Source organism: Pleurodeles waltl, chromosome 7 (genome assembly GCF_031143425.1).
Source record: "Pleurodeles waltl isolate 20211129_DDA chromosome 7, aPleWal1.hap1.20221129, whole genome shotgun sequence".
NCBI lineage: Eukaryota > Metazoa > Chordata > Amphibia > Caudata > Salamandridae > Pleurodeles > Pleurodeles waltl.
Genome location: NC_090446.1, coordinates 698,132,766 through 698,204,854, shown reverse-complemented (window position 1 = coordinate 698,204,854; position 72,089 = coordinate 698,132,766).

Genomic DNA, 72,089 nt, shown 5'->3' with positions numbered 1-72,089 from the left:
GTTAGTAATTAGTAACCGACAGTAATGTGTCTACTAGTCCTTGAAAACTGTTAGCCCCTCCTACCTGTCGACTGTGCATTTCCATATGACCTTATATTCATATAAGTCTTGCTTCTATAATTGTACCACCTTCTTTTAGCCCCTGCATGAGTATAAAAGGACCATGCTCTCTTAGTTCAGTGTGCTACTTCAAACATTACCGAAGGGTGCTGTTTGAACTGTAGTACCACCTCATGAGGTTTAATAAACTTTGTCTTTTATTTCAGTTTCTGTGCCAACTTCTTCCTATATGATCTAAGGACTTTGTGCAGAGAAGGGTGAACCCCTTGCACTAGTAGGCCTTGCTGAGGCTTACTTCGACAGGCCCATGTGGGATGACCAACTGGTAGGTGAAAAAAAGGATTTGCTTGACGGTCAGATGCAGCCTAGACAAATAAGAGTGCATAACAAAGAAAAGCAAAAAGTCAGGCAACAGGGCCTAAACAGGTGATCCACAGGTGTGTAGACCAAGGGAAGGCTCTACCTAAGGATCTGGATTCAGGGGCAGGCCACCAGTATGTGTGGAAGTCAGTAGGTGTGGGAGCGAGGCTCAGCGAACCCCCGGGGTCCATAATGTTGAGGGCCAGTGGTAGGAGATAAAGTCAGTCCGATGGTGCCCACATCTTCACCCTTTACTGGAATAGGGGAGACAAAGTGGTTGGTGTATCCGCCCCCCGCCGAGGGTCCGTTAATAAACAGAGCAGATGCCAGGCACTAGGCTGCAGACATAGTTATCAATCTGAAAGAGACTTAGCCAGTCATAAGAGTGTAGTGAGGCAGGCTATAGATGAAAGCTGCTTGTCCCCCCATGTGGGGGAGTGAAAAGAGTCAGTGGCATAATGAAGAGCCTGTTGTAAGAGTTGGGGGGGACCTGGGGAAGTCTCCAAGTTTTTCACATGCTGAATAATGTCTTGATTAGCCTCACATGCCAGGTGATCTCTACTTCGGTTGGAGGCAGATCAGGAGGGGACAATGGATCAGGAGGGTCGGGGATCTTCCCATCCAGAGTACCTGTTGACAACAGGCTCGTTCCTCCAGGAGCCGGTTGAATGTTCAGAAAGCTTTGGGCTTCATTCAGAGATCGAAGGGTTCTTCGCCTACCCTCCCATTAAAAAATGAGGGCAAAGAGGTTGCCCTATTTGTAGCAGATATGGAGCTCACAGAGGTTGTTCGTGATGGGGAGAAAATCCCTGTGGTGCCGCAGAATGGCGGGAGCCAGGATTTGGAATAGTTGGACTGTGTGCCCCTTGTATATCAGATTGTCTTTATTCGTGAGGCCTGCAGGAAGACCTCCTTCTTGACAAAGAAGTCCACTTGTATGAGGATGTCTAGAGGTAGATCAGGGTGTCCAGGTGTTCCTGCTACTCTGTGGGCTCTAACCAGCATAGGGTGGTGGGGTGTCAGGGTCTCCAGGGATAGCGTCTAACAAATCCGCGACGAAGGACAAAAGATCTGGGCCCTGCATTCTCTTGGGAATGTCCCTGATGCGGATCTTGTTCCTCCAGCTGCGATTTTCCAAATCTTTGTGCTTCAGGTAGAAATCCATTTGTTGATCTTCCAAGGTAAATACTCGTCGAGAAAGGGCCTCTAGGTCTTCCGTACTTGAATCTAAGGTCTCTTCCATAACGTTGACTCTCTCACCCCGGCCATCAATGCCATGTTTGATTTTGTGGATAAAGGAACTGAATTTAGTTTTAAGAGAGACGATCTCGGCTTGCATTTTGCTGAGGAAGTTGTCCATATTGGTCTGGGTAAGGAGTGCTGAGGGAGTCAGCTCCGGTGACGTTTCCATTGTCTCTGATGGGGAGTCCATGGCCTGTTGATGTGTGTGGTGTAAAAGGGAGATGAGTGAGATATTTTTTTGCCGCAGTCCCAGACGTCGCCTTGGTAGATTTGCCTCGGGCATGGCAGGAGTGCCATCTTTTCAATGGGAATGCCTTTTACAGGCCAGATGTAGGGGCGAAAGCCAAGGTGTCAGCTGGCGATGCAAGGCCTGGAGTATAGGGGGGGCAGAGTTCAGCAAGTGGGGGCCCCCAGATGTAGTTAAAGGGTGCAAAGATCCGAGGAGCTCACAGCCCCCAGGTTCAGGCAAAGCAGCTGCTCCTGACAGGCCGGTGTATGTCCCATGTAGTGTTGTAGGTCTCAAGTGGGGTCCCCCAGCACCCCCCTGTTCAGGGAACACTCCCAAGCACTCCTAACGTGTGGCACAGGGTTTTATGCAGGTGTGGGTCCATGTCAGGCCACCAGGTCAAGACGCTGGCCCCTGAGCTCAGCACGAGCCCCTGAGCGTCCACCGGGCCAACAACGAGGGGGCAGCATATATTTGGGAGAATGTGTGAGTGCAGAGTAAAATCAGTAGGGTCAGGTCAGTGCTCCCAGCAGGCCCAGAGGACACCAAGTGGGCCGTAAGGTTTTATCCCATAAAGCAGACCCCCCGCCCCCATTGAGCCATCACAAGTCCTAGGCAGTGCTTGTGGAGGAGAAACCTGATTTGCAGGTAGGAGCTACTGGTTGCAGTTCCCAGTAGTTTTGTGACTCTGAGGGGGGCTTTTTAATAGAGTCTTAATTCAGGCCCCCATTTAAATGCAGGCGCCAGTGCTGAGGTTCAATCTGCCCCACAGGGCCTTGTGGTGAAGGTCAGTATGAGGTGCGATGGTGTGAGCGGGGCCCGGGCCACACAGGTGAGGGACCTTTGCCTCTCACGTCCCCTAAGGCTGGCTCAGAGGTCTCCTGGAGTGGGGGGGCAGCGGGCCCTGAAAAGGACTCACAGCAGCTGGGGCGGGTCAGGTGTGCTGCACTTACCAGGTCCGGAGCTGTCCATGGGGCCCAACACACAGTCCCAAGGCAAGAAGGAGGAGGGCCGCACTCCTGCTCCAGTCCCCGTGGGTCAAGGCAGTGTCAGGAGTGGTCAGACAAGAGCCAGCCACAGTTACCATCTAGGCAAGATAGAGGTGGTGAGATCCTTGGCCACGCTCCAAACAGTGGCACAGCCCAAAGCTTTCTCTGGGGCTCTCGCAGTCAGCGGGCCTCCCCCTGGGCCACCCCAGAGGCTAACTGGTCACCAGGAAGACAGGAGGGGGGTCCTTGGTGCAGACTATGGCGTTGGGGAAGGCTTTGGGGGTCCAGAGCTCACGGGGAATGCGTCCTACTCCATGCTGTGTCAAGCCACGCCACCCGATAACACCCTCTTAACACCACACAACCTTTGACTTCCAAAAGAGGCCACCATAGTGACCCTGCCTAACCGTTGCATTGGCCCATTGTTTTGCCCAGAAGTGACATCACCTGAGATCTGACTGCAATGCCTTAAGTATTTACATTATTTCGCAGTCGTACTCATTAAAACCTCAAGCAGCCAGCTACTACAACCAGGCAAAGCTGCACAGGTACATACTTTTAAAAGCTTTCTATTAACACTGGTGAAGCCATGTGCTGCAAAGTAATTTGCAGAGGGTGCAAGCAGTGGAACAGGGGTCACAAGAGGAACCCTCAGCTACCTCCCGACAATAGCATGTTGCTAGAAATGGGGTTTCTAGTTGGCAGTCAGTTTACACCCTGTCCAAGTAGGGACCCTCGCTCTAGTCAGGGTAAGGGAGTCATACAACTAAGGTAACCCCTGATCACCTCCTTGGTAGCTTGGCACGAGCAGTCAGGCTTATCTCAGAGGCAATGTGTTAAGTATTTGTACCCACACAGTAACACAGTGAAAACACTACAAATGGACACCACACCAGTTTAGACAAATAGACAAGTTTTATCTAAGTAAAACAAGACCAAAATGACAAAAAAACAACATACACAAGCAAAGATAGGAATTTTTAAAGATTAAATCCCAATAAAGTGCTCAGATACACAATAGCTCCAACTGGGGCTATCAAAATATCATTGACGGAGTCATTCCCAATAGTCCGACGCCATTCGCGAGGGAGTGCGGCACTAGTTATTGTCAACACCAGGGCAGTGCGCGCTCTATTGGCGACTAGAATGCAAAAACCCAACACTCTCAAAACAACGTAATTTATGCATTGTGCTGATATGTTGTTGTTTAACCTTTTGCATTGCAGAGTTCAATCTTGAAGACTTATTTTTAATGTGCTTACAAATGCTGTTCATTTGCAATGTATTGCTGCAGGCTTTCAGAGTGTGTTAGGGTGTGGTCCCTTTCCAGGGCCTTCTAGAGACTTTCCCTGCAACATGCCTGGGTGTGGTTGTGGGCTGGGCCAAGACTCTATAAAAAGGAGCCAGCCCAGCTCCAGGTGCTCACTATTCAGAGGTCCCGGTGCAGAGCAGCAGCTACTTCCTGAGCTCCTGTCCCGGTGGCCTATTTGATCTTCCAGACATCTGACTTTCATTCTTCATTTGGAGATCCTTGTTCTGGGCGGTAAGACAGTGGTTGGGCTGGCCTCCCGACGCCGTTATCGAGAACTCTCATGTTCTTGGGCCTAATTCTTTTATGATTTGACAGAGTACTTTGCGCTGTGAAATATGCACGTGAGTGTTTGTGACATTTGCAGAGTGACTTGCGAATCGGCAAGACGCACGATTCGTTTCATGATAATTTAATCTTGTTAATTATTGCGCGCTACCATTTCTTGACATTTACATGGTGGCTTAAGAATCGGCAAGACGCGCGATTCGCTTTATGGTGTTTTAACCTTGTTGTTCATTGCGCGCTACCATTTCTTGACATTTACATGGTGGCTTAAGAATCGGAAAAAGACGCGCAATTCGTTTAATTGTACTTTGATCTTATTATTCATTGTGAGCTGTTATTTCTTGGCGTTTACATTGTGGTTTACGAATTGACAAGACGCACGATTCTCTCCTCGAGTTTAATTCATGTTGTTTATTGTATGCCACTATTCTAAGATATTTATCATGTAATATTTGAGTTGACAAGTTATGTGATTTGTTTTTCCTGAATCCATATTGTGTTATTCATGGTGCACAATCCTTTTATGGTGTTTACTATATATATATATATATATATATATATATATATATATATATATATATATATATATGTATATATATATATATATATATATATAAATCTACAATATGCGCAATTTGTGTTGAAACATTTTAAGAGTACACAGAAGATCAGAGTGTCTAGATGCAATATTGTATGGTCCTAGTATGCATTCTCAAAAAAGGATTTATATGACTGGTTTAAAATTTAGTCAGAACGTTTTTCTGATTCTCATGTAAAGGAAAGTACTTGAATAAGAAAGTTTTCATTTAATCCATCTTGATTCCCTTACAGGTATCCGGCCCTCTTGAAACTTAGTTATTTGAAACTTAATTCTTAGATTGTTCATGTTTTCAGAATAACTATGCTTAGAATCATAGTCTAGTATTGATTTCAGGAGATATAATTTTCATAGTGTGTTCTAACCTTTTTCTTACAACAAGTCTCCTTCCCAGCTGTTTCCCTTCCTAATCCCCTCTTCCCCTCTTGAACTCTCTTAGCCTCTGTGATTTATCTATCAGAGTCTTGGAGCTGTTAAGTGGTGGATGTGTTGGGAACGTGCGCAGACCCTGAGGATCTGGTGACTCTGACAGTTATGTAGTCGCACGGACCCCAGGTACAGTACCTTAGAAATGAGGAAATAAAGACGTTGCACGGAGTCGGGGAGGTGATGCATCGCTGGAGCCAGTGCGGTGTCGGTTCCTTTCTGCTAACAGGGAGGGGAGGCATTGGTTCCTTACTGCAGGGTAGGTGAGGCTCATCAGTGGCGAGGTGTCAGTTTCTTATGATTCAGTGGAGTTGATAAGTCCAGCTGGTCAAGATGTGATGAAGTGACTTTGCAGTGTTGCGGTCGCACCACAGGGCCACAGGTGCCACGGTGGGATCGGGTGTCACAGACATCGGTGACTCGGCACTCGGGACTCATGATATTGAAGGACTTCAGAGGTGCTGCAGCGACTTTGGGTCATCGGCACCCAGCCAGCGAAATCGGTCATGGTTGTTGCACCTCAGCAGGTACCATGGCTTCGGGTGCAGGCAGCGGTGCGAAGTTGGGCAGTGGTGCTGGTTCTGGAGTCGTCCGGAGTCGATATGCTGGGTTCTTCTTGTTTTTGGCCAGCTTTCACTCCCAATGGCCCTGGAACTGGAGTGGGCACCACCAGGCGAGTCAGGGACTTCAGCAAAAGAACCCAGAGGCTGGCAGATGAAGTCTTTGATGTCCCTGAGACTTCTTAACAGGAGGCAAGCTCAGTCCAAGCCCTTGGAGAAACTTCACAAGCAGGATACACAGCTAAGTCCAGTCTTTGTCATCTCCAAAGCAGAAGCAGCAACTGCAGGCCAACCCAGCAAAGCACACACAGCAAAGGGGTAGTACTCCTCCCCACAGCTCTTCAGCTCCTCTCATTGGCAGAGTGTCCTCTTGATCCAGAAGTGTTCTGAAATTATGGGGTCAGCAGTCCAAAACCTGTACTCTTTTCTGCCATTGAAGTAGGCAAACTTCAAAGGAAAGTCTTTGTAGTGCACACGACCCTGTCTACCCTGCCTTTCCTGCCCTGGTCCTAGACACACTCTAGGGGGTTGGAGACTGCATTGTGTAAGGCCAGGCACAGCCCTATTCAAGTGCAAGTGTCAGCTCCTCCCACCACTCTAGCCCAGGAAGACCCATCAGAATATGCAGGGTACACCTCAGCTCTCTTTGTGTTACTGTCAAGAGTAAATTCACAAACAGCCCAACTGTCATTCTGACCCAGACGTGTATTTCAGCATACAGGCAGAGGCACAGAATGGTTAAGCAAGAAAATCCCCACTTTCTAGAAATTGTATTTTCAAACTTACAACCTAAAAAGCAACTTCACCAAAAGATGTATTTTTAAATTGTGAGTTTGAAGATCTCAGACTCCATATCTCTATCTGCTCCCATTGGGAAATTACACATAAAAGATATTTTAAGACAATCCCCATGTTTGCCTATGGGAGAGATAGGCCTTACAATTGTGAAAAACGAATTTAACAGTATTTCACTATCAGGACCTGTAAAAAAACAAAAGTACATGTCTTACCTTTTATATACACTACTCTCTGCTCATGGGGCTGCCTTGGTCCTCCCTTAGGGGTACCTTACATGTACTAAAAGGATAGGATTTGGGTCTGGCAAGTGGGTGCACTTGTCAGATCGACATGGCAGTTTAAAACTGCACACGCAGACACTGCAATGGTAGGTCTAAGACATGTTTACAGGGCTATTCATGTGGGTGGCACAATGAGTGGCAGACCCACTTGTATCATTTGATTTATAGGCCCTGGGCAAACATGGTGTACTATACTAGGGACTTACTAGTGAATCAAATATGTCAATCATGGATTACCAATCATAATCACAGAGGGAGTACTTGCACTTTATCACTGATCAGCAGTAGTAAAGTGCCCAGAGTACAAAAACCAGCAAAAACGAAATCCAACACAGTCAAAAATACAGGAGGAGGCAAAAGGAGTGGAGAAACCACGCCAAGTATTCCAGGCCTAACGCATGTTTCCTGTCTGACCGCAGGTACACCCTAGGTTCTGAATAAAGGGGAGCACCAAGACCGAGCTAACTCATTACCCTGAAGACAGCATGCTTGACTGGGTAATTTCAAAGCAATGGCATACATTTAGTACAGGGATTAAGGAACGAAGCTGTTAAAAGAGATTAATGTCCAGGCTGGATTTTGCATTCAGTGCTATGATAATGTTACCTTACTTGCGGTAAATTACATATTGACTATCAGCATTCCCAGCACCTTTGGACCCAGAACCCACATTCAACCGTTCAGAAAGGACCCTTGTGGCCGAAGGGGTTACTGGGACTCACCTATGGGCATCGAAAGTTATACACGACACGCCTCGCCCACACATGGCCCAAATGTGTATTTACACCGTTACTGATGCTACTGAAAATGTCCTTAATCTTTCCGGCAATCACATTTAGGGCACTTGCCACTTTCGTTACTGTCCTTGATGTTCTTGGTAGTTCCTGAAAACTGAAAATGCCAATTTTGCATGGGGGAGGTAATTTACAGGTGAAGCACGTGCACAGGCGCACCACACAAAGGGAGCTTAGTGCATCACTGACCACCCTATGTGTAATGCCTGAGTAACATCAGTAAAACTCTAAAACTGCAAAACTACTGATTCTGCTTTTGCGCCAATTAGGTAAATTAGTGCAGACACAGCTCTCCGAAATCTAGCTGTACAGACCTTTTCCACTTGACAGAGCGTTGTCTTTCCTGTTGGCCGTATAATACACAAGCTGCTTTTGTCCAGTTGGAAGCTATTATGTGCCCTCAGAGAGAAATTCCACTCAGCAAGAGATATAGCCGAACAATGCACCGGTGGAAGGGAATACCTAATGTGAAGAGACACCGATTGTACGCACCTGTGACATCCTGTGGTGAAAACAGCTGTCAGGCGCCCTCGAGCCGTGACTGCAGGTGATGGAGAGGCCTGTTTATACATAACAACGCAATGCAACGATTAAACAGGCGGGAAAAGTGCTCCAGGTTTACCAAACATTCCATACAGAAATGCAGGCGATAACACATTGACAGGAAGAAAATTCAGGGAAATGCAATTCACAGGCTATTGAGAAACGGTTCCGGGGCCTCAAGTTTCACATAGAGATAGTGCTTGATTTCAGCGGGTAGCTGCAGGTAGGGCCCACAGACACTGATTTTTGTGGACTGGTACTTATTTTTCCTCAGCAGACTTGGAAACACATCAGGAATGAGAAAAAAACATACAGGGAGTAAAGGGGAAGAAAGGAAAAGGCTGAAAACCAGTGACCAGCGATGAAAAAGAACCTGCAAGAGTGAAATAAAGGGACTAGAAAAGGATAGTAGTGAAAGAAAGAGGCATGAGGTGGAATCTAGATTACTCAGCCTTGGCATCCGGCATTCCCAACAAACTTTGGGCACCAGCACTTATTATTTTAATAATTAAGTAGTGCATGAAGAGCGATTAGAAAAAGATGTGCAGGCCTATGGACTGCCCAGTTCCCACTTGCAAAATGCGTTGTTTAGCTTCATTGAAGATACCGTGATGAGTCCTTCATCGAATTATGTTACTTTAGGTCTGGCCTAGTAACAGCTTTAGTTATCTAGGCAGCCGTTTATTTTTCAAGAAAACACAAAAATAAAATCCATCCATATACATAAACATTGAGCGACTTTCGTTCGGCCCTCTTCACACAATGATTATTCAAGTGTTATTCACACTTTGCTTCCACTTACCACAACATACAGCAAGGGGTTGTGGTTCAGCCCACTTCATCCATTGCCTGCCCTGCACTTTGAGTGACAGCAATTATAAGTCTGGTGTTAGTAAAGACTTTTTGATTTTACTAAAATTTCATGTTTGTATTATAAATTACTTATGGGGACTCCCAGCAAGCCCTGTTTTCCACTGGGCTGTTGTGTCATTCGCATTTTTCTTCCACCCATTAAAGCATGGGGCGGTTAGTCAGTCCTCTTCAGTCATTGTTAGCTTTCAATGAATAACCCACCTTCTGTTCTTTCCCAAGAACATCCACACACAAAGTACTTACCTATACGCCAGAGGCTATTTTCGTATTTTGAGCTTTTTCAGATTAAACATGTATTTGCTACTATGTCATTTTTTAACGTGTTAACACGGGCGCAGCAGCATTCCCGGTAATAACATTTTACAAAAGAAATGATGAAACAAAACAAGCACTGGCAAAGTCAAAGGCTGGCAGTCAATGCAAACCAGATTGCCAGTACCTGTCCCTGATTTTACATGCACAGCCACCTGAAAAGGAGTGCCCTTTTTACTTATTTTACTTGAAAATATGTGACAACAACCTTTCAACAGTGTAATGTTAACTTTTGAAATCTTAGTATTGCAAATGCTTGCACAATTAAACAAAATGATTAAAAAAATCACAAGCTTTTCAAGGGCAACCTATTGGCTTTGCCAATGCTTGCTTTTCGTTGCATTCTGGTACTTCTAGTTTTTCTTGTGAGAATGGTACCTAGTTTTTCAAGGTGAACTCTGTTAGATATGCACGTTTCGTTTCAAATGGTTGGGGCCTCTTTTGTCCAATTACAATATTCTGTCTACTGATCTGCATTTCTAAGTGGAACACAAACCTTTTGGAACGCGTCTACTTGCTTAAACAGCTCATTTATTTTTCCCAAACTCACATATCCAGTATAACAGACAAATGTTAGCAGGGTATCACTTGAAAAAGGTCGACACCAATTTATCCTGTTATGACAGATCCTATGGCTGTATATTTGAAGCCTGGCTTCAGAATTTTGTGCTTTGCTTCATGAGGACAGAGGCTTGGCGTCTTCAGCCGGCCACTGGCTTCACCTAGCTGGATGGGACTTCTTTGACTTTCTAGAACCAGAAGGGTCTCTAAGGCGTTGTCAAGTGGTCACTACACCTGGTAACCTTTGGACCAAATCAGCTTTGAGATTTTGCATCAAGGTGTGTCCTGTTGCTGACCACTTGTGATACTGGTAAGGGAACCTGAATGCACTTAGGTAAACATGTATTTGCACTTTGCTTGCATAAAGAAGCAGAGTAGCTGTATTTTTAGAAAATACAGTCAGAGTGCTAAATACTGTATTAGCCTCTCATTGGACCTCCGCGTCACAGTCATTACCATATTGAGGGAGTCCTGCCTCCCAACAGGCTCCTAACACACTAGACTGCTTTTTATGTTTTTTATATAAGCCCCTCCCACTAGTCTCCATGCTTGCTTGTTTCCTGTTCCATGATGGGCAAGAGAAGAGCGTTCATCAGAGTGGCAGCAGCGGCGAAGGGGCTAGGTTTCTGCTCCATTCTGTTCCCGGGAGGCTGCTCTGTTAGGGTGGAGGAGCATCACCCCCAGCCACCAGCAGCAGCGACAGCTGCAAAACCTTTACAAGAAAACAATAATAAACTTCACTTATTATTGTTTTCTTGCCACAGGGATGACGCGAAGTGAGGGGGAGTGCACAGCACTCCCCCCAGAGCACATGTGTGTTTGGCTGGCCTGCTCGGGCTGGCCAAACACATATGTGCAGTGTGATCTCTCCAGCCCGGCACTGTGTTGCTGGGCTGGAGAGAGCAGGCATGGCTCCCAGTCTGCCTGGGAGTGTCCTGGCTGGCCGCTCCCAGCCAATCCTAACGCTGCTCTGAGCAGCGTCAGCATTGGCCACAGGGCAGGCTGGGAGCCTCTGCCTCCAGCAGAGGAGACAGAGGAGCGGAAAGGCAGTGTTGTGCAGGTAAGTGGGTTTTTAAAAATAAAAAATGTCATGTTTATTCCCCACCTCCCCTCGTCTCCACAGGCTGCCCCATCCCTTCAGCACCCCACAACTGTTCTGTTTTTCTTTCGCAAACCAGATGGTTCTTACCGGCCAATATTGAATCTGATGACTCTGTACATGTTGGTGAAGGTGGAACCATTTTGAACGAATACTTTGCAATCCATCATTCCTTTGATTCGGCAAGATTATTTTTTTGGTGACAATGGATTTAGAAGATGCCTATTTTTATGTCCCTGTCTATTAGGACCACCAACAGTTTCTGAGATTTGCAGTAAACAGGGCCCATTTCCTATTCCAAGTGTTACCCTTTGGACTGTCAACTGCTCCTCGGACGTTTACCAAGGTATTTACTCTGGCTGTGGGTGTTTGGCAGCTTCGGGGGTTCTCTGCGTTTCCCTACCTTGATGATTGTTTGATCTGTGCTTCCTCTCTCCCTAAGGCTCTGCTGGTGGTGTAGGGGACAATGACTCTGCTTCAACAAATGGGCTTCAAACTCAACCTGGCAAAATTGCAGCTAGCCCCTGTTCAAAGGTTGCAGTTTATTGGTGCTCAAATGGGGGGCTGTTTTTTTTTTTGTTGCGTGAAGGGAGACTCCAATGTCTTCTGTGGCCCTCATGTGTCTGCAGTCGGCTCCAGCTGGTTGAGAGTCCAGGGGTTGATAGCCTCCACCACAGCAGTAGTTCCCTGGCCTTGTCTTCACCTAAAGCCTCATCAATCATCTGTTGGCCCACTGAGATACCTTTCTTGAGCAGACTACAACTCTCAGGTCCCTCTTAGTCCTGTTCAGGAGTTGGGTTGGTGGTTGCACACTCACAACTTGGAGAAGGGGATAAGTTTCCAGCTCCTTATCCTCTGTTGTTGATGACAAATGCCAGTCTGTGGGGTTTGGGAGCCACACTGGGGCCCTTGGAAGCAAAGGGTCAATGGTCTCTGTAGGGCACGGCTCGTTCCTCAAAGCGGCAGGAGTTAGCTGCGACCTGGGAGGCAATTCAAGTTTTTCAGGACCAGTTGCTGGGTGTGAATCTGTTGATTTGTACAGACAATCAGGTGGCTCATTGTTATTTGAATCACCAGGTTGGGCGCGGAGTGCCCCTCTGAATCATCTAGCCTTACTGATTTGTTCCAGGGGAGACTCATCTCAGGGCAATGAGGGCAGTCTACATTCAGGGTCAGCTCAATTTCCATGCAGACAGCTTGAGCAGCAACCTGCCTTCCTCAGTCTTGTACCACCTATCTGTGCCCTTGTTCAGTGACATTTGTCTCCAGTTCGGGGATCCATTGATTGATCACTTTTCCTCTCCCCACAATGCCCTCTTTCCATGATTTTGTTTAGAGGTGGTTTGTTCTCAGGTGTGGGCAGGGGTTGCCCTTTTAAATCATTGGCCATTGGGTCTTCTGTATGCCTTCCCTCCGATTCCCCTCCTCCTGGGGTTGCTAGGCGATTAAGGTTGGGAGGGTGTCTGCAATCTTGGTTGCCCTTTTTGGCCTTGTTACCTTTTGTTTCCCTGGTTGCTTCAATTGTCCCAGGGCAGATTTGTTTGGTTACCAGTGATCTTGCCCTTTCCCCATCTCCATGAACTGAAATGGATGGCTTGACTCTTGAACATTTAGCATTGGAGTTGTTGCGGTGTTCTACTCTGGTGGCACAAGATATCCATGAATCTTGCAGAGATTCTACACTTAAGTCTTACAATAAGAACTGGGTCTCATTTGTGAAGTGGTGTTCCGCTCAAGGGGTGGATCTGGTTGCTGGGGAGCCGGTGAAGATTCTTGAGATGCTGAGGGATGGGTTTTTTAAAAATCTTGCCCTCTGTACTCTGGCTGCTCAATGGGTGACTATCCAGGCCTGTAGGTGGTCGGGGATGCTTTGGAGGGTATTTATCTTTTGATGATTTGATTGTTGCAGAGTTTTCACCTCTATTGATCAGTGTCTCCAGTGATATTAAGTTCCACACATATTCAAGAAATATAACTTTCTGAATATAGGTAGTTTTTGTGGGTGTTCTGCCATTTCCGCAATGCTTTTAAAGAGAATGCACATAGGTCAGTGGGATAATCTAGTGGTCTCAATTGTAAATCTTCACAGTGCTTGTGCTGCTGGTAATATTTCCAATGTTTAAATAATCAATTTCAATGGGATATAAGGAAAACAGATGCATTATTTAAAAAAAAAACCAGATTTTCATATATTTCTCAATGTAAAAGTTCAGGTCTTAAGAATAAATTGGGTACTCTATTTTTTTAAAATGCGTTAATCGTGCAATCAAAATAAACAACTTACACCATATCCGAGTAAGATCAGAAACCCTTTTCACAAATTGCAAGATCTCACCTACCATCATTTCTCATCTGATAATATCCAATTTCATCCCTGCCAAGACATGAGAGAGTATGAGGGGGGGAGAAAAACAACATTACATTAAACAGAACCCTCAAGAGCTATCAACATTCACTCAAGACACAGGGGAAAATAACTCAAACCTACACATAACCAAACAAAAACAATCTCCCAATCATCGCCTGTGTTGAACCTTTATCATTCAACCCAATCTGGTTTCAGCTTGCTGTCCAAGAATTCATAAGCAGCCTCATATCTAGATAAAAACACAGAATCTGTTGCCACATAACACCCGAAAATGTGTGTGAAACCGAAGGATTGTATCCAATCCTAGCCCAAACAATTCTTTTTAAAGTTATCTTCTCTGCTCTTGTGTGGGTTGGCTGAGATTGGGAGCACAGAGATTTTGCATTTTCTAAACTGTGACCAATGTGTTTTAAAGCCTTCCATGTGAGAGCTTTGCATTGTGTCAGGTTCCCTAGCTCATGCAGCCCCGTCCAGGCTCTAACAGTTAATTTCCTAAGTCCCCATATAGATGGGGAAGAGCACTCCGTACCCAACACCTTCACAGCAGACAGCACTTTGATGTCTTCCGGCTCAGTGAGAGGAGTTCCAAGATTCTCTATTTCATTTTGGGAGCTGCATTATTAAGAAACTCCACCTCTCATTTCAGGCACTCTCTGGTGGAAACTACAGATTGCTTAAAATCCCCATCTTGCTCCAGAGCATCTGTTTTCCAGAATAACCACCGTCTTCTTGGCCACTTTTATTTTCGGCTCCCCCAGACTGCTTTCAATTGATGAGACCTTGCAGTGCTCTCGGTGGGTGCTTTAAAGGCATTCAGCTAACTGGCGAGCATTGATTCGCCTTGGGGCAGACAGGAAATGTGAGCATCCTCTGTCTCATACCAGTCGGGTGTTTTAGAAGAGAAGATGACTGCTATTGTAGGAAGAGCTCTTTTTTGTTAAGAGTGCCTTTACTTTTCGGCTCTATTTTGGGAGCAATGCAAGGAGTGATCCACTATACTAGAAAAATCCATATTTCTAAGCTGTTGCTGATCATGTCACTCCATAAAACAGGCTATGTTGTACTTGCACTGTCCCTTGAGTGTTGTCATCAAAAAGGATGGCATCTCTGGGTTTTTTAGTCCATGCCTGGTTTGAGCTGACTCCATCAGCTCCACCTGTGCAAACCACTGCCACAGTAGGTTGACCACAAAGACTTGGGGCTCCTTGGAGCTGATTCTTTTCAAGATTTAGGGTCTAGTAGTCATGCTTCTGATCCTAACTCTTGTAGAATTGAGAAGTCCTTGGTGGGGAGGGTGTGGAACCAAATCATGGAGAAGATGGCTGCTTCCAGAGTAAGTTCTGTGTCTGAATAGCTCATTTGGGCTCCCATATCATGCCTTATCCTACTATGACATGGAGAGCACGAGTCAATGTCACCTAGGGCCCTGAAACTACATTAGAAATGGTAAATTATTCATTGGATGGGGAGATTTGATCAGCACGCCAAGACGAAGCATACAACACAGCAATGCGCCCTGGGATACTAACACTGCTATTGCCACCTCAAAGCTCTACACCTGAAAACCGACAGCATCATTGCCTCCAATGGAGAGTATTGCTTGTGTTGCACGGGAATCGTAATCCAGTAAACCATTCCAGCACCACTGCTTTTTGGCAATGGCAGAGGATAGATTGCTGAAGTAGAGGGACAATGTACACAGGTAATCATAGATGCTGGGACTGGGATGTAACTTAGGGAAAAAGGTACAAAATTCTTCTATGGTAAACCATCTCTTAGGAAAACAGTTGCCTATTGGACACTTACCTACAAATCTAACACCTGCCATCTTGGATTGCGGGAGTGAAACAAATGTATTTGGGCTACTTATACAATACACAGCCACACCTTGTTGATTGCTATCTCTGCTGCACTGGTAATGACTTCAGATGTAAAGAAGTCCATTGACATGGATGTTAAAAAGGTGGCTGACATTGTAACGGAAATGAATGGACACTGTTGTTGGGAGGACATGGTTTAGACTACATTATATTGGGACCTATGAGATGCCATTTTGCCACATGCGACCTCTCTACCTCTAATATTGACACATCCACATCTAATTATGGGCACTGCTTATCGAGTATACTATTGACACAGAATGCAGAAGAATACTGGTGGTGCTAGGGACATCCAAGCTGGACAGCCACTTCCATACTAGAAGCTATTGGTGACCAAATAAGTGCTGAAACAACCACATTAGAGACTTGAGAGGGAAACATACGACAACCACAACACAACTCATGAAAAGAGGTACAGAATCCATATAAGAAGACCATCCATCTCAGGAATACTTCATTTCCTTTTTTAAATATCCACCTGTTAAAAACACTATCCGTCAGCCTCAAATGGGATAACACTCATCACCAACTGTGCTTCAGCCACAATCAAGCCTTCTGTTGGTTGCCACCTCAAGTATTCAAACATGTTTTTTTTGTGGACACCGAGATGTGACTACAACATATTGAACAGTTATAAACTCACCTGGGTAATAGAGATGGAGTCATTGCCTTTATATAAAGTCTGACCTTCCCATTACAGCAGAGTGTACCAGGACAGCTGAATTTGTACAATCTCCCCTTACTCATGATCCATAATGAAAACTGCTAAAACCTCCAGACAGTCCCTCTTTTTAGAAGACATTCGTGAGCCCCAAAAAGCTGATCCTGCTGTCACAATATCCACTATAACCCTGGAAACCATTATAACAAAACTTAAAAGCATCAAAAGCACAATAGAATCTTCAACTTCAGAACCAAAGAATTATAAAGCATAAGGAGGTTGATGTAGTCTAAACTTTAGTAGTGTCCCTTGTGTCACAAAGCCATCAAGTATGTGACCGTTTATGCCTTATGTTAATCAAAGTACTAATGGTTTGAATGTAGATATTGCACTGACATTTTATTAATGTGCATTTGTTTATATTGTAGATTTCGACATAGGTGGTTTTTGAATTCAATCAAATGTTAGAAGGATTAAACTGATATTATGATGTAATTTAGACTATGAGGTTAATAGAATGTATTGAAACAATATTGAATTTCTAATGATTAATGAATTACAAATGTTTGCAAATGAAAGAAATGTACTTCCTCATTATCTCTAATGAAATGCATTAACAACGTTTTCCCAGTGTAAGTGAATGTAACACCCATATTACAGAAGTAATAATTTTGAGTTCATACGTTTGCATATTAAATGTATTTTATTAAAACATATTAAGTATGAGCATTGCTGTAATTCTCTTGCGTTAGCCTAATGGAGGTCTTCTAAGCTTGTATTTCGTGACTGTGCAGGAAATGCTGATTAATTCTTTCATGTGAGCTTTCTTTCAGACTTCGTTCCCATGAGAAGACTAGCTTTTGCTAATAGGCCCCTATTGTTTAGACAGAGAGAGAAAGTGTAACAATGTCCTTGAATACAGAACATTGTGGAATATGGAATGCTGTTGTATATACTTGTTTCAAATTTGGGTGGAAGTCACACAGATGGGAGACACTTTCATCACAGACATGGGAAAAGATGTTGATGTTTCAGATTGGAGTCCTGTGATTGATTTCTATTGTATGATGCCCCTTCAAAGTAAATTGGACTGATACCTTTGGCGAATCAGAATGCTTTATGACTTTGCTATATCAATGACTTATTGGACTTTGGTCAGTTGTTCAGGGATCTCCAGATGCTTCGCTGATGAGGAACCCTGTATGCTCTGTTCCTTGGAGAGGTGTCTTCTTCTCTGCCTTTGCCCCTTCTGAGATGGCCCTTTGAGACTTAGAAACCTTTCTTCTGTCCTCTTTCAGAAGACTCTTGATCAAGCTACTGACATGCTGACGCTTTCCCTTTTTACTTATCTTCGTCCACCAAAGTTAGTAACTTGTAGTCTAAGATTATCTTTTTCCAAATTCTTTTTGCCCTTTTTGTCTTTTACCTGCATTGTTCTGCCCACAAATGTATTTACTTGATTTGGCTATGCCTAGCTAATGACTCTGCTGAACTGAATTGATTGATGATTGCTAATCCTGAGCAACGTTTAATTTCTGTTTCAAAGATATTACTTTTTATGATATGTATAGTCCTTTTTGAATGCTTAGTTTTGCTAATGTTAATTTGGCTAAATTTATTTTGTCACCCTGGGCAACCCTTGGTGATTATGTATCTTTATGACATGGTCTTGCGAACTGTCTACATGAGTTTGAGCTCGAGTTTCTAATAAATCCTTACCTCTATTCCTGAATGGAGTTTTCCTTCTGTGACCACATTGGTCATGGTGTGTAATTTAGTTGGTTTGTCTTGAAATTGTGTTAATGTTTCTATCACACCCTGTTGCAGGGTCCAAAGATTCATGCACCTCAAAGGGCACTGATTGCTGTGAAGGATGAAAATGCTCCAGCAGGGTGAATTAACAATTCTGAAAGTTCACATGGACAGACCAGACAAAAGAATAGAGGAACAAGAAGATAATTTTACGACATACTCTGATATTGATTTCCAATTCTGTAATGTACAAAAACCAGAAGTGTTACTTGAAGATTGGAGTAGATGGGACAATATTAGGCTCCTAGAAATGACAAAGGCTCAGACATAATAGGGTTCCTCACAAAGTGTCTACCAAAGTTTCTAGGACTAAATTTCACACCTCCACTCGAATTCCACAGAGATATCACGATATGGACTAAGAATAAACCACCTTCTTCAAATCCATGCCTGATGACTGCATTTGCAGTGCAACATACCCATGTTAGATTGAGCCAACAAACTGTGATAAACATGGACTTACACCATTAAGGGTCATGCAATGTAACTTTTCCCATGGAGAAAAACATTCAACAAAACAATACCTGTGCTTTCTCCTGTGCAAGAAAAATAGCTTATATAGCCTACTAGATCCTAAATTTATGATAGCCAGATAGTCACCACTTGGGGAAAACATGTGAGTTCCAAGACCAAGATGAACTAGAGAGAGTGTTAGAACTTCTATCAACACCAGAAATGGAATAGGACTGACCACAAATGAGGAACATACAGACTGCCAAAAAGAAACTAGAGAACACTAACAGATAATGAGACAACTACCAAGACCAGAATGAGAGCAACTTGACAATGAGAGACAGGGACAAATCGAGATCACCACTAAAAGTTTAAAAACTATATAAGGCTATAACACAATTTTCAAAATAACAGTGGCATGATGCTTTCTATGAAATTTACATGTACTTCTTAGATGCCTACAGACATAACAGAAAGAAAGGTAACTTGGACTCATACGACCCTACACATGGAACAAGGTACACCCCCTCACCTGCTTAAAGTATCTTGACTTAACAGTCATTTTTAGACTGCAAACGAACAGCCACCTTAAGAACACAGTATCTATTAACCCAATCTATAGATATGCCACACAAATTAGTAGATCAACACCCAAGCTTCCAGTCTTAGCAGCGAGAAACTCCTTCCACAATCAGTATTAGAATCAAGAACACTCTAAACTATTTGACCAACAAGATACATTCCGCAAACCAAGTATGACTTAAGACAAAGAAGTGACCCTATGGTCATTTAACATAAATGAGCTCACCCAATACATTCAAAGTAAAAAGGTTCAGGAGCCTGACCTGTCTACAGTAGAGTCAGTACAACCTAAAAGATAATGGGTGAGAAAAGTAATTTCCTTCATGGCCAAATCCAAGGGCTGCTCTCTACTACAAATGAAAGGACAAATAGGATAGTGATCCTGCTTCACAAAATCTAACAAGCCCATAAAACGTAGATTGACCCAGTAGATAGATACCTAGTTTTGCCAAATTATCAATCCAAAACACGAAGTTAATTCTAGACTCTGTCCATGCCCCCAACAACACCTAATGTGACTTCCCCCAACTACATAAACTGCTTACTGAATTCAGACATGTGAACATAATCATATGTAGAAAGGTGGACATATCCATTGACCCTGTCTTATATAAATTGAGTCATCCAGACCTCCAGAACAACCATGACAGAATTGTGAAGGGCCTTAAGAATGAACATGTGCTGATAGACCCATGGGGGATGTAATACCCATGTACCAAAGACTACACTTCCTATTGACAACTCCTGGTACAGAATCCTGCACAGACATTTTTCTAGGCAATGCAAACTGTCTTCCTAAAGTCTGGGACTGTGGAGCAAAGGATCACATTGAAAGTACTTTACCATTACCAAGTGTATGAAGCATAAAGCTAGACACTCTTTCACCCTGGGCCCTATTTCACAAACTATATTTTGTATTATGTGTAGCACATAATGAAGCACTACAGTAGTACCACTATTGTACTACAAAATACAGTTCACAAACCAAAGCAGTTCACAAATCAAGGACCGATGACATCTGCCTTTTCTATCTTTTTTTGTGCAGTGGTCTGCGCAATAGTGGTGATCTGCATGTGTGGGGCCATATTAATCATGTAATGATGTAATGCAGCAAGACACTTTTTTGTGCTGAATTGCAAGAAAGGTAGAGGGAAGGAATGTGCCATATGTATAATGATATGGTGCTTTCCCGCTCCCTCCTTGCACTGGTGAATGTTTGACTGCCTGGTGCCAACACAGGCCCCCCATGGACCATGGTGCAAGGGTGCCTGCGAGGCAGGCAGGGTTGTTTTTGTGCAGGAAGGGATATCTTACTGCACAAAAAATAATCCTTTGAGGCGCTTTCCTCTTTCTATGTGTATTGCAGAATGCAGCACACATATAAAGGAAAAAACAAGGAGAAATAAAGATATTTCAGCTTGTTGTGCCTCCCTTGGGAAGGCGTAGCGTTATGATACATTCCCAAGCCTACCACTCATAGTAAATCTGGGAATGCACCAAAATCCATGGGTGGATGTGTGCAAACACCCACCCTCCACCCATGGAACAGCTCCCTGTGGTAGAGTAATGCAAGGCAGCGACTTTCACTGCCATATATTACTCACAATTTACCAATCCACACAGGGTCACGCAAATTGGCCTTGCATAGCTTGGTAAATCACATTCTAGGTTTTGCGTCACTCTGCGTCCCTTGCATGGCCCAAGGGCAATGCTAGACAATTGTTAAATCTGGCCGGTGGTCTACAAATAATAGTGAATGTAGGAGGGACCAATGAGGGTGATGGGAAATGGGGAATAATTACTACTAAACAGAAGGGATTTAGTGGGATTTAAGAAGGGTTTTGTGAAGGGTATGCTAATACAAAGCACACACCCACAAAAGAGTAATACAACTGTAATTCACAAAACAACTGTCTATAGTTACTACAGCCATAAAGGTGTAGAAACAAGCTCAAATGTACTGCAGCCCGCCTTGGAGTAAGACCACCACCACACATGGCCAACCACTATTTGACATGTGACGTATGTGCTAAGTTTATTATTGCATTATTTTTGAGTCACATTTAAGGAAATCTGCCTGTGTGCTGCACATGCAAGTCAGGATCTTTCTGTAGATAATGTATGAGTGTAATGGATGTCACTGAATTCATGCTTCTCAGGTTCAAGCTTTGTGATAGGTTACAGAACTGGGATTCACATTGGCCTTGATGACCACTTTCCATTTTACTGTGCCCGGTCCAAGGTGCATAAGATTTCTGCTTCTGCCACTATTGATGTCCATTCTCCTAGCCTTTGCGGGAGCATCATCTGTTTCTTTTCTATGTCTGCGAACAGTGGCACACCACAATCACTCTATATGACTAAAGTGAAGGTTGGTCTTTAGGAAAGACATTGTTTCTACATCTTAAATGGTTGTTCTGCTTGTCTCCAGTGCTTTTGAAATTCTAGGCTTATTTTCTGATTAGAGTTGTTTTTATTAGGTCAAGCATAGCAGCTCGCAAGCGCCGCTCTTCTCAAAATGTTGTAATCTATTCTGTGGGCTTAAACCATGCCCATCTCATGTCCATCACTTTCATTCATTCCTGGGCCTGCCTTTCAGAAATCCTATGATGTTGTTGGTAAATGCTTTACATTTGTCCCACTTTGAGACAGTTTTGTTATGGCCTTGGAGACTGACCCTGTTACATGGATTAGTGCACGATCAGGACGGTACCTTTGTGTGGCATGCTATTTTTTCTTTTGCCTCGTCGCTTTGCTCATGGTGGTATGTTGTTTCTTCGCTTTCCTTGGTCCTGGATATTTTGCTTTTTCTTTGCGATGTCTGAAGGGGCTTTTTTATTTATTTTTTTGGGCAGTTTTATGTAGCGCAAACTCAACACAAAGATATTGGAGTGCTTTATTTTTATTTTTTTGCAGTTTTATATAGCATGAACTCAATACAAAGGTATTACAGAACTTTACATGGACACTGGTTGCATTACAAAAGAACACTTTTATTTGTTGGTAGGAAGGGGGAGATTAAGTAGTTTTCCCAGAATTACAGGAAGTTGAGCCAGCGCCGAGACTCAAACCGTGATCCCCAGCTCCAAAGTACGCAACCCTGGCCCTTATGTCACATCCTCTCCCCTAGGGTTTTTTGTCTGGTGCATGTTGGGGGCAGTCTGGGAATAACTCTTTTTTTTTTATATTGTGCTTGGTAAGACAGGGTGTTGAGCCGGCGCCAAGACTCAAACACTGTTCCCCAGCCCCAAAGTATACAGCTCTGGCTCTTAGGCCACATCCTCTTCCCTAGGGTTCTTTGTCCTGTGCGTGTTAGGGCAGTCTGGGAAAAACTAGTTTTTTAACTATAGTGCTTGGTAATACTGGTTCTGCCATTTCATAGCACTGCAAAGCAGGTGCCATTCTTAACAAAATTGCTAAACTTCATTTGCATCAACCTTGCAGAGATGAAGATGTGAAAAAGCTATGTCAGGATTGTAATCTGTGACATTCTTGTTCTGTCGAGACCTCTGCAGTAGGTGCATTAACCAACTGACATGAGTAGAGCTTAACACTAGGTGCTCTTGATAACCTCCGGAGGGTCACCAACCAAGTACATAGGTTAGTTTTAGGCAAGAAGATGGCGAAAGGTGTTGTCTCCAAAATGGTGGAAAAGGAGTCGTGACTCCAGACCCAAGCCTTTCAAGGCCTTAAGCTTGATGGCAAAAAAAAATTAGCCTTTGAATGTAAATTGGGCCTCTTCAAATAGAGTTCAGTTAGCATGAACTCAATACAACAGTATTACAGCACTTTACATAAGCACTTTACATAAGCACCAGTTACGTTACACAAGAACACAGTTGTTAGAATTGGGGTCTCTAGTTGGCAGTCGGTTTGCACCCTGTCCAAGTAGGGATCCTCACTCTAGTCAGGATAAGGGAGATACCCGCTCAGATAACCCCTGCTCACCCCCTTGGTAGCTTGGCACAAGCAGTCAGGCTTATCTCAGAAGCAATGTGTAAATCATTTGCACATAACACACAGTAACACAGTGAAAACACTCCAAAAGGACACCACACCAATTGTAGAAAAATAGCCAATATTTATCTATTTAAAACAAGACCAAATACGATAAAAATCCAACATACAGTAATAATAATATGAATTCTACAAGATTTACTCAAAAATACAGTTCCTTGAAGTCAAGAGCTCCACCTGGGGCTATCATGGCGTTGTGATCCACAAAACCAACGGTTCAGGCCAGCTGCGGTGTGGCGGGCCAACTACGGTGCGGGAAGACCCGCAAACAGTACCTTGGATTTGTAGGGCGTCGTGATCCTCGAGGTGAGCTCCGGAGAGTGGGGCCACTGACGTCACAGTGTCGGTTCCAGAGTTGGTGCAGGAGTTGTTGGGCCCTTGAAGTCAAACACGTTTGCAGATCAAACTCCGGGCTGATGAAGTCAGGAGCGCTGGTGTGGATGCCGTCGGAGCTGCAGTGCGAAGCGGGACGATGCGATGTACGGTGCCCACAGGTCACGGTGCAGGCAGTGGCTAGGTGATGGCGTCCGGCGGCGTTGGTGAGACCAGGGCTGCGGTCTGAAGCGGGGCAGTGCAACATGCAGTGTCCACAGGTCATGGTGCAGGCAGCGACGTCGTTGTTGCGGAAGAGCTGTCATCGGTAGGCCCAAGCCAGCAGTGTGGGACGGGACTGTGCTTCGTGACCCTCACGAGCGGTGTCCACAGGCCACAGTGCAGGCAGGGATGCCTGGTAACGACATTGGAGTCGATGGTGCTGGCGTTGGAGGACAGGGGCTGCGGTGCAGGACGGGACGGTGTTTTGTGCTCCTCACGAGCAGTGTTCACAGGCCACGGTGCAGGTAGCGGAGCTGGTGTCAGCCGGAGCAGCGCCATCAGGGAGGCTCAGGCTGCAGTGTGAGCAGGCGATGCCGGAGTGCGGGGCCCACAGGTCGCGGTGCGAGCAGCGGCTCGGTGAAGTCGTCTGATGACAGCGTCGGTGAGACCAGAGTCGTGGTGCGAAATGGGGCAATGCAACTCCATGTGGTGTTGGCAGGTCACAGTGCAGGCCAGTGGCATTGTTGGCACCTGCGCAGTGGTTCCTCCTCTTGAACAGCACAAAACACACAGTTCCCAGTACTGCAGGTCAAGGAAACTGAAGTCTCTGGTGTCCCTGAGACTTCCAACAGGAGGCAAGCTGTACTCAAAGCCCTCTGAGAACTTTCTCATGCAGGACACACAGCATAGTTCACCTTTGCACTCTTTTCAGGCACAAGCAGCAACTGCAGGCCAGTCCAGCAAAGCAACATAGCAAATGACAGTACTCCTCCTCTTCAGCTCTTCTCCTTAGCAGAGGTTCCTCTTGATTCCAGAAAGATTCTAAAAGCCTGGGGTTTTGGGTCTTCTTCTTATACCCTGTTCTGCCTTTGAAGTTGGCAAACTTCAAAGCTAAGTCTCAAGTGTTTGCAAGATTCTTCCTTGTCCAGGCCAGGCCCCAGAGGCACATCAGGGGGTCGGAGACTGCCTTGTGTGAGGACAGGCACAATCCTTTCTGGTGTGAACAACCACTCCTCCCTCCCCTCTAGCTCAGATGGCACTTCAGGATATGCAGGCTACACCCCACCTCTTTTGTGTCACTGTCTAGAGAGGTGCAAAACAGCCCAACTGTCAAACTGACCCAGACAGACAATCCACAAACAGGCAGAGTCACAGAATGGTTTAAGCAAGAAAATACCTACGTTCTAAAAATGTCATTTTCAAACAGACAATTTAAAAACCAACTTCACTAAAAGATGTATTGTGGGTTCAGGGACCCTAAACTCCACATTTTTATCTGCTCTCAAAGGGAATCTGCGCTTTAAGGATATTTAAAGGCAGCCCCCATATTGACCTATGAGAGGGATATGCCTTGCACAGTGAAAACCGAATTTGGCATTATTTCACTGTTAGGACATACAATGCACTAGTATATGTCCTACCTTAAACATACACTGCACCCTGCCCCTGGGGCTACCTAGGACCTACCTTAGGGGTGCCTGGCATGTAGTAAAAGGGACGGTTTAGGCCTGGCAAGTAGGTACACTTGGCAAGTTAAATTGGCAGTCGAAAACTGCACACACAGACACTGCAGTGGCAGGACTGAACCATGGTTATAGTGCTACTAATGTGGGTGGCACAACCAGTGATGCAGGCCCATTAGTAGCATTTGATTTACAGGCCCTGGGCACCTCTAGTGCACTTTAATAGGGACTTACCAGTAAATCAAATATGCCAATCATGGATAAACCAATCAACAGTACAATTTCTATGGGGAGAACTTGCACTTTACCACTGACAATAAACCAGCAAAAACAGACCTGAAAAAATAGGAGGAAGAAGGCAAAAAGTCTTGGGATAACCCTGCAAAAAGGGCCATTTCCAACAACATTCATTATTGGTAGGCAGGGGAGATTAAGTGATTTGCCCAGAATCACAGGATGTTGGGCCAGCACTGAGACTTGAACAGTGTTCCCCAGCTCCAAGGTCGGCAGCTCTGGTCCTTACGCAACATCTTCTCCTCTAGGGTGCATCTGGTGCATGTTGGGGCAGTCTGGGAATAACACATTAATTTTATACAGCACTTGGTAGTACAGGTCCTGCCATTCCATAGCATTGAAAAGCCATTCTTAACAAAATTGCTATAATTCATTTGCAGTTAAGATGCCTCGTCTGTTATTCTGTTATTGTTCTTGTATACCCTCAATGTTTTTAAAAGTTATGCTGGTATTGCCAATATAGAGAAATAATTCCTTTAAAAGTTTAACACACAAAAATATAAGGCTGCCCATTTCTTTGTTCCTAACTCTTTTGACCCCCTCATTCTCTGGGTTAAGTGCCACAAAGGTGCATTTTTGTGGCTTTTTTGGTGCTATAAAAGTGTAGGTAAACACTCTAGATAGGGTTCCATCTCTAGGGTACCACAGTTAGTCTGTAGGAATGAGGCAAAAACACTCTCAAGATGGTAGCCTTGTTGTGTCCTCTCTCCTGCAGCGACAGACCGGGTAGGGTTGCTGTGTCACCTGGCATACACCCACTACACTCCACACCAAAGTACATAGGTAAAAGTCATTGTCATTTCCAAAGCCAAAAGCTCTAATCCTCACAAATGTAAGACTTATTGGATTGCAAATGCTTGTGTATTTAAATGTTTCGGCAATGTCGAGGGGTCCTTCCAATACAAAAGATATCCTGGGATGGTGATTTTTCTGCAGTAGCATCACTGGGTTGCTGTGTGCTATATGTGAGATTTGCTTTGCTCTCAGAGTAATTTGTGCTCATATTTCATTTACGACCACTTTACCTTTTAGTCTGTTGTTATATGTTCTTGCTTGGTGGTGCATGTAGAATTTAGGAAACTGCAACAAACCGACTTCTGCATGTTTGGATAATCGTTTGTAATGGCCAGTGTAAGAAGTAGATTTTTGAGTAATTGTTGCTAACTTTCACAAGAATTTGCTCCCTCTAAAATAATGGCAGGGTGACATTAAAAGGTATACAGAACACAATAAAAAAATTAAATTTCAAAATATTCATATTCTTCTTTGCTGCATCTGAAAGGATTCCCTTGTGTGCCAGCCAATAAATCAGCTTACTGAATTAATATGGGTAGAAAACCATACTGGGCATTTATGATTTCGTATTAGATAACCTATGTTAAGCAAGCGGCGGCAACAGCAAAAGCTATTGCTGGTTGTATTATTTCTGTGGCGTCAGAGCTGTGAATGCCAAGGTTTTTTCTCTGGCATGGCAGCGCACCACTGAAAAGCAGTAACATAGTTGCCTCTCCTGTACTGGCACACGCTCCCTCAGGTCTCCACATTCCAGAGGGAGCAGCAAAATCTCAGATGATGATTGATGACTTCCCTTATCTCCCTACTGCTCTCCAGAATCTTGGGGGAAAGCAGTGGAGTGGTGTTTGGCGCTGTGGCTGCACTGCCAGCTGAATGCCTACCTCCTCGTAGCTATAAAAACCCACAGGAAGCAGTGTACCACCAGTGCGCTCTGCAGCCACACCAGAGTGCCTGCTCCCCACAGCGAGTGCAGCACACAGAGAGAGGTGTGTGTGTGGGTGGGGGGAAATGGAGGGAGGATGGTAGAGGGTCTGGTAGCAGGATTGCAGAAGGAATTGCAATACATATGGGCTGGGCAAGGGTTGATAGAGGTGGGTGAAGGCAGGTATTTTTGCCAATGAATTGGAAAGAATGGGACTTTGAAAGCTCTGTGGACGTGGGTTTGGAGTTGATCATTATTGGTCAGGAATTCCATTCATCTCCCCAAGTGTAACCCTCCCTCAGTAACACAATAGACAGTTCGGGCTACACTCTGTGTCTTTAATGTAAAACCTGACAGCAGTCAACAACCCTGTTGTCAGTATTGTTGACACATTTCTTCTTTCTCAGGAATCAATGCTTGACAAGGTCAATGAATCTTTGGACCCAGCATAAGGGTGTGGATAAAGTCATTATATATTTCATAGAAATTAATTCAAAGTACACAGTATGCCCAATATGGCCAAACAAGGAAAACTTCAGTTGAAAACAAGTTAAGGGGCTTTATTACAAGCTTAAACTCAAACTTGTGTAGACAGTTCTTAAGACAAAGTATCAGCAAGGGTTGCCCAAGGTGATGAAATAGGTTCAAACAAACTAACATTAACAAAACTAAACACTCAATGAATATAATACAGAAAATCAGAAGAAAAACTTGATGTGTAGAAAAAGAGAGTTGCTCAGTTTTAATAAGCATTAAGGCAATTTAAGTCATCCAAGTTCAGCTAGTTTGGGCAGGAGAACCACTAAAGATTTGCCAATCATGGATTAACATGTGCTGGGCTGGACAACAAACACTGGCAAAGCCAATAGGTTTTGCCTATGTGGCTCTGCTGATGTGCAGGATACGAGCAGAGCTGTATTTACCTTCTGCCTGGTCTCTGGTGTGCACACAATAAAAATAGTATTGTATTTACAGTCTCTGTATCTGGGGACGCCAAGAACATGAAATAAATCGTGACATGTTTACAGTTTGAGTGAATGACTGAGCTTAAAAAACACACAGAGTACATTAGAATATTGATCAGCCTTGTCAATATTTGTGTGGAGGTAGTTTTTTTTGTCCCAGAACTTGTTTTGTTGTGCGGTACCCAATTGCTTTGTACTGGGACACACTGTGCCCTAGAAGCCTTCCTGTGCCAGCAGATGCTCGGACTGAGGCTTCAATTTTGTGTTGGGTGAAATCTAGTCACAGGATGCTTTGCATGCGCGTCGCAATATAAATAAAAAAACGTACCTGCACAATGAAGCAGTTGCTTTACACGTGCCTCGCAATGTAAACAATATATATAAAAAGCAGTTGCTTTGCATGCGCCTCGCAATGTAAATTCAAAAGAAGTACACAAGGAAGCGGCCAGTGGAAGGACACTGGTCATCAACCAATAATGACTGACCGGAAGCTGTGCTTGGTCTAGAGGGCATCGACGGCACAAGCAGATCAGTAAGAGCAGGAACTGCAAAGCAGGAAACGAGAGACGGCGTGCTGGCCAATGAGAAGCAAGTAAATTAAATTGAAGTTGGAATGAATGGTAAGTTCAGGTAAGTGAGGGGCTGGTTCCAAGCCCCTTGTAAGATATTTTTTTCTTCACAAAAGATTTCGCAAGCACAGAGCGCTAGCCTGCAGGTGCAGGCGAAACCTAAAAAGGGCAAAAATAATTTGGAAAAAGGAAATCTGGGACAACAAATCACTAACTAGAGTTGCAAAAAAAATAAGTAAAAGGGAAGGCGTCAGTATCTCAGAAGCTTGGTCAAGAGTCTTCTTGTGGGCTAAGGGAAAAATCTCCAAGCCTCAACAAGGCATCTCAAAGTAGCAAGCATAGAGAGGACAATACCTCTTATGGGCCAAGGGGTTCTGCAAGCAGAACAGAATGAGGCAGACAGCTGCAATCGGGCCTAGAGAGGGACTGCCTGCTCGTGCATTTGAAGAAGGGTATATTAAAGTTCATAGGGCAAGATGATCTGTCTACCCATCACTCCACATGATGCTAAAGGTGTAATATCCAATAGGAAACAATCATACGATTCAGACTGCAACATTAGTGATGGTTCCCATTACCAACAGGTAGCAAATACTACAATTGAGTCATATCCAAGCGAATTTCAACATTCCTATATGTTGCCAGTCCACAGTCCTAAATGTACTGTACTCAAGGACAACTTCCCCGACTCACTATGTGTAGAGCAATTGACATCTATAACCAAGCTAGCAGTCTCATGAGAAAGAAATCTGGAACACAGGTTCACATTGGCAAGATGACTAAACATTTTCGGCATGGTCAGGAATGCAAGGCCTAACAGGCCTCACTTAGGCTAATGTTAATGAAATAAAATAGCACAATAAATCATGCAAATAAAACACATTTGAACATTTAAATTATAAGTTCAACATTAACAGATGTCTATTAGTGTCCATGTTACAATAACTTTTAAATGAAATAACTCAAATACCTTTCTGTCAATATGGCGCAGAACTACATTTCTCTACATTTGCATATGAGTTTAAGACATCTCACATTGGAAATCTAGTATGGTTTTAATGCAGACTATTAGTTTACAAACTAAAGTATAACATAATTATGAATTAATTCTTCAAACATGGGATTTTAAAGGATAGGTTTTGTTAGTTAACCTGGAGTGAATGCACACTAATATGACTTCTCAGTGCATAACTTTACATCTAAACTATTAGTACTTTGATTAACATTATGCATAAACTGGCACACATAGATAATCACTGTGACATAAGGGACAGTACTAAATGTTCTGCTACATCAGTCACCACTCTGATGGTAAATCAAACTATCACAAACCACAATTATCATTTTTAATAAGACAGCTCAAAATTTCAGAGGTTGTTCCAAGCAAGGTCTTCTGGACTCCTCTAACTGCTTGATGTTATTATAGTATACGCTCCTCCTAGTCTCCATCTCAATCTCTTCCTGTTTCCTCTTTCTTTTTGATCTAATTTCTTTCAGTTTCTTGAACAAAGACTTCCAATCCACTTTCCAACTGTTGAAAATCCATTACCTATTGCTTCCTAGGCACCTGGCGTTTTTAACTCATTCAGGTCCTGTCTCAAGTTTGTCATATCTGCAATGGACTTTCTGAGCTCCTTACTGTTATCGGGAAAATATGTGCAGCACTGTTGGGCTTGTAACATTTTGTAAACTCCACCCTCCTTTACAAGAAGAATGTCCAACGCAAGGCGATTTTGTAAAACTATTGATCTTATGGCAACCATTACTGTATCCATTAACAAGAAGGAGCCCGCTGCATCTGTAGATAACTTATCTACTATCGTTGACAACTTCCTTATCTTGACATCATTCAAGATAAGAAGTACTGATGGTATTATGGCAGTAAAGATGTCTCCTATGATCTCTGAAGCACTAGCACCTCTCTTGATTATGGTGTTTGATTTCTCATCCCATACTGGATCATTAAAATGGCCCACATGATAAATATTTGGAAAACCTACTCCCAAGTAGCATGTTCCATACCAATCTTTCGGCAGCTTGTAATTGGCATTCTTTCCACAAATGAAATAAACACATGGTATGGTGGGGTCTTGTCCATTCAACATAAAAGTCCAAATGTTCTTTAACAAAAACATGTCTACATTCACTAGCCCCTACAAAATGTGTTTCTGTCTTTGATTTGGGAGTATATACACATAACATCCGTACATGTTGCTAATCTAAAGCAAGGGATCCTTGATTTCCTGCTAATGAATGTGTTGCTTCCCCTAACTTTGTAGAACTATCTCTTCACAGCTCTTCTCATTTCTTTGAATTGTCCAATAAACTCTTTGTCCACTGGGAAACGAATAAAGGTCATATTATTTTTATGGGCATAAACAGTACCAACTGTCAATGTAGGCTCAAACAATCCTCCCACTGTGTCAATGTTTTTTGCTTTTGCACTATTGCTTAAATATTTCATGATTAAGACAATTGAAAACACAAGATCATAATTGGAATAACAATACAGACAATACCCCTGCTGATCCAAAAGTTTTATCACAAGGCTTCAGGAAGTTTAAGGGAAGACTATGATAAGTGATTCTCTCTTTAACTTGGCACCTGTGTGCACACATAACATTCTCTAGCTTCCATGGTATCTACATACTCATACAACAACTTATGATATACATTTGCGGACAAATCACCTCTAGAACCATCTGTATTTCTCTTCATTATATGAGGGATTTTGATCTGCTGTGGCATTTGCTAAACTCGGGGCACGTGTAGATTTAACATTTATCAGAATCATTGGGTGTTGGTATGCTCAGCCCAATGAGCAACAATATGATCAAAATTATGGTCATGACTACTAAGCCTACATATACGTATTTACACTTACTACCTCTACTTCCATTCGACTCCATAAGTTCTCTAATTTCAGGCCAATTTTTTTTAATTAAAAATCAAAAATTCTAAGCAGCTTCAATATAGCACTGTCTCTTTTCAGTCCTCTTTTTATTTGTGAGCAAGGCAAATATCTAAAATAATAGTCTCTTTTAAAAAAAACAAATTATCCACAAAAAATTCCTTCTTCTAGAAAGTTCATTACATGTTTCTACTTGCAAATGTTCAAGAAGCTTCTAGTAAAAATTCAAATGTCTCTCATAAAAGCACAGCTCATATTCACTAATAATCACTTCCACAATTTAGGCCCATATTTGTACTTTTTTAGCGCTGCATTTACGTCATTTATTTGACGCGAAAGCAGTGCAAACTGTCAAACTACAATTGTATTCTGTAAGTTTGACCAATTTTGAGTAAAAAAACAACACAAATGCGGCGCTAAAAAAGTATAAATTTAGGCCTTAATGTTTTTGTTCATTAAGCGGGAATGAGATTTCAAAGTTCAGTTCCACTGCAATCTCAAACTCAAGAATATTGAACTGGATTTGACTTGTAAAGCAAAATGTTGCAAATTCCTTCTCCCAGCCATTGGCAGTGCAATATGGCCATTGAGGTGCTAAGTGTTTTCGCCTTGATACTCTTTTTCTCTTTGATCTTCTATTTATTCGACACTCAGCATCACTGTCATTTTGACTTGACTCTTCAGTCCCCTAAACAATCATTAGAGGCACTTTTACAGCTGGTACTGTTTGCTCACTTGGCCAATTGTATCCTGGTACAGCTCTTTTATCTATAGCAACTGGTCGTTCATCAGCATCCGAGCTCACACGAGACAACTGATTCTGTCTGGACCCTTCTGTACCAACCACTGATGTTGACTCACTCAGACCCCCCCTCAGACCATACTTATGCTGTAGCAGCCACTTGTCCAGCCCCAACAGCTTGACAAAACTGATCCCTCTCGCTCAATGTAACCGATCCTTCAAGTACATGTGCTGTATCATCTAAGGAAGCTGAAACTTTGGAAATGTGGCTAGCGTGCACCCATTTGGGGAGACCAGCGCACTTCACATCTGTGGTAGTGATCAAAACCACCTGGTGGAGACGTTTCCAACGTGGTTCCAAGCATGATTTCCTTACATGCTTTTTCACCATGACCCAGTCTCCTGGACATAGGTCATGGCAAAGCCCCTGCTGTAGCTGTACTGTAGTTTCTCCAACCTGATGAGCAAAGAATGAACCATGTCAGCCAGCCCTTTGCAATAATCCAGCACCAAGTCATCTGTAATATTCACAAGCACATTCGCAGGCACAGCTGGCAATCTCATGGCCCTCCCCATGATGATTTCATGAGAGGACAAGCCAGTCGTTCTGTCGGGTGTACTGCACATACTCATCAAAGCAAGAGGCAATGTGTCTGCCCATTTCAAAGTGGTGGGTGCACAAACTTTCACCAGTCTGGACTTCAGAGTACCACTGTCTTGCTCCACCAATCTAGAAGCCTCAGATCTGTAACTCCAGTGTAATCTTTTCTCAATTTGCAATGCCACACATAATAATCTCAGGACCTCACGAATGAAGTGTGTTGTGTCTCTCAGTCTGATTCTAGAGAAGTCGGGAAGCCAAACTTCGGAATAAATTCCCTAAGTAACAACTTCCCTACTGTGAGACTGTCATTTCTCCTGGTCAGGTGAACCTAAACCCAACATGAGAAAATGCATACAATGACCAAAAATTATCTCAGTTCTTTGGATATGGTTAGCTCTATAAAATCCAATTGTGTCCTGTTCAACGGTCCTCTTGACCTGCCTATATGACGCAGAGTAATAACTATGCGCTTTCCTTCTTTTCATCTGCTGGCATGTGACACATCTATGATGTCTTCTGCTATCCCTTTGGCTCTGGGATTAAACCATGTCTGTCTAAAGATTCTGATCATTGCTTACATGTGCCTGTCCAACATAGTGTCCAGCCATTGACGATAACAAACTATTTGGCAACACAACTCTTCCATCATTTGAAACCCAAATATCATCTTCATTTCTCTTGACACAGCTGCTCTAACCCATCTCTGCTGACCCTCTTTGGTCACTTTGTCCTTCAATCTTTTAACTTCTTCCCATGTATCAACAGCAGTCAACAGGAAATGTTGATTTCTGTCATCATTCAAATCTTTTTTCCAGTCTCCATTAAAGGAAGTGCAGCTTAAGGCACAATATCTTGCCACCTGATCTGCATATGTATTTCCCAAAGTTACAAAGTCAGTAGACTTTTTATGAGCAGCACACTTTACAATAGCAATTCTTGCAGGCAACTGCAATGCATTCAGCAAATTATAAACTTTGTCACCAATGCGGATGGGTGATCCAGAGGAGGCCATAAGCCCTTTCTGGGACCACAACTGTCCAAAATCATGAACACCACCAAACCCATACTGACTATCAGTGAAAATAGTCACTCTCAGCTGTTCAGAAACACGGCATGCTCTAGTAAGAGCAACCAATTTGGCTACTTGAGCAGAAAAGTCTCCTCAAAGCCAGGAAGCTTCACACCTGAGACTCTATGAACTGCATAACCAGCTAACAGTGTACCCTCTTTATGTATTAAACAGGAGCCATCAATAAACATAACATAGTAATTTTCATTAAAGGGAATGTCTTGAAAGTCAGGTCTTGGTTTTGTGCACAATTCAGTAACATTAAGACAGTCATGCTCAACCTCATTCATACAGACATTGGCATTTGAACAGGGGGAGGTAATGAACTCGCTGTATTCAATACAGAACATCTCCTTAAATTACCATTAGGCATGGCGAGGATGACCTGTTTATAACGGATGAAACGTGCACTGGTGAAATACTTTGCCTTGTTTTGGGTTAACAATATCTCCACAGAGTGGGATACAAAAACATTCAGACGGTGACCCATAACAATGCCTTCGCACTATTCAATGCTGACACAAAAAAAATGGATGGACTCTCGATATACCCTTGTTGAACTCTGCACCATGTCAAAACATGACTACCAAACTAAACGCAAAGAGAAACTGGCTCTCCTCATGCAACGGTATGGAGAAAAATGCTTGGCAAAGGTCTAACCTGGTGAACGATTCTGCTTCACAAGGAATTTGAAATAAAATTATTGCTGAATTTGGTACCACAGGACAACATGGGACAACAATCTTATTAACCTTTCTAAGGTACTGGACTATGCTGTACTTTCTATTGGGCTTCCGCAATCCTAGAATAGGACTTCCCATTATCTCCCTAAGCATACCTTGTTCACTCGCCCATTATCTCCTTAAGGATACCCTGTTCAATTAAACAGTTTATCAGGGGTGTTACTTCACCAATTGTCTCAGGTGTCATATTATACGGAATCATTTTTGGATAAACTGCATTTGGTTTCACTGTTATTTTTACAGGCTCAACTCCTTTAATGAGTCCTATCTCTTTTCCTGAAAAGTCCCAAACTTCAGTAGTTACTGTGTTTCTCAAATCTTCGGACAAATCATTACATATCAGCACTGGGTGCAATGTGACACTCAGGTACTGCTTCACAATTTTACAGACCCAATCCTCATCATTTTTCTATATTGCGAATCCTAGGGGTTTACAGGTATTAGAACAATTTAGCTTACACATTAGATTGCGTCAAAGTAAACATAGAGGACTCGAATCGCAGACCACATATTGGTACTCATCTTCAAATGAACCTATTTTAAAGGGACAGATTCTGTTACAGGGTTGGTCAATTGTTTATTTGCGGCTCCTACATCTTGGATTCTTTTTCTTGAAAGAAAACAATGTGGTACTTCTGCTGTCCTGACAGTAGAGCATGTAGCCCCAGTGTCAACCAGAAATGACACATGGTAACCCATTTTATCGGCATTTACATAGGGACTACGCTGATACACTTCTAAGGATGCTCCTAACATGCAATCGTCATCATCTGAGCTATTCACCTGAAGAATTTCTGAAAATTCCTCATCACTCAGATCCATGAGGGGAAACTGAGATGCTAACTGATTCACATCTGCACCTGCAATTTGATTAAAGTTTTGTCGGGAAACAACCATTTGTTGTTGGGTCATCAGGGCTTGCATTATTGGCATCTTTGGGACACAATCACAATCTGCACTTGGGGTCTTTGAACTCTCTGAATTTAATCTGATTATTACCCTGCACTTGAGGAATTCTATTTTTCTGTACCTGGTTATTCACATTATTAAGGGGACACTCCCTTCTCCAGTGGCCCAAATTTCCGCACACATGACAAGGACAAGTTCTCTTCAAAGACTGGATGTCAACAGCACCAGTCTGATTTATCTACACACCACGCCCTCTACCTCTAGGCTGGATAACATTAGTTCCCTGCTGTTGCACTCCTTACATACCACAAGTGTTCTCCATAATCTGCAGGTTTTGACTTGCTTTCTGTGCAGCTTTCAATTGTATAACCATTGCCTTTTTTCAGCTTTTACTGCTTCAATTCCAATTCATCACTACAATATTTTGCATAACGCAGGATTTCATCAATCAACAAGTCAGATGCTGCTGAATTATTCCACTTATGTCTGGTTTAAATCTAAAAATAAAATGACCCATATCTTTAGCTTCTATTGTTTCTGTACCACTGAAATGTTTGAAACCTGCAACAATCTTTCATAATATTCATAAATTGACTCCTTCCATTCTTGTTTCGTCCTGTCAATCCTCAGCCAGTCAGTGTCTTTAGGGGACACTTTGTTTTTCAAAAAGCCAATTACCCTGTAATACGTTTTCATCACTTCTCCATATGGTGCACCCGTTATTGGGTCTCGTGGAGGTTCCCTAACAGGTCAATCGACGGAAACATTATACTCTGTCCACAAATCACCTGGAACCACAATATCAAACATATTCAAATCTTCCCACAGGCATTTTGAAAGTTTCACAAACCTTTCTGTCTGTTTGAACCATTCCACTGGTTTCTCTCTCAACCTTGGGAAATCATTTGTGAATGACAAAATATCACTCCTACTCCATGGTACATGAACATACCCCCCACCTGGTATCTATGTCCCGGGAAGCATTTTCATATTGGCCCTAGCTTGAACTGTTCCTGCTTGAGGCACATCAGGATTTGCTTTCTTCTGATATCTTTACTTCACCCTTTTACCTTCCCACTTATCTATAATTCCCCATTTCTTAATATACATAATCAATTCCTTAATATGCACTTTCATTCCAGGGGATCTCATGTAAACTGTGTCTTTTATGCTGACCTCCAATCTGTAACTTCTCTTTAAGGACTTTGATTTCTCCAAATCCACATAATATTTCTCGACTACTTGGCTAATCTTTCACAAGCTTGTCCTGCACATTGAGTAATGACTTTGCAAACAAACCGCAGTATGTCTCCTGTGTAAGTTTTCAATTTGGCTGTGTCTGCCATTCCTAATATCATTTAATTTAATTCCAATTTCAGTCTGGACACATTCAACAACCTATTTCTCTTGTGTCTCTTCTGTTCTCACATTGCTGTTTGTATACCTGTCACACCTTCAGGACTCAAATGATTTAACCAATCATTTAATTGCAGTGCCATGAAACCTCTCTGATGTACAAGATTGTTGTGTAACACTCCCGCTGTTGAAGGACCTGCAACTGGTTGATTTTGGGTACTTGCAATAGACAGCTCATCTGGAATGTTAAAAGGTATTCTTCCTTGTAGGGTGCCTCAATTTGCATTTAGGATCTGCTCTGATCTAGGCACAAAATAAGATGAGGATCTCTGAGGAAACCTTGCATCAGGGGTAAATCCTGCCTGACTTGTCATAGGAGTTGGATTGACAATTGGTGTAGGGGTTAATGGTCTAAGAAGAGAACCCGTTCTCGCTATTTGTGAGCTATGAGTATATTGGCCTCTGCATACCAATTGGTGACAACCCACTGGATGTAGTTGGTGTATCAGGAACTGTTGGGACATTTAATGAATGTGCGTTACTTCCAGATGTACCTGGAGCATACAAAGGAACAACTGGACCTCTGGTCACAGGAACTGTTAATGCATCTGGACCAATATGATTTGTCTGATTGTGAGGAATTGTCATTCCCATACTCTTTCCTCACAAGATAATACTGAACCTTTGTCCAGTTTGAGTTGGCAAAACATTTGATATTGACTGACCAGTATTGAACACTTGCACATGCTGGTTTAGAATAACATTTTGCACAGGTGGATTCACATAAGGTGACTGCATCGACTGGTTCATATTAGAACTCAGCACACACAGATTCACAATAGGACTCTGTAAAGGCTGAACTGTGCGAAAGCTCTGAACTGGTTGTTTCACTTCAGGAATTTGTATTACTGAATTTGTAGGAGTACCTAGTACTATCTGATTGGGGTTTGTGCAACTGGAGCAGTAGGCACATTCTGGGTTGCATTTTGTGCAGCTTCACTTTTTGCTCCTATCTCAACAAAATGGTACGGAGGCGGAGGATTTAACAGGATGTGGTTTATAAATTTATCAACTGAATCATTCTCATATGTCACTGTCTTTTTTATCTTCAGTATCTGTTGTCAGGTCTGCCTTTTCGGTCTTTCTCTTAGTCTTGGGTTTAGGGCTTTCTCCAGCTTCACTAGAAATAACTGGATATCATATACTTAATTCAATAATCTCTGCTGTCCAAGCTTTCTGTTCTTCATCCCATTATGCTTCTGCAACTGTCTTTAGTGCCATCTGCATTTTACTCTCATACTTGGTTTTCAGTTTATTTCATACTATGTGTTCCCAAATATTAAGCACTCCATATTGTACAGGTCTTGGAGGTGGTTTCGTCTCATAAAGCACTTGCCTCAGATCATCTAGAATCCTTAATAGTTCAATAACGTGAAAATGCTAATGCACCTTCTTTCTCAATAATCTTGCACCATTGTTCAAGCAACACACATGCATGAAGACCTTTCTCCGACATGATATAATGACGTGGAGTACCTTCTGGTGGGGTTTCCACTCCTTTTAACTGGAATCATCACGTCTTCTTTTAATGCACTTTTTAACACTTCAAAGAACTTAATTTTTAATCAAATTCAATAAATCACAATAAACTTTTTGTTTGAATCAGGAAGTAACTTCAATCCCACAATCCTTTTCACTCAATGTTCTCAGTCAATAACAATGTGACACTGTCCACCAATACCAGTGTGGCTTTACACCAACCGACCTATTTAAGTGTGACACACAATAACATCAAACTCTCTCCTTTTAGCAATGTATTTGCTTCACAATTGTCTCTCACACAATCGCTCTCACACACTAATGCAAAAATATTGCAAGCAAAATTCAACAACCTGTCTGCTTACTACAGGATAGGATAGCCCAAACACTTCAAAGCAATACTTCAAACATACTCTTTTCGACTATGGCTTTTACAATTACTCATTGAGTGAAACTTGACCAGCAATTCCTACTCTGGTTAATACAGATCCTCCATGTGCACTCAGGATTCACTCAATTCCAACCAAAACCACACTCACACAAGGAAAACTATTGGCAATGTCAACAACGTCTCATGACAAGCACCTCACTGCAGACAATAAATTAACCAAGTTTCTTCTATATTTGTGCATTATCCCAGGATCTTAGGCTGTGATGGACTTGTTAATGACAACAGCAACAACCGTGGACATTTTTTAGCAGCAAGCACAAGTATCACACAAGTACTACGACTCTGAAAACACTTCACAACATCACACTTTACTGCAATCTTCAGGTCAAAAGCAATGCAAGCACAAAACCCCATTAATACTCATCCATCTATTGCAGGAGGCAACACAATAAGTTCACACAAACATTAACAAAACTAAACACTCAACTAACACAGTACAGAACATCAGAAGAATAACCTGATGTACAGAAAAAGAGTGTTGCTCAGTTCTATTAAGCATTAAGGCAATTTAAATCATCCAAGTTCAGCTAGCTTGGACAAGAGAAACCCTAAAGATTTGCAAATCAGGGATTTAACATGTGCTGGGCTGAACACATGTGGGCAAAAGACGAAAAGGACAAAAGGGAAAAAAGAACTTGAAAAAAGCAAATCTGGGGCAACAAATTAAAAACTACAGTGTGCAAAAAGTAAGTGAAAAGGGAAGACATCAGCATCTCAGAAGCTCGTCAAGATTTTTCTTTGGGGTTACGGAAAAAAAATCTCTAAATCTCAGCAAGACATCTCGAAGGGACAAGGGCAGAGAGGACAATACCTCTCAGAGACCATGAGGTTCAGCAAGCAAAATAGGATGAGTCAGACAGCTGCAATAGGGTCTGGCGAGGGACAGGGCATCTGAAGAACGGTATATTAAAGTTTATAGGACAAGATGATTTGTCCATCTGTCGCTCCACATGACATTAAAGGTGTAGCATCCAATAGAACACAATCGCGCGATTAAGACTGCAACATCTGTGTTGATTCCCATTACCAACAGGTTGCAAACATTCCCATCGAGTCACATCCATGCAAAAAGTAACATTATTATATGTTGACAGTAAGCTTCATCATGCAATGTGCGGGTATTGCCCTACAAGAAAATTTCTTTCAATTTGAGAACAGCCTCTTCCATCAGATTCAAGGTACATCGATGGGTAGCACATTTGCGCCAAGTTTGGCTTGCCTTTACATGTTTACTTTTGAACAACGCCACATCTTGACCCCCGATCAACCATTCTTCTCCAACATTAAACTGTGGCGTCGATATATCGATGATATCTTGGTAATCTGGAAGGGCGAGATGGATCATGCGATAGCCTTCACTCAGTGGGTTAATACTTTGGATACCCACCTGCGCTTCAGTTCTACTGTCTCCAACAAGGAAGTCTCCTTTTTGGATTTACAAATTACACTTAAGGATGGCTTCCTTAACTCATCTATTTACCACAAACCCACTGACCGCAATAGTCTTTTACTTTACAACAGCCATCATCCTAAAGCCCTACGAGATAACTTACCTTTTGGCCAGTTTTTGAGGATACGACGTAATTGCTCTGATAAGAATGATTTTCACACACAAGCCAATACTCTATGTCGTAAACTGAGTGATCGGAACTATCCCCCACTAAATATTCGATGAGCGAAAAAGAGGGCTGGTAATATCCCCAGAGACACCCTATTGATGAACAACACTCGTCCCCAACAAAATAGATTGACCTGTGTGACTACATTTACTCCCTTTAGTAACAAAATTAAGGGCATTGTCCGTAGGCTTTGGCCCATTCTCACCAGCGCAGGTGCTAGACTAGAACGTCCTTTGTTTGCCTTCAAAAGAACTCCCAATATTAAGGACCTGGTGGTGCACACGAGACCCATAGTGGTTCGACCCCCTGATCTCCTGGGCCCGAATCAATGGCTAAGAGTAAAGGGTCATTATCCCTGCGGTTCTTGTAATGTCTGCCCCTTTACTTATAACACTCAAGAAGTGGACATAGGTGAACAAAAAACTTGGCAACTGAGATCCCATACTAACTGTCGGACCAAGAACTGTATCTACATGATTACCTGTCCATGCAATCTGAAATATATCGGCATGACAACGAGAATGGTGAAAATTCGTATTAACGAACACCGGAGCACCATTAGGTGCAAGAGATCATCTACTAAACTAACCAACCATTTTATCGAAAAACAGCACACCCCTAATGACATTAAATGGTTTGTTCTAGAAATTATAAGAGGCAATATTGACAATACAAAGAGGCTTTTTGAAAAGGAACAACGGTGGGTTTTCAGACTTAAGACACATTTAGTTGGCCTAAATGATGATATTCAATGGACTAACTTCATCCATTAACCACCTCTCTCCTTTTTCATTACTATGACCAAACCTTGAGCTATTTAGGACAAGGCTCGTTATTTGGAAGTCCCCCAGATTGCACTGAATTTTGCTTCCCTGCATTTAACTACGACTTTATTCGCTAGTCACATACACACCAATTTGTATGTTTGCATACTCTCTATCTATTTCATGAAAATCTTTCAATAATTGTTTTGATTTTATGGTTTGCAAGGTAGGGCTTAGATTGTTCAACCATTCTTGTCATACTTCAATATGGCCGACACCTTCAGCCTGCAATTTATGTATCTACATGCCAAGATGGCCACCATCTTTCTGCCCCAGTAGAAACTAGTCCTTTTTTCCTTTTTTCCTTTTTCCTGCTCCCCCTGTTTGCTCTTATACCCCGTGGTGACAGAGAATCTTCGTCTCCGGGGTGAAGAACTTGGCGTAGGTTTATCGGCAGTGTCCATAGACTTCTAAAAGTAAGTGTTTTTTCCTAAACATGCTAACCATATTTCTGAGTAACCGGCGTTACTGTGAACCCTACGGTGTGTTCTTTTGCCGTGTTTTTTGCCGTATCCTTAAACCGGCTACCTATGTTATTACATAGATACCCGAGACGCGGGTTTTCGAGGTTTCTACCTCCTCTGTGTCCGCGCACACAGACACAGCCAAGGGCGACGTGTTTTATTCACGCGCCCCCTTGTTTTTCGGTACTCTTCCGAAGTTGATGCACGTTATTAATCTTACGCGCTCCTCTGACCGGTAACGACGAGCCAGCGCACATAGACACAATCAGGGGCGACGTGTCTTTACTCGCGCACCTTCTATATTTCGGCATTTCGTCTAGAACTAATACGCGCCTCTAATTTCGCGCGCTTTTCTGACCTGCAATAATAAATTCATTTGGTGTCTAGATACTTGCAGGAGTGACGCGTGGTAACCGTACGCCTCCTCCTCCCCCTTTTTTTTACAGCGCTTGCACATGCGCTTGTTACACACACATTTCTTCCCCAAAATAAAAAGAATTTTTTTTTTTTTTTTTTTTTTTTTTTTTTTTACACTTGCTAGGCCTTACAGGTACATTATCCCCTACTTAAGAGTCTAGCTGTGCCTATATTTACTCCCAACATTAACTTACCTATTCTAAGCAATTTCGTTATATGTATGGTAATGCAATAGTCAGTTCTCTGCCCCTGCAGACTAGATGTCCTTCTGGGATATCTTAGGCTACTTGTTAATGGATTATTTGAAATAGTGTTATAATAGTTACGCGAATATCTTTACGAATTACTGATTCTCTCAATAATTGTGTCTCTTATGTCCCTTTACTTTGTGCATATTTAGATCAGAATTGATTGATTTTTTTAGCCTGGCCTCCCCCGATGTGACCCTACCACTAATTTTTGGAGGGTAAGCTATTTTTAGTGCACTTTGATTTACCTTAATCACTTATATACCACTTGGCACTAGAGTGTATTTGCACTTCCATTTGGGGTTGCACTAAATTTAATATTTTGTAGTTTGTTTCATATTAACTGTGGTTTCTTTTCTTCTACATTTTTGTAGGTTTTTTTGACTGTTATATGTGATAACTTCACAATTTAAAGGATTAGGTATGTTACTAGGTCCTGACGAATCGCATAAGGTAATTCCTTGGTGACAAGTGAGAAACATGTTGACCAATTATATAGAGTGACACAGGGGACCCTGTGTGCTCCGTCCTTTGACGTTTATACCTTCCTAGCTTTCATGGGAATTACGGACATTATCCTACCAATTCCCAACTTTACTCGATTTTAATTTTGTCAGAGGTAGAGTCATGAGTATTAAAATTTATTAATTTTTACCTCTAGACATTTTTTAACCTTTTCTTATTTACCAATCCTTCACTTCATTTCTTTTTCAACCGGCCACAACCGATTCTTAAAAGATCTCCGGCAAAGAGCCCCCTGGCGGGGCCCGTCAGGCATTGCAGTGCCGGCCTGACGAGGAGCTGGCCCTATGATGAAGCATGTCACCGGATGGTGAGTGAGGGCTCTTGCTTCGATTAAGTTCGCTTTTCAATGATTTGTTGAATTTTTTCCTCGAAAGAAACCCACGACACTAGGTGGAACCGTGTGTAATCTTTTTTGATTTCTTGACAGTCCACAGTCCACAGTCCTAAATGTCTTGTACTCAAGGACAACTTCCCAGGCTCACTATGTGTAGAACAATGGCATCTATAACCAAGCTAGCATTCTCATGAGAACGAAATCTGGAAGACAGATACATGTTAGCAAGATGACTAAACCTACATTTCTCTACCTTTGCATATGTTTGGAACATCTCCCATTAGAAATCTAATATCGTTTTAATGCAGACTATTAGTTTTCACACTGAAGTATAACTTAAGGATGAATTAATTCTTCAAACGTGAGATTTTAAGGCCACACCACATAGGTTTTGTTAGTTAATCTAGAGTGAACGCACAGTAATATGGCTTCTCAGTGAATCCCTTTACAACTAAACTATTAGTGCTCCGATTAACATAATGCATAAACTGTCACACATAGATGATCGCAGTGACATAAGGAATAGTACTAAAGTTTCTGCTACATCAGTATGAACTGATCTATAACTGTGTTTCTAATGCTCACCTGGATTACTGGAAAACAATTTGCCCTGGCTAATTTTCTGGGAGCAGTTTTCAGTGCATGTTGAAGCTGATTACAATTCATTGGATTAGTAGTATTCATCAAATGTAAATTACGAATTATACTGTATGATGGATGGCACCTGAGGTACGCATGGCGCACCACCAGTATCATACTCTCTGTGGTAGGACCTGGGCATGTCTGGCTGATTCATTTTTTTGCATAAACGATATAAGCAGCGTGCTTTGATCCCGGGGATTCTTTGTATCACATTTTGGGAGCGCAATTGATGCTTGTCTTTTTATTTCGAGCTCAGCTTGCCTAGCCAGCCAGCCAGCCAGCCAGCTGCCAGCTGCCAGTCAAGTAAAAGTATCCTGTTGCAGGAACAGGAAGTGAGGCAAAAGCAAAAACACTGCCCATATCTTGAACAAACTGCCGCGTGCCAGAGTTCAAAACAACAAGTTCTATCACAGGCAAAGCCCAACCGACTTCGCCAGCACTACTGAAGGTGGAGAGCACCCGTGCAGGTGCAGTCTCAGTCTGTAATCGCATCCAGAGCTTTATCGCATTTATACATAAACCAACAAAATTTACCATTTGTCCTTTGGCATGTTAATAAGCTTCTTGGGACACCATACCCTTTAATTAAATAAATGGTCTGGCTGGATGGCTGTAAATCTGACGAGTCCTCTAGCAGGAAAATAAAGAGGCTTCAGAGCGGCAACCCGGTGTGGAAGTTTGAGGCCTGGTGTTGCAGTGCTTAGGTAAACTCGTGTGACTGATGAATGTGTGCGGAGTAAACAAGTAGCGCGATAAGGGCCTGATACGGTGTGCCTGCGCTTCCGCCAGCACTATTTAAACACTGATAGGCGATCCGGCCTACAAAAGCCTTTTGTACATTGTACATCCACACAGACTGGGCAAGGCGCTTCCTCTTTCTCGGTCAGGACTCAGCCAGAGGCGCGTTGACTCCCATCCTAATTCTCCATGTGCCCCTACCCTTATCCTCGTCGGGAACGTCACAGCATGGTCTCCTGTACCTACAAACCAGGATATAGTTTCTGTTTTGAAAGGAATATATAGAATTTATAGACGGGTAACAGTGAAACACAGGGATGTTTTTCAACCAGACTAGCATAGCTGGCAAGCTTCTCAGGTCCATGCGTGAGGTGCTGCTCCAGTCCAGATTTCTTTTCTTTGAATTCTGGGACTTGTAGTCCTGATTTATAAAGGCATAAACAAGACCATAACTCCTGGAATTCAAAGAAATAACCTAGACTGCGGAAGGACATTACTCATTAAACTGGGAAACCTAGAAGAGCTAGCTCCCCAGGAGTTATGAGTGACTTCAAATAGACAACAAGAGCAAGGCACAGATGTTCATTGGCTTTGGGCTAAATGGAATCCCGCGAAAGGCAAATGGGGCCCAGGAAGGTTTGGGTCCCCTTGCACAGTAGGGGCTGCAGGAACCAGTGTTACACTGTGTGTCATGCACTCAGGGTGCATATTTGCCTACAGTGGGACAGCAGAAATAAGGCGATTTTAAAAAAAGTATTTGGGGGAATGTATTTTCTTCATTGACTTGCATTGAAGCGGGGCAGAGCTCAGGTGGGAGAAAGTTCAATTAAAGCCATTTTGGGTTTTAAAAATTGGGATTCTCCCGTCTGAATCATGTCTGTTGGCATGCATAATGATGTTCACTCGTAGTAAAAAGGTTATTTTAATGCAATGCTAAGTGCTGGCTACTGCACAGACGTGAGCCAGCAGAGCCTTGCCTAAGATTTGTAATTGAAGTGCACCCTACAATAAAAAGTCAATGCAAGGAAACCTGTAATTTCATGGAAACTGCACTTGTTACTTAGAGGAATATAATATGATACTTCACCTGCCACTGTGTGCCTAGTTTCATTTGGCAGCAGGGCCGGACTGTCCTATAAGGCAATCAGGGTGTGCCCAATATGCTGGTCTGAATGGTCAGTGGGAGGGCTGTTTCTTTGCCTTTTTGTGGGTCCTTTTTAGGGTCTGCTGAGACGGTTTTTACTGTTGACATCCTGATATTAAAATAAAATTGCCTGCTGCTACCTCAAATCCATGCAGTCTTCATTACCTTGCAAAATACTTATACAGCTCATATTTACAAGTTCAAAACTACCCCAGTTTGCAGACATAGTCGCTTTTTAGCTATCTAATTCACTAAAGGGAGCCACTTTTATTTTGATGCCAGGCCCTATTTTCTGTTCCAGTTCGACACTGTTTTGCGACAGAGATTCAGGCTTAGCCAGTTGACACTAATTTTGATTAAATCTGGCTAGGCGGGAATCTTCGAGTCATTTGCTCTGCTTCCACCCTCTTATGCCACCTTTGCAGAGATTATAAGTAGGTTGGCACTCTGCAACTCAAAGCGGTTTTGCCACTGCGTTTGCCTCAGCTTCCAACTTTTGGCACAAAGTTGCTTCTGTGCATAAAACTTGGTTGATACTGATATCGGCGCCTATTGCATGAGCACTCTCACAAACCTTTTGTTATTCTGGGTCTTGATGTAATTTACATTCAAAATGCAAGTTAATTGTCCTCAAAAAGTGTAAAATGCGCTGCACTCTTAAATCCTGAGCAAATCACTGTGTCACAAAATAGTGAAAATCCTCAAACTGAAACTAGAACTTCACTGCCCTAGTCCTAACAGCAGAATTATCACATTAATGATAAGATGAGGGTCACAATAAGGGATTTTGGGACGGAGACAAAGTACATACTTTACAACCTCTCCCCTTTAATAGGTACTCGGGTAGCTACACCCCTTTTCACAGGGCTTGTAATTGGTGCCACACTCCCACCTCTAACAGAGGGCGCCATAGGTGCCAACCTGACCGATCTACACATAAAAAAATAGTGTTAGGGTATCACAAAGGATAATGTGCTGGCTGACATGATCTCTGCCTAATCTGTAACTTCGACACATTAATGCAATATGTAATTCTTCCACTGACCATAATAACAACTGCCCTAATTAAGAAATCCAACTATTTCTAGATTGTTCTATGGAAAACATAAATATCCTCTGCTTATCTTCATGAATACACACCTTTCTTTCCTGATGAGGAGATATTGCAATTATTCTAAAAAACAAAACCCTGCCAGATTTTGTCTAGCTGGTTTGCTCAAACGAGAGAAAAAGGCGTCAGAATGTTTTTACTAGAATTTGTTTTATGTTTAATCATTAGTCAAAAGTGACACTTCTACATTCAAAGGAAGTGTTTGTATTCTTCTCCCCTATTACACCCCAAAGAACCAAACCTTAAATCAAACACCTACTTTAAAATCTAATGCACGTTTTGGGCACAATAAGAATTGAGGATCATTTGGGCAATTTATGAAATGTGATCATCAGCTCGCGACCCTATGCAACACTGTCCCAAATGCCAGTTTTCACAAATAGTATTCAGGCGGCCACTTGGGGCACATTAGTGTGAGTGTCATTACCGTTGTCAATATGCCACCCCTGACACAGGCCGTGCCACGTTTGGTCACAGGAGTCAGGAAAATAGCAGCAAGAATAGGAAATAAACAGGATTTCAAAAGCACATTCACTTTTAGTAATTTGGACTCCTTGCTATATTCCTGTCTCCTCCGGGACAAATAGGAGACTTTTGAGGGGTAAAAGACAGGACACGGCGTCAACTTTCTAAAGTCATCAGGGCTCAGAGGGGGCAAAAAGTGGCTTTAATAATGGCTGAACTGACATCCATGACTGTCATAAGGCCTGGCCTGTTACATGTTGTATTTCATTGTGGTGCATGGGGCCGGGTTGCACAGTGCGAAAGTGCATTGACCTGTTATTATAATAAAAATATCTTGTAAATGGTGATAGTTAAAGGACCCCACTTGGGTTATAAAATGGTTCAGAGAACATGGCCATAGGTTGCTGCCTCATGTCACTCATGCATATCATATTCTTCTTTTAATGGCTCCAAAAACCTGGAAAGAGGCAATGAAGTTCAAATTGTACAAAATGGTCCTCCTCCCCGCCAAGCTTATGGGACATTCTGTTGCAGGCGAGAAGGCCAAAGAGGTGTTGCAGTGCATATAGTCATCTTTCGTCTGCATTTGAGTGGCCGGTTATTCATCACACCAGTGCTAGGCACTGTTTGATGTGGACAATGTCCCATTATTGTTTTTCTTTCTTAGAGTTTGACTAAAGGTGTTGTGTCATATTTTTGAGCAATTCCACTTTACCTCAACCTCATCCCCTTATCTCAACCACTTGTCCTCAATTCATCTTCTCCTGAACCTCTCATCAACCGTAGCACAACCCAACTTCAATCTCAATCTAACCTCATCTCTCCACAAACCAGCGCAGGCATCCTAACCGTGCCTTAACCCACTGTCAACCACCTACTCCCTTACCTCAGCCCAATCTTCCTCATTCCAAACTCACCTCTACATAACCTCACCGTAACCCAAACTCAGCCTCACCCCAATCTCACCTCCAACTTGTCTCACCCTCACTCCAAAAACTACCTCTCCACAACCTCACCACAATTTTATCTCAGCCTTACCCCTTCATCAAGCCAAATCCAGGCTGACTTCAGTCTCATATCCTTCCCACCTCAACCTCCTTGCAGCTCACCCTCAGTCTCTCCTCATTTCACATTTAGAATCGAGGACTGTTAAACTGCATAGATTTGGCTACTGTCAAATCAGGGGTTTTCACAAGATTTTGAGTTCATTTTTCCTATTGCATGTTGTTACTTCTTATAAAGTTCTTCACTGGATACCTAACTCAATACCTTTCTTTCTAAAATATGACATTTTCTTTCTAAACATTTTGAAACACCAGCTTTAAGGACTGGTTTTTTCTCAACAGCTTCTGCATTAAGAAAAGCAATTGAGGTAAGTATTTTTCCTATGACTCCCGAAAGTGAAGTAGCTGGTCCATTTTGAGCACACTATGCTGCTACTTACAGATTATTACAGGTTTCAAAATAAGGCTGAATTATGTTTGTAGTAGCCCTATTACATATGTTTGGAACCGCAGCGTCACCACCCCTCACACATCTTGCAAAGTTGCAAAATATCCACGCTGGAGCTGGTGTCTTTTTGACTGGACACAGCAATTCAGATGTGTCCTTCAAAACTGTATACAATGTGCTCAACTGGACAAAGTGGGCTTGGCTCTCAGATGAAAATGTAAATCTGTATCTGCTGGTTTAGTACTGTGAAAGGGTTAAAAGCCTTCCCACACGATACCTAGAAATTGGCTTTCGAGAAGGAATCCTGGAAAGGTTCTGAGAATTCCATTTTCTCCAGCAACGAAAATATACTTGTGTAGATTCTCGTGTGAGAAAAAAGAGCAAGTGAAAACTCCCTTGGTAACTTTTGCCTTTTGTGAAACCTCAACCCTTGTACCATTGCCAATTATGGGTGTGTACTTTTCTCTTCCTGCCCTGGAAAGAAATTATCTCATGCCCTTGTCAGGATAAATCTCTGACCATTTCCAGTGAAGGACTAGCCCTCAGATGATCTTGTGAATAACCCCAGGCATGTACTTTTGCAGATGTTCAGGTCACTTGTACCCTAGAGCCCCCCCCACCCCCCCCATAGGAGAAGATTTACTCAGACAGAAACGTCCATGTGGTAAACTATTTTTAAGGAAGAAAATGACTAATTCATTTGTAAAATGTGCATTTGCTTGTAGGGTTGCCACCTTGGTCGGTTTTCACCACTCTAGGCTGTGCTTTTCTATTGAAATCAGCAAAAAAAGTGGCAATCCTATTTCCTTGTGATAGTCAAACTTACATGTGCTAATAGCTTTCTAAATTAGGCTTAATACATGAAAGATGGCCTCTAGATATTAACACAACACACTAGACACCGCAGAGCTTGTTTCAAGAAATGAATAAATGGATCCAGATTTGGCATCCACAATTGGACACAATATGGCAGAATGGGCCTCCAGAACGAGACACAGATTTTTTGAGTCTCGTTCAACACTAGACTCCAGATGGTCTCCTCCAGATTGGTACACAATATGCACGATTGATCACTAAGGGCCAAATTTATGGGAATTTGGCGAAGGGCAGGAATGCGCCATATTATGCAATACAGTGCATTTCTGTCCCTAACCCTTTGCTGAGGCAGATGCAGCAGCATAGCACCAATGCAGGCGTCCTTGCACCATGGTGCAAGGGTGCCTGTGCTGTTGGCAGGATTGTTTTTGTGAAGGAAGGGGCACCTTCCTGCACATAAACAATCCATAGAGGCGTTTTCCTCTTTCTATGTGTGCTGCAGGATGCAGTACACACGGAGAGATGAAAAAACAAGGAGAAATAAAAATATTTCTCCTTGATACGCCTGCCCTGGGCAGGAGTAAGGTTTTGATGCATTTCCATGTTTACACATCTCAGTAAATCTGGGAATGCATCAAAACCGATGGGAGTTGCATGGGAAAAACCACTGCAATGTCCATGCAACGCCACCCTGGGGCAGAGTAAGGCAATGCAGCGACTTGCATTGCCTTGCCTTACTCCATTTCTGTGAGGCCATTCAAAGCCACGCAAAATGGCTTTGCGTGACCTCATAGATATGGTTGATAGGTTTGCGTAAACCTCTCGAAATTATGCCCCTATGTCTTTTTCTCTGGGTCCTGTGCAGTCAGTGGCTTCTGGGCGTTACCAGTGGTGATATTATCAGTTACTGCTGGCATCTCAGGGCATTTGACACTGCTGAATGACAATTCAGCAGTAAAATACTCATCTTGCTGTCACTGTATTGGTACTACGAGTGAGCATGCAACACGTACTGGTGATGATTAACTGGCCACTCAAATGCAGACGAAAGATGACTATATGCACTGCAACACCTCTTTGCCCTTCTCACCTGCAACAGAACATCCGCTTGGCGGGGAGGAGGACCATTTTGTACAATTTGAATTTCATTGGCTCGCTCCAGGTTTTTGGAGCCAATAAAAGGAGAACAAAAAGAAAATGCATGAGGTGACATGAGGCAGCAATGTATGGCCATGTTCTTGGAACTTTTAATGGTGCCTCTTACATGGGTGCCCAAGGGGAGCTCCATTAGCTATCACCGTTTACAAGATTTTTTAAATTATAATAGCAGATCATTGCACTTTCCCACCTGTATCCAATATACAGTAAAACAGGGCCAGGGGAATAATATGACAATGTGCTACCAATTCATTTGACACAGTTGGGCAAATTATGAACACGGAAAGGCAAAGTATATGGCTTTATGCAGTACGTTCTATAACATTTTAAGTCACAATTTTCACATATGAACACATCGTGTTACACTATTAGAGTTACAATGTTATTTCTTTTCATGCATGATTATAGAAATACTCTGAAGGGTGACTAGTTAAATTTTGTAAAGTGTTTGGCGTTGCAATGCACCTTATGCAACGATTTTAAATCTTTGATGTGTTTGAGCTAGAATCCTTCTTTTGTTCTCTATAAAATCTTAACAAAAACGATTTGAAAATAAAAAGAGAACCATTCTTTTGTTAAAACGTGCTAATTATGCCGAATGTTATGCAGCGAGTGTGTAAAAATCCCACAGCTGTGTCATTCGAGTGACCCTGAGTATAGCACAGCAGTCACGCACAGACAATAAGGTGCTAATCAGAGCTCTTATACAAAAAATAGATGTGTACTCACTCATAGGAAAGGCGAGGCAGTTAAAAAAATAAAATGCTGAAAAACAGACGATCCAAACAATTGTCAAGCCCCAGATATTACTCAAATTTGTGGAGCAAAAAACAAAACTTCCATGGAGAAGCGGTCACTACGTCGCTATGGATACATATCCTAGTGAATGGAGGTTTTTGGACTTCAGTTAGAATCTCCTGCGTAATACTGAGAACCACCTCCCAAACACTCCCAAACACTCATTGAATCAAGTCAATGAATTGAAACAAAATAAGCAAGGTGCTAACATGTGCCTTCTATATGTGTCCTGGGTTCTTCTGGAAGTCAGGGTACAGGCAAGGGAGCTCAGCAGCCCTGCGCCGGTGCTGTAGACCATATGGTGAATAAACCCACCCGATAGTGAAACTGCAAACTGCCAAATGTGTAGGCGACTTGCTCGCAAAGGAAATTGGACGTTTCATGTTTCACAGATACACGGGCCTTCAACTACAGTGCTTACACTGTGGGTCGGGGGAGAAAGACAATTTGTGGAGATGAAGTTCGCAAAATATCTTTCCTTTTCACCACCTATATGTAATTCACATATTCTCCCCTAACATTTGGATTTGCCCTCTGAGTTGGCCAAACGCATCTTAAAAGATTACCTTCTACACAGTTAACTTCAAGAGATACAGGAAGATGAAACCGGTGGGCCGGACTCGCCATCGCATTCTCCAACTGGCCTGCAGGGTAGGGGGCTGTTTTCAGAACATGCTGGGCTGCCATGACCCAGTCATTGCGTCAACGCCCCATGGTAGTTGCGCCTCCTGTGGTGTAGGACGGTTCATCCTTTTCCCAGGGCTGACTCTGGTATCCAGTCCAGCCCCGAGAACAACCTAAGGTGGGCAGGGAGGTCTTGAACTGTTGGGGTGGGATAGGGCAGCCAGTCAGTAGATTCGATGACGTGCTGTCTCTGCTTGATGCCCTAAAGATTACACACAAGAAGGATATTGTTTAGAGTTAGTCAGCGCAGGCATAAATAGCTGAGTGGAGTAATGAAGATGTAATGAATGGAAGCAGGAGTGAGTCACTCCAGGAGTATAGTATTAGTCAGCCTTGATAGTAGACACGAGGAGCAGTCGGTGATGAAACTGGGTGACGGCATCTTGGGAAGCTGCGGCCTATCCAGGAATAGACTGCGAGTTCTCGCTTTACCAATGCCGTGGCCATGATAGAGCTGCAGATTTCCCCAAGCTGACATGCTGACCGAGCGTGTATTGGCCTGGCGGAGAGTTTAGCAGGAGGAGGCAGCAGGGAACCGGTCAATGTTGCACGAAACATGCCTGGTCGGATGAAGACTGGAGCTCCAAAAGCAGGCCAAGTGGTAGTTATGTGAAAGATGGGTTCTGACACCTGGGCGTCCAGACTCCAGATGCTGGAGTGCTGTTTGTTCATACCTGTCCCACTGAATCATTGCGTAATAGGTGATCAGGGAACAAACGTTTCCCTCAAAATGTTTCTGCGCAGCACCCTTAATCCGGAGAGCTCCTATATACCCATAAGTCTTAAAACACAATATTTTTTTGAGCAAGAGTAGGACATTTGTATATATTTTCCCGAGCAGAGGTGGTGAATACACATAACAGTAAATCAGTTAAAAACAGTGGGGTAGGCGCGGGGCATAACCTGCCCTGAATGAACAAGGTGAACACCAGAAACCATATCGTATCTGCATGATCACAAGTAAGCAGGGAAATGGGCAGACATGTGAGAGGCAATTCTTATTAGCCACTACAATCCACGTTGCTATTACAGTCACATCGTTTCCAGTAATAAAAAACAAACCACACATGCATCAGTCCATTCACCCATCTGTCTTTTCTCCTTCTTTCCTTCTTTTTCCTTCCTTCTCTACATCTAACTCCATGCCTTCCTTTCTTCTTTCCTTCCCCTCTCCTTTCCTCCCTGACTCTTTTCTAGCTTCCTCCTCCCTCTTTCCCTTGTGTTTGCCTTTTCAAATTTTAGTCAGGAAGTATTAGAATCTTCTTACCAAAAACATTAACTTCAGTGATGTCAGATGTGGTGCCTGATCCTCGGGGGATGGGGTGGAGTGAAGAAGGAAGGGAGAAAGGATAGATGGATAGATGGATAAAGGAGAAGAGGAAAAACAGGCGAACACAACACTGTGAATATGTAATCAATTATTATAAACTTGCATTACACACAGTATAATAGACTGAAACAAAATGCACAAAATGTTTAGGACAAAATGGTGCTTCCAAAATATAGATTTTAGTAATACCCAGAGTGTATGTAATGCAATTGTTTTTATATTACTGTCCCTTCAACACCTGTAAACTTTGCACTTGTATAGCGCACTACTCACCCAATAGGGTCTCAAGGTGCTGTACTCATACCGCTATGGAACCCCTCCTGGCTTTTCCCTGTGAGGTGCCCACTCCTGGGCACCCCCAGGGTGAAGCCAGGCATCCAAGTGCTGGTGGGGCCCTTGTGGAGATTAAGCAAGCTATTGCCCAGAGTTGCACTCATTAATTAGAGTAGGCACCAAGGCGAGAATTATCTGGTCCAAGGGAATTGAGCCCAAGATCTGCCAAAGCGGGACTTGAACCCTGGTCTTGAGCCAGATCTCTGCTTCAGGGTCTGCCGCTCTAACCATTGTGCCACACTTCTCCCTTTCCTCCAGGTGTAGAAATTGCAATATAAATACAATTACAATCAAAAGCACACACTTCACAGTCCAGTTGTTAACTTTTGGCATTACCACTTAAAAACAATAAATGTTTGTCATCACAAAGCTTTGAATGATTAGGTCAATTAAAGCAAGTACTGGCTCTCAAGCACCCTTTGAATTTTCAGATTAACTTGTAGCACACATTTGCTTTTCTTTCAGGCAAGCAGGCACCCTGGTGAGAAGGCTTGTTTAGCTGTCTGCTCGGCTTTGGTTTCACCGCACAGGAGACTCACTGAATGACACTTTTAACCAAGGGATTTAAACTATTGGAATTACCCATCCCGGGCGGTTGTCTTTTTACAAAAAGTAGGGCAATGGTGTTTCATAAATCATAAAAGTAAGGGAACGTTGTGTCCCTCCGATCTCACCTACTTCGACCTCTGTCTTGAAGTAAATTCATAACTTGGGGATTGGCAGTCAGGGTTTTGCCACAATTGTGGGACAGAGTCAGTCCTACTGGGAATTTAAATCTGTTAATTGTTTTCTGTGGACAACACCGTACAACATACTTCCACCTGCAACCAGAGGCCGGTGGGTTAACTGTAACAGCAGTCAAAAGTAACAAAGAGAAGGGGGCAGGAGAATTGGTAGGGAAAAGAGGTGGGGATGGTCCTGGGGATGGAGGGTGACGTCCTATGGGTCGCCAAGACTGTTGATATGTGTCTCTATACTTGAGCAATAAAAGGCTAAGGGGCCCTACGTCAGTGGACCAAAGGCCCCATGAAGTGTGTTGGTAAGGCCCAGTATTCGCAAATAATAGGGCAGGTGAGTTCACGGAACTTGCCTGCTAAAAAGCTAACACAGTCCCCCACATCTTCTCAAAGCGCGTCAGTGTGCCAGTTGTGGTCATTGTAAGCTGCTCCATGCCTAACAGGAGCCACAGCTTATAAAGCCAGTCGAGGTGTGTCGGTATCTGATCATTGCCCCAGTGTGCCAATATAGTTTCTTTTGCCACACCAAGTGCCAATGTAATAGCTTGTCGCTTTGGAGATTGTAGGGGGTATGTAAGTGGATTAGAGAGCCCTAGAAGAATGTAGCAGGGAAACTGAGGTAAATCATCTGTGGACTATATTTGATTTATGTCAGTTATCACAGCCTCCCGGAATGGATGAATTTTGGGGCATGACCATAATATATGTGTGAATGTGCTCGTATGGCCACATTGTCTCAAGCATTTCTCGTTGCTATTTTCCTTCCATTTGGCCACTCTCGCAGGAGTGTAGTACCAGTAGTAAACTATCTTTAGCATCATTTTGGTACCCGCAGAGCTGGAGATTAATATGCGGGCCCTACGCCATATATCACTCCATTCTTTAGCTGTGAATGTGCGCTCATATTTTTGCTCCCGGAGTTTCTGCACTGGATATTTTAGGAGTTAAGGGGCGCAATAAGGAATTTATACGCCTGTCGGACGTTTGTGTGTTCAGCCACTTTACAAAGGTCAGAGGGGGACGCTTTGTGTGGGGGTGAATGTGGGGTTGCAACAGCCAGTGTTGGAGTGCTATGTATTGCCAGTAAGCAATGGAGGGAGACATAGTGTTCTTGAATTTGTGAAAACTTCATTAAGCCCTCCAGATCAAAAACACCTCCCAACCTCTTACAGCCACCTGCTTGCCAGCATCAAAAGAGGTACCCTGGACTGTTGGAGGAAATTCTGGGTTGCCTATAAAGGGTGTCAGGGGTGATATGCGGGAGGATAGCTTGTGTCTGAGCAGTACTGTATCCCAGACGGCCATAGTGGCCCATAGGATGGCTGAAATGTATACGCTAGGTGGCCGAAGGGATTTTGGTAGCCAGGGTATTTTCCAGATGTGAATGCTGGCCACCGCTTGCTCAATGAAGCACCAGTGCTTCTCTTTGAAGGGCCTGGCCCATTCTACCATATAGTGCAGCTGGGCTGCTTGGTAATATTTAACTAGGTGGGGTATCCCCAAACCACCCTCTGTAAGAGTCAAATAGGCATATTTTCAAGCTATTCGTGCCTTTTTCCAACCACAGATAAAGTCATCATTAAGTCGTTGAGAGGACTGCAGCAGCAGGGTCTGCATGACGTAGAGCAGGTTTAGGAGCAGCGCCACTTTGACTGCTGTCAAACGACCCAGCCATGTAAGTGTATATTTCTTCCAGGAGAAGAGGTCTGCCCTAGCATGATTTATTAGCTGCGAGTAGTTGCTTCTGACAGTGGGCCCATAGTTGACTGTATCTCCAGACCCAAGTACGTCACACCCTGAGCCACCCAACTCAAAGGGAAGAGGTGCTCCAAGTGTGTTTGACCCACCCTTGGTAAAGTGAGGTTGATAATATTAGATTTCTCAAGGTTAATTTTAAAACCTGAGACATCTCTGAAAGTCTCCAGTTCCTGCATAAGTGGGGGGAGTAAGGCAAGTGTGTCCGGCAGCACTATCATTACATCTTCAGGGTAAAGCGCCAGTTTGTGCTCCCTGCCCCCTATCAGTAAACCTGTGATGCTGTTGTTATGCCGTTGCTGATGCCGTTGTGCTAAAGGCGCCATATAGAGTGCAAATAACAGGAGGGACAGGGGAAACCCCTGGCGGGTACCCCTGCGGATGTCGAATGGCTGAGACAAGAGGCCTTTGGCCCTGACTGTTGCCTCGGGATGTTTGTAGCCAGTCCCCAACCAGTTACGAAACCTTGGACCTAGGCCTATTTTAGTGAGGACCAGGTGAATGAACGGCCAGTGCACTCTATCAAACACCTTTTCAGCGTTGACCGACAATAGGACAGTAGGTATGCATGCCTGGTGTGCTTTGTCATTGAGATCACAGAGACTCTTTGTATCATCACTGCAGTTGCGCTCTGGTATGAAACCAGCTTGATCAGGGTCGATCACGTACTGCATATATGGGGCCGGGCGGGTCGCCAAGATTCCTGTGAAGATTTTTACATCTATGTTTAGTAGAGAGATCGGACAGTAGGGTGAGCAGCGAGCAGGGTCTTTGCCCGGCTTGGGGATAACTGTAATGGTTGCCACTTGCATAGTGACAGTAATAGTAATAGTACCATTTGCGGTAAAGGAATTGTAGAGTCTAGTTAAGATGGGCGCCATTATGGGTTCAAAGGTCTTGTAAAAGTCTGCCGTATAGCCGTCCGGTCTCGGGGCTTTGCCAGGTGTTTATTTTTTTATGGTCTACAATACTTCATTTAGGTGGATGTCTTTCTCAAGGATTAAAGAGTCAGTCCCAGAGAGGCAGGGTAGGGGTAATTGTGCTAGGTATGCTTCTGCTTTTCCTGTCTCTAAGTCCTCAGCTTTGTAAAGCCTAGTGTGAAAATGTTCAAATGCTTGCGCTACAAGGCCGTCCTGTCTTACCCGATGGCCTTGGGCCTCTTCCACCTCTACTATTCTCTGTGTGCGCGCAGTCTATGTGCCAGCAGTTCCCCGCTCTGTTGCCCCCTACATAGTATTTCTGTTTTAGATGCAGCAAGGCATATTCGACCCTGTCCACATCTAGGGCCTTAAGTTGTTTGTGAGCAGTCATCTGCTGCCTGCGCATTTTGACAGTTCCCGTCTGTTTGTGTGTGTCTTCTAATTCCTGCACAGCGGTCTCCAGGTGCGTTCTCTTATATCTCCTATCTTTATTCATGCTGGCACCTAAAGCGGGGAAACGCCCCCGGATCACAGCCTTCAATGTGTCCCAGAGTAAATGCCACTGTGGTCATTGATGTTTATACGTTTGGTTATGGCTGATGTTATTTCTCCAACTGTTGTCTCCTGACACAGGAGGGTGTGATCAAAGCACCCTGTGTGGTTGTGCGATGTGGAGTCTGGTATGTGGCAGACAACTGAGATAGGTGCATGATCAGAGAGCGCTGCCACCCCATGTCTGCTTTGGTAGTGACTGCACTCAGGTGGTGTGAGAGGAAGAAGTAGTCAATTCTAGCAAAGGACTGGTGCACCACGGACAAAAATATGAATTGTCTTTCAAGTGGGTGACTCTGTAACCTGAAGTCCACCAGGCCAACCTCTGCCAACCATTGGTGAAACATCTGGGAGTGCGCACTCGCTTGGCCCAACCTCTGCGTGGACCTATCCGCTGCTTCATCTGGGACCTGACTGAAGTCTCCTCCAATCAAAATATCCCTATTTGGGGTAGTTAGTATTTGCCCCACCACATCTTTCAGAAAGGCCTCTTGGTGGTCACTGGGAGCATATTTATTAGCTACAGTGAATGTGTAACCTTTCATGGTGATACGAAGGGAGAGTGCTCTGCCTGTGATTTCGGTTTGTGTTTGTATCACCCTCTGTGGTAAGTGTGTGGCCAGTAAAATCGCTACTCCCGCCTTCTTTCCCTGCCCAGCAGTGAAGAATTAGCGATCAAACCATCTTGAGCGCAGGCATTTCCAATCAAATTTAAGAAGATGTGTTTCCTGAATGAGGCAATTATCATATTGTAAGTTCCTGAGTTGAGAGAGTAGCACTAGTCGCTAAACCGGAGCGTTTAAACCACGGATATTAAGGCTTAGTACTTAAAGATTTGGGCAAGGGGCTTGATAAGCTAATGGTGCAGACAGAGGTTGGGGACCTTGACAATGCGAGGGGTACGGTCTGCTGTGCATCTAGGTGCCATAGGTCACCCAGTGGGGTTTGGATTATGGGGGAAGGAGAAACAATAATAAAAATACAGAACTAGATAACTGGGTGGTTCCCCGCCTGGGAACATTCCTGTAGTCAAAAGAGAGAGGGTCCTTGTCGTCAGCCCGGTCCATCAACATTCGGGAGTGGGTGTAGTGGCTCTGCCACCAATGGCCATGTCAACAGCGAGGGGGAGGCGTCCAGGGCTCTCTTAGCCTGATATAAAACATGAGATGCAGGTGCCGCCATGCTTGAGTGTGGGCTCAGTCAATCCGGCAAGTGCCACCTTGTCTGTGTCAGGGTCAGATGCACTGCCCTTCCTCTGGAGCTGCTGCAGCAGGGCGGCCCGCTCCAGGTGTCTCTCCTGGGCCGAAGGTTTGTGGCGTTTCCTCTTAGTCACGGGTGGGGTGGATCCGTCACGTGCTGGCTGGGTGGGCGACCCTCCAGCTCGGTTGAGCTACAGGTCGCCTGAGCACATCATGTCAACCTCCTAGCAGAGAATTGGCTTCCTCCATGGTGCGTTGGCTGTGCATTTCATTATTCCATACAAATATAATGCGGAAGGGGTGCCCCCATTTGTATCTGATCCCTTTTTCCCAAAGGAGGCTGGTAAGGGATTTGAGGGCCGTCCGTCTTTGTAGTATGATGGTGGAAGGGTCTTGGTAAAGTTTTACTTTGATGCCCTTGAAGTCAACCAGGTTCCTGTCTCTCACCGCCGCTATAATGGCCTCTGTCTGTTGGAAATAGTGTAAATAGGTAAGAATATCTTGCAGTTGACCAGGTGTCCATGCAGGCTGACCCGCCCTGTGCGTGTGGTCAAGGACGATCACCTGGTCGGCAAGGTCAGGGGCTACATGTTGGAAGATGCGACGGATATAGTCTGCCAATTTCCCGGCATCGGCTTGAAGTGGGACGCCCTTGATGCGTATATTGCATCTCCTTGACCTGTTTTCCAGCTCCTCGAATAGGTAATTGAGGTGAACCGCCTTATCCCTGAGACTAAGAAGCTTGCGTCTGTGCTCCTCCGGCTCCTCATCCCGCGAGTCCTGTGTCTGCTCCAGGGAGTCAACCCTCTGTTGCAGTTCGCCCATGTTCCTCCTTATATCCTTGACATAGGCAGCCAGCTCCTGCTTCAGGGCTGCAATGTCGTCTTTAAGTGTACCGCAAAGGCTCTCAAGGAACTGCCACGTGACCAGGGCAACTGAAGCTGGGGCACCCCTGAGGAGCTAGCAGGCAGATCCAGTCCCCTGCCTGGTCTGACTTCTTGCGAACTGACTTCGAGAATATGTCCTTTATAGTTGAGTCCTGTCTGGATGAGCGTGTCACTGACATGGCAGCCATAGGGCCGGCTGTAATCCTGAAGGCTGGACAAAGAAGGTACTGCAACCTGACCCCTGATTTGGGAGTCCCACTCGACCCAGCCCAATATGGCACTCTGGAGGTCGCCCCAGCCAAGCGCGCCCCGCTGCGGTCCTCCCACATGGATGTCTCTCCAGATGTGTGCTGCGGGGTGAGTCAGTTCGGGAAACAGGCCAACACCTCTACGTCCAGGGCCTGTGACCACGATGCAAGCTGAAGGGAGAGTAGGGGCAACCCGCCAGGGGCGGCATGCAAATCCGGCTGGCCCAAGGCAGCCTGTGTTCCACTCTAGGGGATGTTTGCAGGCCTGTCCTTGATCCTCTCACCGATTAATTAAGTGGGGTGTATGCCCGGGTGTAGCGTGCTGTGTCCCCCACTCTTCTAGAGGGTCCCCCCTGTGGCCAGTGCACCTAGTTCACATACTGCAGGACCCTGTCATGCCCAGTGCCAAGGCACCCCCATCAACTGTCACACAGTTAGAGCTCAGGATCTACTCGCCCCTTCAGGCCAGTTTTGATGTTGTTGCTACTTAGGTCGTGGTCCACCGATGTTCGTCTAGCATCTCAATTGCGCTTTGCTGCCACTTCCGGGCTCTTTGCTCCACCAGCTGTCTGCATGGCGTCACTATGCAGCCCCAACGCACCTGCCAGGGCCCAGGTGTGACCCTCCTCAGGCCCCAGGGTCACCGTCCCATGTGGAGGAGATCTTCTGTGCGGAAAATCCACCAGCCACTCAGCCACCTTCTATGCTTGGGTGGGGTAGGGTCCTGGCAGGGAGCAGGCCGCCAATCACTGTCTCCACTGCTGCTCACGGGCCACACAGGCCTCAGTGATCCACACTGCTCCCTTTCACCTCCAATGCCACCGGGCAGCTCGTCTCTCCACTTCCCACATACCCACAGCTGGGCGTCGCCGAGTTGCAGCAAAGAGGCGCGTCCCTCGGCAGGCCTGCAAGAGTCGCTGGACCTGCTACAGGCTCCCCCCGCCCGCAATCTTGTCTCTCACTGCGCTCCTCTTCTGAAGGGCCAGCCATCATTCCGGCCCAAGGCTCCATCGGGGGGCCACTCCTACGCCAGCCTCGGCCCCGCAGTACGGTCTTCTGCCGAAAAGATGGAGGGGGAGCCGCTTCAAGCTCCACACCAGAGCGTCCTATTGGGGCCATCTTAGACACGCCCCCCCACCCCTCTACTGGGCATTTAAATAACCCTGCTGAAAGTGATGATAGCAGGCCAAATATTACATTCTCATGAGATGTTAAATGACTGCATTCATAGCATCCCTAATGACATCTGAAATTACATAATTGATAACAGCACTGTGCATGGCAAGCTTTAGAACCTAAAAATTGTTAATTTTCAACATTTAGTTTGGTTAGAAGGGCACCATTCACAGAGTATACACTTTTGAAGTGTCCTGTATAAAACTACCAATTTCTCGGGTAATGTCCGCCAAAAATGAAGTAGTGTCTCAACTAGTGTGAGAGTCCCAAATCTTTAGCAGCTCATTCTGTTGAGGAGGCCTTGAGTTAATCGACTGTTTGACCCACTTCATAACACTACGTAGAGACCTGGGCCCTATGGTGGTTGGTCATGGAGAGGCAACATTTTAGCCTTTGAGAAACTGTCACTGAAATGTGTGGTAATTTGCATAGCCCTTCCCACCTGGATCCATGAATCATAGACATATAGGCAAAAGTGGCAGCCCGCCATTATGAGGGTGAGGCACCACCTTCCTTGATTGTTGCCACTATTTATTATACCATGATTAGCCTATTATTCACTAATGCTTTTATATAAAATGCTGACCCCACTGCAATGGTGACAGGCATCATGGCTCCTGCACCAGTCATCAGACAGAATGTCTAGGGCTGGTGAAGTCATAGCCTGGAAAACTCTGGACAATAAATAGTGTATTCACAACACAGATGTGTGCTTTCAGTTTCTTGTTTCAAAGCCTGGGGCAGGAATGAGCTGTGTTCCTGCCCGAGGACCGGCAACTAAGGCGCTTAAATGGGCTGAGACAAGCAGCTGAAACTGGGTAAGTGGAATAAAAATGCTAAATGTAGTACATGTGCATGAGAGTAGGTGCGTTTGTATTGGGTGAGAGAGTGTGTATATGTGTGCGCATCGGGGTGTATTTATTATTGTGTGTGATTAAAAATAAATAAGTGACCAAGTGGCAGGGAAGTGAATGAAAAAGAGTGTGAATGAGTGAAACCAAGTAAGACTTAGGAAGTCATAGTGACTGAGACTAAGTGAGAGTGCGTCTGTGAGACTCAGAGTGAGTAGTTGAAAGTTAGAGTTAGTGCAAGTGAGTGTCACTGAGAGTGTCAGTGAGAGTGAGTGAGAAGTAATGAATGTGAGGAGTGAATGGGTGTTAGTGAAAATAAGTGTGAGTGAATGAGTGAATGTAAATGAGCAGGAGGTAGAGTATGTTTGTGAGTGAAAATTTGTGACAGAGAAGTGAGAAAGAATAAGTGAGAGCCAGTGAAACTGTTAGTGCGAATGAGTGAGTCAAAGGGAAACAGAATAAGTGAGAGCGAGAGAGTGTCATACTGTGAGTGAGAGTAAGTGGGAGTAAAAGTGAGTGCAAGTAAGTGCAAGTGGCAGTGATTGGGTGAGCAAGAACGGATAAGGGAGTGAGTGAGAATGAGAATGAGTGATGGAGTGGATATTAGTGAGAGTGAGAGTGTCATTGTGTGCATGGGTTACACATGCCACTGCTCAGGTTTATGGGAGGTAATTTTTTGCCAGGGGCGAAGCTTAGTCTGTAAGATTGGGTGGGGGTGAGCTTCACATTTACCCACAATTGCGCTGGTACATAATGTTGAAATACATTATAGGACAAGCTGGTGCACAAGAGGCGCTTAGGGGCATTAGAAAGGGAGAAAAAGGTACATTGGTAGGGGCACTAAGTGAGAGAAAGCATATTATTTTGTGAAATAACCGACATTTTTGAAGTATTACCAAACACATTGAGGGAGCGAGTGTATGTGCGTTTTTGTTTGTGTGTGCAAAATTCCAAGTGAAATTCGACATGACACCTCACCATACCCGACTGAAAGCCCCTCTACCCAACTATTTATCACAAGATACATTTGTTAGGGGAGGTGTAACACCCCACACACCCCTGAAGCTACGCCCCTGTTATTGGCACATGGAATACCCATGTCAAAATGCTGGAGTGGGCATAATGTGGTTAGTTATTGGCCATTGGGTACCTAATGCAAAATGCTTGTGCTGGCATACTGAAGGTTATTGTTGGCATAAAGCTGTGCAAACATGGATTACTGTGTAGGTCGAGTCAACCATGACAAAATGCTAGTCCTTACATTCTAGAGGTAATTTTTGACACTTTTGATGAATGGAATGAATAACAAAATTGTGGCACTGGCATATTGTATGAGTTCTTGACACACGAGGACACCCATCTCACGTGGGGACAGCCAAGACAAAATGCTGGCCCTGGTACAATGTAGTCAAATACTGTCATAAGGCATAAGTGGTGCACCCATTTTGAATACATTTGGGCCAACTCTTGGGGAGCATCAGTCTACATTTGCCTGGCACACCAACGATTTTTAAGCTACTTGGTGTGACAATTGTGCTTTAAAATGCGCTATTTGACTCTATTTTTTTTCAAAAATTCCTCGCGGGAGAATGCCTACCCCCCAACCCTCCTAAAAGAAGTCAGGCAGGCTACTTTCGCTCACTAGAATTCGGGGATAGTATTATGCTCTTCGCTCTCAAAGATCATTAGCAACCACTGCCTGGACGATCTGGCATCTCCTGCTCGATCCTGCCTATGTGGTCTATCGGGGACCAAGTGCGATGGAATTGATCCAGTAATAACGGCTTTTTTTGCTGCGGGTTTTCTGTCGGTCACTGTAGTACTTATTAAATATTAACTCGAAGTGTGCAACTCAGGCAGTAATTGGTGCGACTTTTATATCTTGACTATTTTTGTAGTTGCTGGTCACCATTTTGCAAACCATTTTGATGTTTTTATCTCTCTGCAATACTTTTAATTTTCTATCTAGGGCTTCTTTCTTTCTTTTTTGTCTTCCCCAGTTGTTTGCAATCCTATTTTATGTCCGTTATATCTTTATAGGATTTCAGTTCTTGGTTAGAAAGGGTTTCACTTTATATTCTGCGCCTTTCACTCCTTCTCATGGCCAGTGCTTAATTAAAAAAAAAAAACATAATTAAAGGGACTCCAAGTTTTGCACAGAAGCCCACTACTGGCGCTAAAAAAATTCAGGGGTACTGAATACCAAGGGCATCTGGTATTTATTCCACTTCATGCCTCTTTATTCCAGCACCTTACACTCCCTGCTTCCTTATGTCACTCCTGCATTTTCTACGTCCTCCCTCGGCCACTGATTTCCTGTCGTTCTCATCATCCTTCTTCTCTCTTCAACTGACTTTCTCTCTCTTGCTCTGGGCCAAAGTTTGATGATGAAAAATAATTATTTGTGCCCAAAAATGAAGGCCAGTGGGCCTTCCCTCAAGCTAAGCACTGGTCCTGTCCTTCCTCTTGTACCGGGGAGGATTTTCGATGTCCTTATATCCATCTTGATAGCGTAAAGCAGAGTTGTTATCTAGAAGTCAGTTCATACTCCATTGTGCCATTGCGTTGGCTGGCCCGGGAGAGATATGCCCAATAATGCCTGTATTTTACTGCGCCTTACTTGTTATATAGGCATGTGCAGAGCAGTCCTGAATTAAAGAATTTTGGAATTGTATATATGTGGTCATTAGTGTAACACCCAAAAAGTTGTAACTGTCAGAGCTTTCACAAACGATTAGAATTGCACAAGCTACACGTAATAGATCTTTTTTTTACACCAAACCAGACCTGGTTTAGTTTGTATAGAAAGTGAAGCAGAGTGCATCCAAACTAGGGGATAACAAGGTTCGCAATTATTGGCCACCCAGTCATTTGTGAAGTTCCACCTCTGCCTTCGCCGTAGCCATTGTGGAGTTTCCAAGGACTCTGGCAGTATTTCCAGAGAGTGTAACTTGCCCCTGGAAATAGATGAGACATTTTCTCAAGATTTAACTTTTAAACCGTTCTCCTTGCAACTTTGAAACTGGGTGGACGTTGGAGATCTCTTTTGTCCTCCAAACAATTTAAATGGGCACGAAAAGTCGCAATTTGATTGTAAAAACAGACATGTTGGAAGCCTTATAAAATATGGGTAATAATCTGAACACTCAAAAAATTGAAGAATGTTTGAGAAATTTAAACTTTGCACACCCCTAATCAGATTCATGTCATGTATTCAAAATGTGTGTGTTAGGAGCTACACATGGAACATGTAATAAAGGGGCAGGAATGCAAAGATCTTCAGTATTCACATCTCAGGCAGGAGTGGTTGAACCAGTTCTGTGTTTTTTTTCATTTCCCTCCCGCTGCCATTATACACGGGGGACTGAGGCAGCAGACGATCACTGAATAACTAGGACTTGGAATGAACTATTCAAGCACGACATGGGCAACTTAAGGTTTCTCCATAATGACATTTGCCTTCCACATCCACTACACAAAGCTCATTTATCGCGGTGGTGCTCTTGGGCCGGATAAATACAAGAAAAGGAAAGAAAGCCAACAAATCAAGAACAAGGGCGGACCCAGAGCCCACTCTATATTTATTGGAAATGATAGGTCTGGCCACCAGACAGCTATAGCTGAGACCTAAAAGTGGCTTTTCTCAAATGTGAACACAGGAGGGGCATGTCCAACATGGCGCAAGGCTAGCAGCACCTATCTGGAGTTCCGCCACTTGCAACTAAAATGGGGCAAATGAGGTGGCTCCAAACCCCGGCTTTGACCAGCTAGCGGGGATCTGCTAGAGAGTACTAGGAACTTACCGAGGACTCCTGATCGTGCCGCTTCCCCAGTAGTCCAAAGGGCAGCTTGCGGCCCATCGCACCGACCGCAACTGAAAATGGCGGCAGCCGCAGCACTCGGGGACACCGGTTGACAGATAAACAGCTTTGTAAGTGACTGCAGCGCACCACCCCGATCGCCGCCCCCTCCCACTTTTACCAGCCAGCAGTGCCTACCCACTGTATCTTCCTGCCACTAAATACCATAGCAGCCTCTTTTTGCTATCCAACATCGGACCACAACAGGCACACCGCACTGTTGTGCATGCTCGCCTAGGGTGACCACCTGGCATTGAGGTAAATTCTGGACAGGACTGTAAACAATTCAGGATAAAAATTCAGGACGAAGGGTCAAAATTCAGGACAAAAATTCAAGAACAGACGTCAGTTTTACAGACACACCCAAGAGAGGCCATACCCCATTACATTATCGGTGCATTTATTTACTCTTTTTTAACATAGCACTATTCATTCACCTGTGGTCTTTTTGTGATTGCCTCCTGGTATGCTACATTCAGCTGTCACATTAAGTCCTTCTTCAGTAGTAAATTAATGCCCTTCAGCACCGTGTCAAGGCCATCACCCCTGCCCAAATCTACCCAATCTTTCTTAAAGAGAAAGTAACAACAACATTTTGATTATGCTTCTGAACATTTTAAAACCTCTGGCAAACAATTTGGGAAACATTAAGGTTATTAACATTATGATAATTTAAACAAATTTAACAAAAACATCTGGCTCACCCCAACCGCCCATGGACTTTCAACCTAAAACATATGTAATGAGGCAGGGCAGATGATGTGGGCGACAGTCTCACACCTAATGTCAGGATTTGAGGTACCCACAACTTGTCTGTAGTCTCACAGCACTACAGTGTATGTCTGGGACTCTACATCTATCTCAGAACTAGGAGCCTGGACTACCAATAAAAGATATTAAAAAAGGAGGATGAAATCCAGATCAAATGGGAGGTTGTTGCTAAGAACCGGATAAATAAGGAAGAGAAGAACAAAGTGGGACAATTCCGGAAATCAGACAAGATGGGTCCACCAAGACTGTTGGAAGGTATTGGGTACCTGGGGAGTTGTCTCTGCATACAGGAGAGAAACAGAAGAGGCACTGTCAAGTGGTTGAACAAGTAGCACCCACCCACCTCGGCAAACTGGTCTGTTGTTCGTGCTTGTGAAGGGTGAGCAGGGGCCAGACCACTTGCAAGATTGTGCAAGGCAATTGCCCGCTTTGTCCATGTCTTAAAATGTTTTTGAAATTAAGCAAAAGCCAAACTAGTGATCTGGGTTATCCCTAAGAGTCAAATACACATAGAATCTTCAAAATATTTGGGATATAAATTGCACAAACAAAATGTAAAAATAAAAAAATGTAATTATTGTTTCTTTAATATATGGCACTGTTTTATCCTTTATATACAATTAGACCTCAAACTGAACTGGGAACCAGATACCTCTCGATACCCAGTGATTAATAGCTGCCATTCTCCCATTGATTTGCAGGATGGAAGTCTCGGCAGAGCATCACGGTCCCTCTGAGCCCAGTTTGCTTTTTGGTCTTCTCTTTTGCTTTCTGTAGTTAGCCACGTGGCACTAGTGGAGATGGTGTTCCATTCCGATGATAGTATTATTTTGCAAACCTTACCCTGCTTGCCCTTCTTTCCTTCCTCAGACATGCTACAGATCTGATTTGGTCGCTGGGGCGCGGTCAGGTAGCTCTTTCCATTCTAAAGCTACCCGTGACTGCAGGTGGAATAGGCCTTCTGGTCTTAGAGCGCTAATATTCATCTCCACAGGTCCAATGGGAGACTCACTGGCTTTCTGCCCACCCCCTGCATGAGATGGGGTTTATCTGTAAAGACTTTTAAGGAGGGCTCACTGCACTACTCATTGTTTCCTACTGACCATTCTACGGATCACTATCCAGGGTTATCATACACAGCTTTCTCTTACCTTGCTAGAACCTGCAAACTCACTGACACTAAGAAACACTGTGCTCATGCACTACCTTTGCTAAGTCTTTCCACTCGCACAGGACGGCTGTGCTCAGAGCCCATCAGTGGCATGCTGCAGGTGTTTTAAAATTAGGGGATTTGTTTCTGGATGACAAGCGACTACATTTTCAAACCATTGTGGCAGACTTCCATCTTCACACCAGCCAACTCCTTACTTACAACCACCTTAAACAATCATTTAATGCCCTATTTCATGTCTGCCACCTAGCACTAACCCTACATGAGGTGTGCCAGTAGCTCTACACCATAGGGACTGACTGCAAACTGATAAGATGTGTGTACAGACCTTTCCTGTAACATGGAGACCACTGCAGGTCTTCTCATCATACTACCTGGGTGTTTGAAGTGGCCAAACCTCTTCAATATACAGACTGGACTAAAATACTGGACTTTCCCTACAAAGTATCCCATGGCTGCCACTTTAAGTAAATTCATAGAGCTTTCTTGGGAATGCATTATGTCCATTGCTTGCCATTGGCTTTGTGGTTTGTAACTCACATTTTGTTGCTTTCAATTTGCTGGCCTTACTTGTTTTAGGCTATGCAGCTTCAGTTCGTCCCTTCCCTTGCCCAAACCTTATTTACAATATCCTTCCGAGGGCTCCCTTTCTGTAAACAGGCCTATAAATTTTGTTCTTATCTCATCACATTTGCTGTGCATTCAAAGAACAAGGTAAAATGTCAGGCTCTATCTTCGGTGGGAACTTATGGGCATATTTATACTTGTTTTGCGCCGAATTTGCGTAATTTTGTTAACGCAAATTCGGTGCAAACCTAACTCCATACATATACTTTGGAGCTAGACCCATCTAGCACCAAATTTATGGAGTTAAAGTCATTTTTTGGACGTGGAAACCTACTTTGCGTCAATGAGATGCAAAGTAGGCATTCCAGTGCAAAAAATTACTCTATGGCCTTAGCGCCATATTTATCCCTCTGTGCTAAAATCATGCACGGGAGGGACAAGGGGTCAAAAAATGGTGCAAAGCTCCCTTTGCGTCATTTTTTAACGCCTCGTTCAGGGCAGGCGTTAGGGGACCTGTGGAATACCATGGAATAAGCCCACAGGTGCCCTCCCCAGGCCCCAGAGACACCTCCACCCACACCAGAGGGACAGCGGAGGATGAGGGACCCCATCCCAGGTAAGTATTTTTTTTTAAGTGCCATTGGGGGCCCTGAAATGGCTCCCCCTACATGGCACCTGGTGCAATGGCCATGCCCGGCGGACCCTGGTCCCCTGTGCTGGCCATTGGGGTGGCGCGCATGACTCCTGTCTTTTGTCATGTGGTATGGATGGTTTTGCGTCAGAAAATGACTCTAGGCAGGTTAGAGTCATTTTTCTTTTTACTCTAACCTGCCTAACGTGATTTTTGGTGCAAACACCCCTTCTTCCATACTGCCAGCCGCACCCGACTAACGTAATTTTTTTACGCTAGCCTACCCTTTGCACAGGCTTGTACCATTCCATAGATATGGTGCCCGGCTGGTGCACAGAAATGGTGCAAGCCAGTGCTAAATGTTTTGGTACAAAACTGCGTAAGTGCAGTTTTGCACCAAAAAGTATAAATCAAGGCCTTAGTGTTTACTTTTCTTTCTCTGACTTCAAAGTGCGAGGACTTATGTGACAATCTTGCTGCATACTGGGGTTAGGAAAGAGTTGTTTCTATCACATGACAACATTTAAATAAACTTCAGAATATATAAGAATTAGGAGTACAAGTGAAGCACATTTTTGTTAATTCTGAACTGTGCTGGATACAAATACCTTCATATGATTAAAACAAATCATTGCATTAGGTGAAGCAATTTCCACACATCATTGTCTGTCCACTGTATAATTTTATTTGAAAAACTGTATGTCTGTGCAATGTAATGGTCATTTCAATCATAAACGTGTTGTCTGTAATGGCAGTGCGTTACCACACCATGCATACTCCACTCTGCTCCACACCACTCCACACCAGTGCACCCTACTCTGCATCACTCCACTTCTCACCACTCCATGCCACTGCACTGTGAGACACTGCACTCTTCTTCACTCTGAACCACTCCACTCTCCACCACTGCACTCAATGCTACTTCACACTACACCTCTCTACTCTACTCTTTTCTGTACCACTCTACTGTATGCCAATGCACTTTACGCCTCTCTACACCACTGCGCTCTGTGCCTCTGCACGCTATACCACTTCAGTCTAGGCAACACCAATCTAGTCCGCACAACTCTACTCTATGCCACTCTGCAACATTGTACTGTACGCCACTGCACTCTATGCTAATACACTCTAAGCTAGTGCACTTCACTATGTAACACTCAACTCTGTGCCCCTGCACTCTACATCAGTACACTGTATGTCGCTCTAATCTACTCTATGCCATGGCACTCTACACCACTTTACTCTATGCCATCACGCTCTATGCCACTCTATGCAACTCCACTCTACCTTGCACATCTCCACTCTATGCCACTTCACTCTACTGTGAAACAATCTACTTTATGCCACTGCTTTCTATGCCACTGCACTCTACCCTGCACCTCTCCACTCCATGCCACTGCACTCTACTCTGAAACAATCTATTCTACGCCACTGCACTCTACACCACCCTGCTTCACTGCACTCTACCTCAATGCACTCTACGCCAATGCACTCTAAACAACTGCACTGTATGCCACTGCACTCTGACACTCTACTCTGCAAAACTACACTGGACGCCACTATAATCAACACCACTTTATTCTGTACTACTGCATTCTGCACCAATACACTCTATTCCACTCTACTGTGCATAACTCCACTCTATGTCACTGCACTTTACAGCACTATACCCTGCTCTACACTGCACCACGCTACACTACTCCACTCCCCACCACTCTACGCGACTGCACTCTATGCTACTCAAGTCTACTCTGCACTCTATGCCACTGCACCATTCTACACTACTGCACTCTCTGACACTCTATTGTATGCTACTCTACTCCACTGCACTCAATGCCACTCTATTCTGCCCCATGCCACTGTATGCCACTGCACTCTACGTCAATGCACTCTAAACAACTCCACTGTATGCTACTGCCCTTTACTCTGCACCACTGTACTCTGTGCCACTGCTCTCTGTACCACTCTACGCCACTCTACACCACTGCACTGACACTCTACTGTGCAGCATTGCACTCTCCGCCACTGTACTCTACACCACTCTACTCTGTACTACTGAATCCTATGCCACTGCACTCTATGCCACTGTGCTCTATGCCACTTCACTCTATAGCATTATACTCTACTCTGCACTGCACCACTCTACACTACTCCACTCTGCACACTGTCTACTCTGCACTCTATGCCACTGCACCACTCTGCACTACTGCACTCTCTGCCACTCTATTCTATGCAACTCTACTCCACTGCACTCTATGCCACTCTACTCTGCCCCATGCCACTCTGTGCCACTGCATTCTAAGCCAAAGCACTCTAAACTGTACTTTAGGCCACTGCCCTCTACTCTGCACCCCTGTACTCCCAGCCCCTGCTCTCTATGCCACTCTACACCACTGCACTGACACTCTACTCTTCAACATTGCACCATCTGCCACTTTACTCTACACCACTCTACTCTGTACTACTGCACTCTATGCCACTGCACTCTATGCCACTCTACTCTGCATCACTCCACTCTACACCACTGCACTCTACAGCACTATACTCTACTCTGCACCACGCTACACTACTCCACTCTGCACCACTTTAAGCGACTGCACTCTATGCCACTCGAGTCTACTCTGTGCTCTATGCCAGTGCACCACTATACACTACTGCCACTCTATTGTATGCCACTCTACTCCACTGCACTCTATGCCACTCC